The following is a 72,089-nucleotide window of genomic DNA, read 5'->3' as shown; positions in this document are numbered from 1 at the left end:
AAATTAGTATTTTCATATCCTTCAGACATAGGGGTGGTTTAGCTGATAATATAGTGTTTTTATTTTGATTTTTTATTGTCGGGCCACAATTGACTCTATGTTTTGGAATGTTTGGAAGACTATATGGAGTCCCAGGATTTTAAATATTGAAACATTGCTGCGGACACAGACATCTATAAAGCAAGTGTCTTAACATCTGTGATATTTATCTAGCCCTTTTATTTTAATTTTTTATAAAATAAATACTATGCTGTTTTTTCATAAAGATTATATATACATACAAAATGTGTTTATACAAAGAGAGAGACTGTACCAAGTTATATTCCTATCAACCATGTACCACAGAAGAAACATTTTAATTGATCAGGTTGCCAAGATTCAAAGTTCAATAACATTATATTGTGAGTAGTGAAGAGAAAAAATATATCATATATTTTGCTCTGGGTAGACTGTAAATTAGTGCAACTTTTATGAAGGAACTTTGAAAATATCTTTCAAAATTTACCAATACAGTTCATCTTTGCTTCTACTACTCAAATTATTCACTTTTTTCCATTCTACACTTTATTTTGTGGAAAATTGGGTAGATTATTTTATATTCCCTCCTTGGCATTTCATTTATCAAATATCTCTATACCTACTTTGAAGATAAATGGTCTTTACAAGATAATCAAATAAAATTATATATTCAGGTGATCCTTAATCTGAAATGCACCCCATGTCACTCAGGAGTTATTTCTGGTTTCAGTACTGACAATTACTTCTGAAAGGCTTGCAGACCAGATGGCTGTTGGAAGATCCATGGGATCAAACCTGGGCCAGCTGCATGCAGGTCAATTCTCTTCCCACTGTGCTATCACCTTCAGCCCTTTTATACTACTTTTATAAAAAAGGAAAAACTCACTACAGAGGTACATATACAGAGGAAAGATTACATGAAGAAACATACATGAAGTTACCCATCCTCAAGATCTAAAATAATATTTGAAAATATATTTTTTCATAAACTCTTAGATGGAACAAATATGCCTAATCCTTTGAATTTTTTGTTCTAGCCCAAGAATTGTGAGCTAATAAATACATTTCTATCATTTATGTCTCCCCAATTGTAGCATTTTATTACAGCAACACTAGTAAACTAGAACATAAGAACCATCATTGTAGAAGTCAGAGAGATAGTACAGTGTGCAAACCACTTACCTTGCACATGGTGAACCTGGGTTCAATCCCTGAGACCCTATGCCTCCAGAAGTGATCCTTAAGTGCAGAGGCAGGTCCAAGTGCAAATAAATCTTCATTGTAGAATTGCAGAAACAGAATATTGGAAATTGCATAACTATTAATAGGGAACTGATTAAATAAACTGAGTAAATAAAATTATTTGTACATTTATGTTTTATGTATACATATTTATATAGATTAAATACAATATGACATTTTATAAAAAGAATGCTTTTTGTATTACTATGTAAATATCTCTATGATAGATTGTTATCAAGAAAATGAGGCATAGACAAAATAGTTTGAATATTAAGGAAATATTTAGGTGAGTGAACTCAATTAAATCTGTTAGAATCTACTCAAAATATCTTTGTATGGACTGAGAACTGAACTTTTGACATCTATTTGGAATAAAAGAGAACAGATAAAATTCTTTTATTTATTTATATTTTTCCTTTATTTAAGCATCTTGATTACATATATTGTTGTGATTAGGTTTCAGTCATGTAAAGAACACCCCCTTCACCAGTGCAACATTCCCACCACCAATGTCCCAAATCTCCCTCCATCCCACCCCACCCCCACCTGTACTCCAGACAGGCTTTCCAGTTCCCTCATTAATTCACATGATATATGGTAGTTCTCTGTGAAGTTATTTCTATAGCTGGCACTCAACTACTTCTTTGTGTGGTGAGCTTCATGAAGTGAGCAGGAAGTTCCAGCCCTCCTCTCATTGTCTCTGATGATTGTTGCGAAAAATGACTTTTATTTTTCTTATAACCCATAGATGAGTTGAGACTATTCTGTGTGTGTCTCTCTCCCTCTGACCTTATTTCACTCAGCCATGATAGACTCCATGTACATCCATGTATAGGAAGAATTTTCATGACTTCATCTCTCCTAATGGCTGGAGTAATATTCCATTGTGTATATGATTGTTGCAAAAAAATGACTTATTTTTCTTATAACCCATAGATGAGTGAGACTAATTCTGTGTGCGTCTCACTCTCCCTCTGACTTATTTCACTCAGCATGATAGACCTCCATGTACATCCATGTATAGAAAATTTCATGACTTCATCTCTCATGACGGCTGAGTAATATTCCATTGTGTATATGTACCACAGTTTCTTTAGCCATTCATCTGTTGAAGGGCATCTTGGGTGTTTCCAGAGCCTGGCTAATTGTGAATAGTGCTACAATAAATATAGGTGTGAGGAAGGGTTTTTGTATGTATTCTTTTGTATTCCTAGGGTATATCCCTAGGAGTGGAATAGCTGGGTCGAATGGGAGCTCAATTTCCAGATTTTGGAGGAATCTCCATATCGCTTTCCATAGAGGTTGGACTAGACGGCATTCCCACCAGCAATGGGGTAAGAGTCCCTTTCTCTCCACATCCCCGCATCACTGATTGGTTCCTCATTCTTTGCGATGTGTGCCATTCTCTGTGGTGTAAGATGGTATCTCATCGTTTTGAGATTGCATCTCCCTGATGATTTGATTGACAAGGAGCATTTTTCATGTGTCTTTTGGAACATTTGTATTTCTTTTTATCAAAGCTTCTGTTTCATTTCGTCTCCGTTAGTTTTTGATGGGATTTAGATTTTTTTTCTTGTAAAGTTCTTTCAGTTCCCTATATATTTTGGATAATAGCCCGTATCTGATGGGTGTTGGGTGGGAATAATTTCTCCCACTCGGTAGGTGGCTCTTATATGTTTGGGCACTATTTCTTTTGAGGTGCAGAAGTTTCTCAATTTAATGTATTCCCATATGTTGATCTCTGCTTCCACTTGTTTGGAAAGTGCAGTTAAGGAGGACATTTTTTTTCCTTTGGGCCTTTTTATCTTTTGAATTATTTGATTTCTTTTTTAGTACCGGGAATCAAACCCAGAACTTTACATATGTAAAAGTCTCTTTTCACTTACCTCTATGCCTGTTCATCTCTAACCCACAACCCTAGCCATGCTATTCAATTTTTTTTTACTGGAAGACTGCATTGCTTATTTACATGTGTTATATATTATGAATACATATATATGCATATATAGATTGGAGAAATTTTAAATGTGAACCAGTGATATCAGCAGGGCTTCTGGTAGTTTGCTTTAGTTTGGGGACCATGCCCAGTGGTACTCAAGGCTTATTCCTGTCTCTGCTCATGAAATACTGCTGGTGGTGCTCCATGAACCATATATGGTGCCAGGGGAATAAACCAGAATTGGCTGTGTGCAGGTTTAAGAAAAGATTAGACTTTTTAAAATGATTTTCTTAAAGTATTATCCTTGCAATTAGAAAAAAACATGATAATGGGCCTAGAGCGATAGCACAGCGGCGTTTGCCTTGCAAGCAGCCGATCCAGGACCAAAGGTGGTTGGTTCAAATCCCAGTGTCCCATATGGTCCCCATATGGCCTGTCATGAGCTATTTCTGAGCAGACAGCCAAGAGTAACTCCTGAGCACTGCCGGGTGTGACCCAAAAACCAAAACAAAAAACAAAAACATGATATTCAAAAATATTATGTCATTAAATTATATTTTTTGCCTTATAAACAACATGATATTAAAAATACAAAACACAAAGAAGAATTTGCCCACTATATTGGGTTTGGGTAAGCTGAAAAAAGTAATATTAAATGATTTTTAGAGTTAACTTCTATTTGTACTAAATCAAGGAGACTTGTCTTCTTTCAGTAAATACAAATGCAACAATAAATTTTAATTGGCCTTCAGGAAATATAAAAAGTAATTCTTTAGGATTCTTCATGTCCTATTCTATTATTTTGTCTCTTAGAATGGATCCAGGCCTCTACTTCGTTGTGAATAAGCAGATGCCTTGCCACCACATGTGAAATAAAATTAACAAGTGATATTGTATCTGAAAGACAGTCTTCCAGAGGAGAGAGAAGAAATGAGGACAGGTATGTGTGCCCTTATCAATTCATTAACAAACTAGCAAATACTGCCATATAATAGATAATGCCACAGGACCAACTAAGCTAAAACCAGCAGTGATACTATTGTGCATGGAGCAAAGCTGCTCCTTTAGGCATGCTCTAAGATAAGCTTTGAAAAAGAAAGCCCTGAATAATGTGAATTTTACTGTTGACTTTGTGAAGATTTCATTTTTCTATAGGATAATCTAGGTCAACAATAGACCTTTATAGATATGCTGGTATTAAAGGCCCATAGTACGAAATTGCTTATAAAAAAAAAGTTTCCCAATTTGTATTCTCTTGCTCTTACTAAGCAGACAACATATCATTCACAGCCACATATTTATCTTTAATATGCAGCTATTCAAGAACCACGTAGTTCAATGGGTTTTTCATTAGCTGGGTTAAAAATAAAATCTTGTCAAACTCGGTTGAAAATTTACCCAGCACAGAGTGAGATTGGTTTTGCATTACAGGTAGATTTAACAACACAATTTCTTGAGTTAGATCCAAATGCTTCTCGGCTTTTATTCTTCTTTCCCTATAGCAGTCAGAATAATATTCTTGGCTCTGCTTCAGAATGGAAATAATACATTGATATTTGATGCTGTGTCTCAGGGAAGAACAATGAGGCAAACATCTTTTCTCCATAATTTCCAGTATTGACCTGAGATGTGGCTCAATGGTTGAATGCATGCCTTGCAATAGAGAAGCCCTGTGTTCATTCCCTAACACCACAAAGAAAATGGCATTACACATGGGCATGCGCATGTGCATGCCCCCCACACACACATTACACACACACCCCAACACCAACACCTCCCAAGAAAAGTAAAGAAGATCGAACATTCTAAGTGTCCACAAGATTCCTTATGGTTGTTTTAAAATATGGGGGATAGGGAGCAAAGAAATAGCACAGCGGTAGAGTATTTGCCTTGCATGTGACTGACCTGCAAGGGAACTGGTTCGATTTCCGGCATTTCACATGGTCCCCCAGTCTGCCAGGGGAGATTTCTGAGTACAGACTCAGGAGTAACCCCTGAGCATGGTTGGGTGTGGCCCAGAAACCAATCAATTGAACAATCAATAAAAAATATTTTTAAATAAAATAAAATGGGGCTGGAGAGATAGCATGGAGGTAAGGCACGCAATGCAGAAGGATGCAAAAGGATGCAGAAGGATAGTGGTTCAAATCCTGGCGTTCCATATGGCCCCCCCGAGCCTGCCAGGAGCGACTTCTGAGTGTAGAGCCAGGAGTAACCCCTGAGCGCTGCCTGCTGTGACCCCAAAACCAAATAAATAAATAAATAAATAAATAAACAAATAAAATATGTGGGGGAAGTGCAGAGAAATAGTACACTGTTTCCACCCCTTTATAACAATAGGAGTGATTCCTAAGCATAGAGTTAGAAGTAAACTTCAAGACTGCTGAGAATGGTCCCCAAACACCCCTATAGTCCCTAAGAAAATGTTTACAAACTTTTTGGACACCCCTTCTTTGAGAAATAAGTATTTGTGTGGGATAGTATGAAAACATTATGATGGGCTTGCCATGTGCAGATAAACAAGTAGATGACTTTACTGGGCTCCCAGCCAAGAGTGAGCATTAATTGCAGCAAAAGTAAGTGACCCGTTTTGGGTGTCCCTCCTAGTCAAACTTCCAGTGATCCTCAGTATTAGTCAACACCTATGGTAACCACAGTTAAAACCCCAAATGAGAACTACTTGAGCAAGTCCTTGACTCCTTCCTAAAACAATGACTAGTGAGTCAAATAAAATGGATATTTAATCCTCTCAGTTTCGAGTTAAATTGTTACAAGGAAATAATAAACAGAACCTTCCTTTATACAAATAATAAAAAATAAGTAATTCTTTTGTCTTTTTGCTTCTATGCAAACTATTATTGGCCACCAGCTTTGTATTACTTCAGAGGTATTTGGTATCTTTCCAACCTGCTCTGAAAAGTCTGAGTTCTCTGTATTCCACTAACACATAAATGTAAAGTTTAGGCTGGGCTAGAAAAGATTAGACTGAGATGCCAATAACTTTAAGAACAATTGTGGGTCTCATTTACCAGCCAATACAATTGATTATTCATGAAAGCTGAACACATGTTACTTTAGTGGGAAGTCAGCAAAGAGGAAGCCATTGCTCAGGATATCCTCAAGGGTCTGAGACTATTGACTATGTAGAAATACTTCACTTGAGTATAAACAGTAAACTCAAGCATTTTCTTATCCCTGCATACATATTTTCTCTCTTTTATTCAAGTTCAAGATAGAGCTTTGGGCCTTATTTGTGTGTTGTTCCCAAAGAAGACCATTTCTGGGACTAATGATATAAGGAAAATTTAGAGATGTCAGGATTTATGATAAAACTTAGCTAATGGTCCATGGTCCGTTCATATAACTTTTGTAGCAGGACATTGAAAGTCCTGGGCCTAAATTTATCCTGTCTAAATGTGAACTAGCTAGATAGATTCAGTGAACTTCAGTTCTCACTTGATTTGCCAATGAAGCTAAGAACTCCTCAAGATGGGTGAGCATTTCCAAATGATAAACGACAAAGCACCCTGACCACATCCATTTATATCACCTCGCCATGATATTAGGATGAACTCGGGCTAAACAGACTGACTGAATGTTACAGTGGTGGGTCCAATTCACTCATGATACTTGTTTCATCATGATGATAAATTGTCAAGAAGATAAGCAGAAGAAGCAGACCTATACCTTAGCTAAAAATGATTTTAAGAATATTTCCTGAGCTGTAATATATGAATAATTCACTATTTCAAAGATGTTCCATTAAAAAAATTCAAATTTTTTTCCTTCCAGATATTATAATGATCCTCAATCATTTAATTTCTTCCTAGACCATGTTCTCCTATATTAGGTAAAATTCAAGTTTCTGCTTAGAGGTAATTCAAAACTACTCAAAAAAAAAGAATATTAATAAAATTATAAATATTTTGTAGTTGGAAACATTTAAATAAACACCTATAAGTAGTATCTACTAATGTTCATTACCCTTTGTAATATAAATCATTGATTCTGCACCTTTTATATGTCGGTGGTGGCTGATAAAAGACTGACATCTACCGTGTTCTCCTGACTGTCAGCTACTTCCATTAATTCTGGGTAAAAATTCTTCTTTTTATGGAGAAAATTTTATTTGTAAGCTCTATATTTTGTTCTTATTTCCAATTGTGGATACATGCTCCAGATCTTGCCAACCATCATATTCTAGGAATGAAATAAGGGAATCACAAGTGATAGCTATTGAATTAAAAGCTCATTTAAGATCTAGGCACAGGCTCTCTAAGGTTAAAGTCCATGGACTGGGAAAGGTAAAGGACAGGGGTCTTTGGTGCCTGAGTTTTTTGGAATTTTTTCTAGCTAAGATTCCAAAATTCTAAAAGTTAAAGTTTAATTTTAAGATTCTAAATTTTTTTATTTTTATTTTTATGTAATATATTTATTTAAACATCATGATTACAAACATGTTTGTAATTGGGTTTCAGTAATAAAAAAACACTCCCTTCACCAGTGCAATATTCCCACCACCAATGCCTTCATTTCCCTCCTTTTCCCACCACTTGGCAGTATTAGAAACAGGCATTCTTTTTCTCTTACTCATTGTTATGATAGTTGTTAGTGTAGTTTTTTCTCTAACTAAACTCACCACTCTTTTATTTTTAAATAATTTTTATTGTGACCAAAGTGAATAACAAATCTTTCACAGTAATATTTAAGGTACATAGTGACAATGAATTAGGGCCATATGGTCCCACCACCAGAGTTGTCCTCCCACCACCCCTTTTCCCAGCAAACCCAAGTCAACAACAACAGAATCGATAGCCTATCTACAACAAACAATATACGGAGAGGAACAGTTACACTAGCACTCTGTAGGGCAAAGGAGAGAGATATGGGATACATGCTGGGAAAAGGGATAAAATTCTAAATCTTTTTTTTATTTATTTAAACACCTTGATTACATACATGATTGTGTTTGGGTTTCAGTCATGTAAAGAACACCACCCATCACCAGTGCAACATTCCCATCACCAATGTCCCAAATCTCCCTCCTTCCCACCCAACCCCCGCCTGTACTCTAAACAGGCTCTCCATTTCCCTCATACATTCTCATTGTTAGGACAGTTCAAAATGTAGTTATTTCTCTAACTAAACTCATCACTCTTTGTGGTGAGCTTCCTGAGGTGAGCTGGAACTTCCAGCTCTTTTCTCTTTTGTGTCTGAAAATCATTAAAATTCTAAATCTTAAAGGAGTTTGGAATTTTTTTCCTGGCTAAAAAGCCTTTCCCTGCCTAAGGACCTAAGTCTGAGGACTGAAGATATGAAAGATGTGAGATCATGATTGAGTAATGAATCAGCATTGTAGAATTAGTCTTAGGAGGCCAAATAGTATCAGATATAGAACTGGGGAGATTGCAGGAAAAGTTTCAATATTTTTTCTTTTTTTTTTTTTTGTTTTAATATTTGATGAATATGTCCCAAAACAAAATTGTGCTTAGGGGAAGTAAAGACAAAAATGTTGGGTAAGTCAAAGCAGATTGCTGATACATTGAGCAGAGGATAAAAGAAAAGGAAGATATGACAGCAATTGTTAGCTGCTATATTATTTGTGACTTGTCTTAAATATACGACACATGTTTGGCTTTTTTCAGTAGACCTACTTTGGAAGGTCTTGTTTGAGTTTATAATATGGGTGGTTTAAGAATCCAGATTGCAGTATTTGAATCAACTTGTTCTGCATCCTATTTCTATGTCTTCCTCCAAATTGAAAAAAAAAAAAAAAAAAAGTGGCTGGTACCAGGGACAAACAAAGTAGTTTCATGAGCATTGAGTAGAAATAAAAAAATGGCCAGACCTAAATACCCAACCCAAAGTCAACAAAAATAGAATCAAGAGTCCCAAACTACAACAAGCTCTATATAAAAGGGACCTGTTACACAAGTAGTCCAGGGAGCTAAGAATGAAAGTATAGGATGCTGAAAATTCTGGTGGAGGTCAACACCTGTGGTGGCAATTTGCCCTAATTCACTATCACTATGTACCTTAAATATAACTGTGAAAGACTTGCTATTCAAAAAAAAAAATTCTAAATTTTTTTTAAAAATTGGTTGATATAAAAAAGAAAGAATCCAAATGACAAAGGCAATCAACCTGAGTTTTCTAGCTTTTTGACTTAGACACTGTACCAGGGCTTTTTGCCTCAGATTCCTCATTGTAAAATGAAGGAAATAACTGAATCTATCCTCACAGAGAAGTTGCACTAAATGAGATATTTCTTTAATGCTCCTTTATTTATGTATAGTTACTTTTTAGTTACTTCATTAACTGTAGGATAGATAGCTCCGAGTCTATAGGGAATATAAGTATAGCAATTATTATATAGAAATCACTCAATAAATATTGTAATAAACACTGCAGAAACACATAATTCTAAGGAAAAAATTAAAAAATCTCTTGCATAATTTTTCTTAGTTATTTGCTCTTAGTGCTGAAAACTTTAAAAAAATTTAAAAGGCTACTTTCAGTTTTAAAATATAGAACAATATTTTAATGAGAAAAAAGCCTGACATAATAAAAAATAGCTGTTACAGGCCTGAGTCATACTGGGAAAAGCAAGATGCTGGAAGGCAAAAGCTAAAGCACATGCTATTTAATATCTTTTATTAATGATCTGAAACACAAAGTAAATTGTACATTATTCTTATTTGCAGAAAATCATAAACAGTAAAAAATAGATCAACAATACAGAATAATCTAGAGACCGTGGAGAGGCACACAAGTTTAAGTGTGATGAGTTCAATTTACAAGAACATAAAACAATACACTTTGGGAAAAATACTTTGAAGTGCAGACATAAACTGAGAATCTTCTAAAGAGTAGAAAGGCTTAAGAGGATTTGGGTGGGTAATAGTCAATAATAAATTCACAAGAGCTTTCAGTGTGCTGTTAAGTAGCAAAATAAATAAATAAATAAAGGAGCAGGGAGGTAAAATGTTCTCAAAAGAAGCAAAATGAAATTACTGGTACTGAGGAAGCAGAATGATTCTAAGGTAATCTAAATTACCTCCAGTCACTCCATAATTTTCCATTTCTGCTTTAGAAAAGATCCAAGCATATATCCCTTCCTATGAAAATGTGCATTCTCATCTCTGTACTTCTGAAATATCAAGAAGTTAGACAATCAAGTAAAATAAACAGGTTTCTTTATAGGGCATAAATGGGGTTCCCAAATAAAAGATACATTAATTTTAAAGAATTTGTATGACTAAAAAATGCAATACTGTCAGTTAGCTAGCCTTCTAAAAAGATGGTAGTTTATTACAGCAATTAGGCTTTGTCATAGTATCTATAAAGGTAAAGAAAAAATGTGTTTAAAATTCCTTTTACTCACACCTATATTCATTTCAGTGCTATTTACAATAGCCAGACTCTGGAAACAACCAAGATGCCCTTCAACAGATGAATGGCTAAAGAAACTGTGGTACATATATACAATGGGAATATTATGCACCCATCAGGAGAGATGAAGTCATGAATTTTTCATGGATGTACATGGGATCTATTATGCTGAATGAAATTAGTCAGAAGGAGTGAGATAGACACCAAATGAGTCTAACTGATCTATAAGTTTTTTTTAAAAAAAATTAAGGAGTTTATTGTAATAATGCCCCAGAGATAATAGAGCTGAAAGCCAGAAGGACCAGCTTATAATATGAAGCCACCACAAAGAGTGGTGAGTGCAGTTAGGGAAATAACTACACTAGCAACTAATATGACAATGTTAACAAGTGAGAGAAGTAGAATACCTGTCTTGAATACAGGCAGAGGTGGGGAATAAGGGGGGGCATTGGTGATGGGAATGTTGCACTGGTAATTGGAGGGGGGTGTTCTGTTTATGACTGAAACCCCAACTACAAACATGCTTGTAACATGGTGCTTAAATATTTTCTATTAAAAAATAAAAATAGATAAAATGTCTTTATACATGCAGCATGATTTAATGAGAAATAGCATAAATAGTAATATATAATATATTAATATAATATATATAATAATAATTTAGGTGTTGTACCATACACATAAAGATAGAATGGGCAAGAGAAGGAGAAAGAGGGTGAGTGGAAAAGAAAGGGAGAAAAGGGAGAGAGAGAAAAGAAAGATTCTTCTGCAAGAAGAAGTACCCTAAGATCATTGTAACTCCCTCTGGGAAATTAAAAGGTGTGTGTATATATAGACAGAGGAAACCCAGAAGAAACCTTGAACCCCCTGTGGTAGAGTGCAGTGCAAAGATAATGTGACATCTAGGTTGGTCCCAGATAAGAAAGATGTGAAGTAACATAGAACACACATTACTTACATAATTACTGAAGAGTAGTAACCAAGTAGCTTCAGAGTCAGTTTGAGGGACCCAAAGAGATAGTTCGAATGTTTTTCATGTGATGTGCCCAGTATTAATTCTGAACTGCAAGCTTGAGCACCTCTGGGTATGACCCCAGAACAAATTTTTAAAAAGTTGGGATTTTCAGGGCATCTCTCATTAGCAACCAGCAGGAGGATGAATTTGGAAGAAAGACATTTTGGAGATAAATACTTGAGAATTCTGGTACTATAAAATTTATTCAGGCGCTACAAATAATAGCTGCTGTGCTTGCACCCTAGGCTGTGTTTCTGAGTATGGAAAGAGCACCTAGATCTCCCTTGAGAGAAGACTTTCTCCACCAATTCAGCCTGTAGGAAGATTAGACCCACCTAACCTAACCATGTTCCTCCTTTCTCTCTCCTGAGTGTTTGAATCATGAACCAAATGGAAAACAAAACTATAAAAATTACCAAATTGGTTCTCTTTATCCTATGGCACTATTCTCAGACCATCCCACTATTTCTAATCAAATATTTTCAGAATCTGCTCCTTGCTTTTTTATATCCCTACTTAGCCTTGCTAATGTCTCAACTTACCGCCAAGATTTTGAAATGCTCCTTGTCATTATTTTTTGGTTTAAGTTAACCAAATTCCCATTCTGTTACTTACAATTAAAGATGTCAAACTAAAAAGACCTAGAAATATCTTGTAATTAAAGTAAATGAGTACACTGTCTGTATTAAATCATTTTTGTTTATGAAAATGCATGAAAACTGCAAATATCAAAGACAAAACTTAAGTGAGGGAAAATGCTAGCCTTTACAACAGTTTCAAATGAAACCTCCCAATAATTTTTGAGTGAATTTCTGTGTTTAAAAGTGCAAAGTAACTTTCAAAGGCACTTGGTTCCCCAAACTAGCATTCAGAAGTATTTTTAGTTCTATCCCAAATCCCTTCAAAACACAATGAAGAAACATGTAAAATCAAGTCATGTCATCAAGGAAACTATTTAACTGCATGCTCCTCAAGCATTTGCCCTTAAGGGAAATGGGTAGAGTATTTAAAGTGGTTCTTTTTTTCTATTAGGTATGGCAATGAATCAATTTGAAATCATTGAGTGGCAGACATAGCACAGAGTAATAATGTTCTGGAAGTCTTACTTAAATTACTGACATCAGATATTTGAAAATGAATTACTAGCAAATCTGCCTACAGGTAAGACATCATGTAGGCAATTATTCTTTCTTTTTCAACTAGAGAGACATTCATTTAAAAGCTTCAAATAAAAGTTTTTTTTATTATTATTACATTGTTCACTTGTACAATCATGGGCACAGGACTCTCGCTTTTCTCAAGCAAATAGAGATTGTAAAATTGGGATGGGGGGACACTTCACCCTGATCTAAGAGTTAAGCACCAAGATATATAGCATCAAGCTACCCTCCTGAAAAATGTTCCAGAATTTTCCCATTTCTCATAAACCAGTCAACTCTTAATAGCTTTTATGTTAACAATTCATGTTTTTCAAATTTTAAGCTGAGGTGCCAACCAAAATGTGCTCAGTCCTACTCTATTCTCTTATATTGGATTTTTCCTTCTATAATTTCCCACAGCATCACCTCTTCTGCATTACTGTTCAGATATAACCAGTACTTAAAGGTCATCTTGGTCCTCTTTTAATATCATTAGATCTATCTACATCACCCCAGGTTATTTCTCTTTTAAGTTTCTCCTAACAACCACTGACATCTATCAAGCATCATCTTGTGTCATTACTTTTTTTAAATATATTTATCCACCATGTGCAGGGCTGGACATTTATTCATCTACCAACTACTATCATAGTCCTCCTTTGTAGTCAGCAAATTTGACACAATTTGGGGGGATAGTAAATGGATCTTTTTTATTAATCAAATGATCATACCATTGAGAAAAAATTGTTGCATCGATTAAGATAATTACAGCCTCACGTGTAGGAAATTTTTATCTCAATTTGACAAAAACAGTATAAATATTAGCAACCCCTTGTGGGAATGCTAGTCTGGCAAGGTGACTACTTGCTTCCAGGGATTTCAGTGCTGCCCACCTGTTTGGCCTCCTACCTAAACTGGCACAAGCATGACTACAGCTCTCTCAGGCAGCTCATCCTGATCAACTGAAAAAAATAGGAAGCATCAATCCCATCACAAACATCTGTCAACATCAATGGACTAGATGCACCAATTAAGAGGCATGGAGCAGCAAAGTGGATCAAATAAAAAGAATCCAACATTTTGCTGCTTCAAGAAACACATTTTATTAGTTAGAGCAAACAACACAGACTTAAAGTTAAAAGTTGAAAGACAATCGTTCAAGCTAAAAATTCCCTTTAAAAGGCTAGAGTAGTCATATTAATATCAGACAGCATGTTGGCTTAAAAAGGTTACAAGAGACAGAGAGGAATCATTTCATAATAATCAAGGAAAATATACATGAAGAAGAAATTACACTCATATATATTCCTAAATATATATGCACCCAGTGAAGAGATAGCAAAATAAGTGAAACAACTGCTAATAGATTTGAAGATATCAATAGCAATACAATAATAGTAGAAGACTTTAGCACCACCCTTGATAGATCAACCTGGCTAAAAATCAACAAGGATTTACTAAATTTGAAGGAAGAAATGGAGGAAAGTAGTTTAGTAGATATGTATAAGACATCAGCCCCCGCAAGCTGAATACGTTTTCTTATAAACTCATCTTAAAGCAGAAAATACTAGCCCCACTGCCACTGAATAGGCATCCCTTTTGCTTCATTAGCATGAGCTAGTATTGCATCCATCCCTTAACTAAATGAGCAACAAGATATACTGTGAGACGGAAATAAGTTATTTCAGTCCTGAGCAGAATAGACAGAGGCAGATATTTGGACAATATTCGGGCTTTGATATTAAGAGGAAATGTGAGAATGAAAGAGAGGAGGAGTTAGCTGTGCCAGAGGCAACTTTTTTTTTAATTTTTTTATTTTTAATTATGAGAACAAGGATGCAAAGAAAGAGGACAAGGTAAAGTTACAGTGGAAGGACAATCACCCATAACATAATTCTCAGAAGGCCCCTTGCTGATATCTTAACTTTGAAATTTCAGCCAAAGAACATTAAGATAAATAAGACAGAATCCATGTACAATTACATTGTCCCTCAAATCCCCTGATTGTAACACATTATAATATTTCTTAACAGCACACAAGGCAATCTAAAGCCATAAAACATACATAACTCCTTAAACATTACAGGCATAGTATTTTTTTACATTTCCATATCATGCATATTAGCTTAAGTTAACCTCAAATTTTAAGTGGGTTCTTTTTAAGGATTAGAGTCAAAGGAGCACAGTAAAAATGGTGTTAGAGTGGCAATTGTTGTTTGCATAGGCCCACCAAAATATGAGGGACATGGAAAGAAATAATCTTGGCCTAAATACAAAGAGACCTGACCCCTGAAGTTTCCTGGCACAAGACCAACTCTAGGCTCCAGGCAAGCTAGATCGTCCAATCCAAGACACTGTCTGTAGTGCCAACACACTTTTATTTTTCACACAGTCTCTGTTGTTGGTATCATGTTTCTGTATTAAAGATCCTGGAATCTTCATATCCTACATTGAAGTCAGGATGTGGAGCGTCCTCTCGTTTCACCTCACAATCAAAGGGCAATGCAGGAGCCCTGTCCTGTAAGCAGGTCGTTGTTGTTGTTAAGTCTTCTCAGTGTTAAGGGAAGTCTCTTTTGAGCAGGTCGATGTTTTTAAGTCTTCTCAGTGTTAAGAGAAGTCTCTTTTGAGCAGGTCGATGTCTGAGCAGTGTAGGGTCTTCCGTGGTAGAGGATTGGTTCCAGGTGATGTTATAGACCAGCCTGGATGTTTCGTGGATGGAAAGAATGGATTATGCCCTTTCTTCAGAGGTCTGTGCCAGGTCGTTATGTCAATGTTCAGGGTGTAAGGTCCCTTTGCACTACAAGATTTGTGTGTTCCAATCTCTATTAGATAGGATCTTATTTGTATGTATAGTATTTTCCCATTTTAATGTGCCTATGCAAAAAATGAGCAATGCCACATGGTGTTATTGGCGCATATGGGGGCCATAAGAACAATTCCAACGATTCCCATTCTATGGTTCAATCATAAGCATTAAACTGGGGGACTCTTTCACCAAAATTCCTTGTTAAACAGCTCAAAATGAGAAGATAAAAAGTGGGTAGAATTGTCACTGCATAAGACAACATTTAGTAAGAATTATAGCTGTCAGAGAAAAAACACAAAATATTCTAAAGAAATACATGTCCATTTTATGTATCTTGAAACAGTTTGGGGTTGTTACACATAATGCATGGCTTTGGTCTGTGATTAGGATTGTATACTACTGAAGTTAAAAAGAGTAATGTAGGTTAATGAAGTTTGGGGGTGAGAGAGTTAAGGAGTAAAAAAGAACTTTGTAGGGGTGTGTGAAAGGGCAGAATAAAAAATGAATATTCTGGATACGCAAAACATAACATAAGAATAAGGAATACTTTTAATACATGAAGTATTGCCCCGCGCAATTCTGTAGTTTTTGGATGCATAGGGAGGAATTTCTCACCCCCTCCCCCCAGGGCCCGATTAACCAGGCGTGACCCTGAAGACCCGCCTGGTGTGGGGGGGATCTTGTTCCCCTGGACTAAGTGGTTAGCCCAGGGGGCCTATGGCTAGCTGTCCTGCCCAGAGCCCCCAACATACCAGTCAAACACATCCAGAAATCCTGGCATGCGGAGTGTTCTGAGCCCAGCCGAAGAGGCAACTTTTTTTTTCAAAGTTTATTTCTTCTTTTTTTTTAAATTATTATTTTTTTTATTTATTTATTATGAGAACAAGGGTGCAAAGAAAGAGGACAAGGTAAAGTTACAGTGGAAGGACAATCACCCATAACATAATTCTCAGAAGGCCCCTTGCTGATATCTTAACTTTGAAATTTCAGCCAAAGAACATTAAGATAAATAAGACAGAATCCATGTACAAATAATTTGTCCCTCAAGTACCCAGATTGTAACACATTATAATATTTCTTAACAGTACACAAGGCAATCTAAAGCCATAAAACTTACGTAACTCCTTAAACATTACAGGCATAGTATTTTCTTACATTTCCATATACATGCATATTAGCTTAAGTTAACCTCAAATTTTAAGTGAGTTCTTTTTAAGGATTAGAGTCAAAGGAGCACAGTAAAAGTGGTGTTAGAGTGGCAATTGTTGTTTGCATAGGCCCACCAAAATATGAGGGACATGGAAAGAAATAACCTTGGCCTAAGTACAAAGAGACCAGACCCCTGAAGTTTCCTGGCACAAGACCAACTCTAGGCTCCAGGCAAGTTAGATCGTCCAATCCAATACATTGACTGTAGTGCCAACACACTTTTATTTTTCACAAAGTCTCTGTTGCTAGTATCATGTTTCTGTATTAAAGATCCTGGAATCAGCATATCTTACATTGAAGTCAGGATGTGGAGCATCCTCTCCTTTTACCTCACAATCAAAGGGCAACGCAGGGAGCCCTGTCCTGTAAGCAGGTCATTGTTGTTGTTAAGTCTTCTCAGTGTAATGGGAAGTCTCTTGAGCAGGTCGAAGTCTGAGCAGTGTAGGTCTTCTGTGGTAGAGGATTGCTTCCAGGTGATGTTATAGACCAGCCTGGATGTTTCGTGGATGGCTTCCCTGGTTCAGGAAAGAATGGATTATGCCCTTTCTTCTGAGGTCTGTGCCAGGTCGTTATGTCAATGTTCAGGGTGTAAGGTCCCTTTGCACTACAAGATTTGTGTGTTCCAATCACTATCAGATAGGATCTTATTTGTATGTATAGTATTTTCCCATTTTAATGTGCCTATGCAAATAAGAAGCAATGCCACATGGTGTTATTGGTGCATATGGGGGCCAAAAGAACAATTCCAATGATTCCCATGACATGGTTCAATCATAAGCATTAAACTGGGGGACTCTTCCACCAAAATTCCTTGTTAAACAGCTCAAAAAGAGAAGATAAAGAGTGGTTAGAATCATCACTGTATAAGACAACATTTAGTAAGAATTATAGCTGTCAGAGAAAAAACACAAAATATTCTAAAGAAATACGTGTCCATTTTATGTATCTTGAAACAGTTTGGGGTTGTCACACACAATGCACAGCTTTGGACTGTGATTAGGATTCTACACTACTGAAGTTAAAAAGAGTAATGTAGGTTAGTGATGTTTGAGAGGGGGTTAGAGAGTTAAGGAGTAAAAAAAAGAGCTTTGTAGGGGTGTGTGAAAGGACAGAATAAAAAATGAATATTCTGGATACGCAAAACATAACATAAGAATAAGGAATACTTTTAATACATGAAGTATTGCCCCGTGCAATTCTGTAGTTTTTGGATGCCTAGGGAGGAATTTCTCACCCCCTCCCCACAGGGCCCGATTAACCAGGCGTGGCCCTGAAGACCCGCCTGGTGTGGGGGGAATCATGCTCGCCTGGACTAAGTGGTCAGCCCAGGGGGCCTATGGCTAGCTGTCCTGCCCAGAGCCCCCATCATACCAGTCAAAGGCACACGAAATCCTGGCATGTGGAGTCTTCTGAGCCCAGCTGAGCCTCTGTAGTTTTTGGATGCCTAGGGAGGAATTTCTCACCCCTCCCCCCAGGGCCCGATTAACCAGGCGTGGCCCTGAAGACCCGAGAGGCAACTTTTTACTCACTATTAAGTAGAAGTCATGAAAGGAAGAAGGCAGTACCATGAGTGGAACAGGACAAAGACAGAAGTACAAAGGAGAGACATGTCAGATATGCAAGATACAGAAGTAGTTGGAGTTGGCAGGTCTTGGAGACAAATTAGACAGCTCAATGAGAAGGACGGCAGTATCATCAACGGCCTCCAGTACTTTTAGCCTGCATCTGCTTTGAATAAATCAGATAGATTTTTAGAACCATTTCCCAAAACAAAACAAAAATAACATTGGAAGGAGACTATATTGGAAGTAACTTAACCCCAGCTTGGTGCATTAAAAAAAAAATCACTTTTTATCCTATAAGCAAAGTTCATAGAGAAGTTACATGTATAAGTCTAGAACATTACAGAGGACCAGTCTATGCTTAAAATGTAAATTTGTGAAATATTAGCTAATAAGAGATCACTAAATTTATGGGCTTGAATGTATTTTTTAGACAAGATTACGAAATATTGAAGTAATCTAGCAAAAGCCCTTTAAAAGATATCTTGCTTAAATCCCATTACAAAGACCTGGCATGTTGAGCCCCCTTGCTAAGTAATCAGCTGATAATCACAGAAGGCTCTAAAGACCCCACTATTGCTCCATTCTGCTATAGTTCGTAGAACTGGCATAGGCACCCTTACCTTAGCAATTTGGCCAAACAATTTATACATTCCATGCCTTTGCCACCCAAATTCCTAGAACTGGTCACACTATTCCTTTCCTGGGAAAGGCTTAAATTATTTCACATACATGTTGTTTCCTCTATATGATTTGCTTAGAATATTTCATAGTTGACCCAAATGACTACATGTATTTTTTCTTTTTACATGATTTTCTTAGAGCATTTAATATACAATAAACTTTCTTCCCAAAATTGTGTTCATGTCTCCTACTCACCACCACCCTCAGACCAACTAAATTATAGGAAGCAAAATCTACCCATCTAAATTTGCTCAAAAATAAGGTATAAAAATATCCCATAAGAATGCTACCGACCTCTTTCTTTGAAGGTCTGCCTATATCAGTCAAAATAATGTTTTATACCTCTTCATTAAACTTGATTTGCCTTTGCTTAAATTATTTAACTCTTTGTAAATTTTTTTTACTACTCACAATGCAGCCTGGATTCAAATGCCTTCTCATAAGCCTTCAAGGATGACTCAGGACTAAGTCTTGAGCAACTCTCAAAAGTAATGATAAAAGATACAGCTAAAAGTGAGATGGAAAGAAATTATCTGAAGGTAGTAGGGCATGCCCTATGATTTTCAAAAAAAATCACATCGTATTTCTTGGTTGAGTACAATTGCTTTCTATTAAAACTCAATTAATTGGTGGTTATTACCATTAGCATCTTTAAAAATACCATTATTCTCAAATTACCTTCAATATACAATTTGCACTTCTTTTTACCCATTACATATTGCATTTAATGTCATCTATTAACTCCTTTTCCAACCCTAGCCAAATAGTCAAACTCACCTTGGCTTTGACCAACACTTTTATGTCTTTTCTTCTCAAGATCACAGAACCACAGAACTTCTCAAGATCACAACCCCACAGTAGTCATTCAGCAGATATTTATGCTGATTCTGACACTTCCTATACATTTATATTGTGCTTAATTCTAAGATATGGCATAGACTTACTGTTCTTGTGTTGATTTTAGTCCCAGGCCTACTACAGTAAGAAGACCTAAAATGCAAATTCAACCCATCTTTTTCTAATCCATATTGCCAAGGTCAAATCTATTAAAAGAATTTTTTATAAAACCAGCTATGCTTTTTTTCCTTTTAATATGAAGCTCCTCGTTATTTTTCTAATAGAATGGTGAATAATTTACAATGTACAAAATGAAGATTGTGACTTCGAAGAAACATGCTTTCCCTTTCTTTTTCACTAGATGAGAACTGCTAATAACATTAGGCTGTTGTCAATCAAACTACACCATTTTAATTTTCATGCTCCTATAATGAATTAGAATTCACTTATTCTCTGTCCTTTTAATGGCCAAATTTTGATTAATTTTAGAAACTCAATGGCTAATGAGTGTAAGCTGCCTCACTTACAAGAATCTAAGTTTTCAACACAACCTGTCACCATGCAGTGGGCAACTGTGCCACTCTAGTATCTCCCCTAAAGACATCTAACTGCAGTTGTCTGGTGTGTGCATAAAATCATTTTAAGTAAAGAGTTAAATAAATACCTATTCAAATTGAGCACATAAAAATATTACAGTCTAAAGTCAGAGAGATAGTACATTGGGCAGGGCACTTGCCTTACATGCAGCCAACTCAGTCCAATTTGGGGCACCCCTTTAAGTTCCTGGAACCCTAACAGGAGTGATGAAGCTCTAAGCACTCCCAGATATGGCCTAAAAGCCAAAAAAAATTTAAAATATTAAGGAGGAATTGTTTTCATAGCTATTATCAGGTAAACTAAAAAAGCATAGCATAAATAATAATAATTAGGTAAACAAAAAGCATACCATAAACAATAATAATAAGGGGGATAATTTTCTCTCTAAAAATAGTCAAATAAGAAATATGCAAAAGTTCTCTTCAACTGTGGTGGAATATTATGGCAAGAGTTCTGATTTTTCAATAGAAAAAAAAATCTTCTCATGCTTTTATCATTTAGATGGACCCAAAAATAAGGGCTCTGAGTATGTTTTATAAGCTGCTTTGAACCAGCCTGTACAATTCACCTGCTTTTTATCCTATAGCTCTGTGCTCAACAGGCCACCAACTAAGCAGTCAATCAATCCACAAACCCATATTGAGAGCCTTATGCAAGGGCATGTGGAGCAAAGGGAGGCTAAGGAAAAATATATTCCAATCTGGTACCTTTCATTAAATTCCCAAGTCACTTGTCTTTGTCTCTGTTTTAAAAGAAATTATTTCATGTCCAGTCCCTCCTTTAAAAACTGACATAACTCAACCATGCAATATTCATTAGTTCTTTTTGGCAACCCCATTTAGCTAATGGAAAATTAGGTACATTCATGTGCAATTACTAGATATTGAAATATTATAAAATGTCCAACTTTGCTTTCTATGGCACACATACACTCCCTAGCTTTATTCTCAGTGGTGAAGTAAGTACATACAGCTGTAAATCATCAATAAACCTTATATTACTGACAAGTTTTCAGCTTGCTGCATCCATATAAAGTGAGATATGTAACTAGTTAGAATATCTTTATCATTTTCACTTTATTGTACTTTTTCTAGAAAAGTTAAATACCTACACATCACAAATATGCCAAAGAGGAAGAAAGTTTAGGAGGGTTACTGAATGTGCTCACACTAGAGTAACTGTAACCAGTTGAATTTCTTAAATTGTGAGTCAAGATCCCACATGGGACCATGTACTTAAAACAGGGGCTATAAAAACTCTTTATTTTTTTAAATAATGTCTTTATTTAAGCATCATGATTACAAACATGTTTGTAGTTGGGTTTCAGTCATAAAAAGAACACCCCCTTTCACCAATGCAACATTCCCACCACCAATGGCCCCCATATCCCTCCCCACCACCCCCTGCCTATATTCAAGATAGGCATTCTACTTCTCTTACAAATTAACATTGTCATGATAATTGTTACTGTAATTATTTCTCTAACTGCACTCACCACTCTTCGTGGTGAGCTTCATATCATGAGCCAGTCTCTCCAGCCCTCATCTCTTATTGTCTCTGGGCATTATTACAATAATGTCTTTTATTTTTCTTAAAAGCCATAGATTAGTGAGACTATTCTGTGTCTTTCTCTCTGAAAACTCTTTTAAAATGTGCTTTAAACTGGATGCTTAAAGGAGGTAAAGTGATATATATGATACCCTTTCCATAATAGTATTGCAAACCACAGTATCTTAAAATAGGAAGAGAGAAAGAAAGTGGGAGAGAGAGAGAGAGGAGAGAGAGAGAGAGAGAGAGAGAGAGAGAGAGAGAGAGAGAGAGAGAGAGAGAGAGGAGAGAGATGTATCTGTCATAGAGGCAGGGAATGGATGGGAAGAAAACTGGAGACACTGCTGATAGGAAGTATACAATGATGAAGAGATGAGTGTTGGAACATTCTATGACTGAAATTCAACCACCAACAACTTTGTAACTATCTCATGAGGTTCCAATTTAAAAATAATTTTTAAAGCATTAAAATAAATGAAGCGTGTTTTTTATAAATTACTTTGTGATCTATTATCAGTTAAATTTTGATTTGTATGACTGTTTTATGTACCTATATACTCCAAGGTAAAAATTTCTCAGGCATAAAGGGATCACAAATGGAAAAAGCTCTGGCTTATGTGATTTAGCGCAAACTGCCATATGTGCTGGAACTTCAACTTCTTCGTTTGCCAGAGAGGAAAAGAGAGATTCATACCAAGGTTGGAAATAGAGTTATGAGGGTACAACAACTCAGTTGTCGATAAATAATATTTTATAAACCGTTTTAAGAAATGAGATTAGCCACCTACTTTTGTAAATAAAATTTTATTGGAACCAGAGGTAGCATTAGGACCAGATGAGACAGGTCAAGCACAACGTGGGACTCTGGGATTTTGTTTTCCTTTTTCTTTTCCTTTTTCTTTTTTTCTTTCTTTCTTTTTCTTTTGCTTTCAGTCTTTCTTTTTCTCTCCCTTCCTTTCTCCCTTTCATTTATGTGAATCAGGGTAGACTTTACTTACTTACTTACTTACTTATTTATTTATTTATTTATTTATTTATTTATTTATTTATTTATTTATTATGGATTTGCAACCACATTGAGCTGTACTCAGGACTTACTTTTGGTTCTGTACTCAGGAATCATTCCTGGCGATGCTCAAGGTACCATCATGGCAGGGATTGAACCAGGGTTAGATGCTTGTGAGGCAAATTCCCTTTCCACTGTACTATTTCTTTCTTCTGCTCCAAGGTAGTTTTTATTACAACTTATTTAGAAAATTTGAGAAGAAGAGAGAAGTATGTGTTCAAGAGAAAACAAAAACCTCTCTAGGGTAGAAATAAATAAGCAAAGAAACATAGTGGCAACAAGCAAGATATGTGTTCAAAGGAAAACACAGGCTTGAAGAATAAAGCAAGATGGAACTCTGTTTTTATTTTAAAGGTTTATATTTGCCTTGATGATCTAGGTTCAATCCCCAGCACCCCATATGTTTCCCAGAACCTGCCAAGAATAATCCCTGTGTGCAGAGCCAAGAGTAAGTCTTGAGCACAGCTGCTGTGGCCCTCCCAAAAATTGATATTTTGATAGTATGTCTTTTTCTGCATCAATTTTTAGTTTTAAAAGTAAAGAAATGTATAATGAAATACTTACCCTAATCACTAGATTTGAAGCCACTCACTAGCTTTGCCCTAATCCCAATATTCACAAATACATAGCTCCAAGCATGATTAGAATGATTCAATGAACCAACACTTCCACATATTGCCCATTAACTATTCTGTGTCTCCTCACTATTTTCCTATTTCCTCTCACTCTACAGACTCTTGGTCCTCAGTCTCAGATTCTTGGTCTGTATCTCGTTGGTCTAAAGGGCCTAACCCCACTTTGGTTAACAGCTTCCCACTTCCTGTACCCAGCCTCTCTCCTCCTCTGCCTGTTTTCTCCTTCATCAAGGGAGGCTAAAGCAAGCTCTTGAGCAAGGCACTTAGAAATGGCAGGAATTTAACACTTGCACAAACAACACTCAACCCAATAAGCTATTTGATGAATAAACACTTCCAATCAGAGTATGAACACACACACACACACACACACACGCACACATACACACACACCACACACACATACACACACACCCATCAAAAGACAAAAAAGACAGCCCCATCACCCTAAGGATACTTATTTCTATAAGTGACCAAAATTCAGACTCTTTGTAGGACTATAGTAAAAGAGAAGTAAATTTGAAAGTACTTCCTCCAAATTCAATATCAAGATGGTGTTTTATGCTATATTTATAATTTTAAATGGAATAATAAAACTTAACCATAGAAACTAACAATGTTTAATTGTTTTTTCTGAAGATATAAATCTTTAGCATCAATGATGCCATCCCAATGCTGAAAATAGAATGAAAACTTCAGTTTCTGAATTTAATAGAAGAAAGTATCAATGGACATAAATAAGGAAAGAGAAAATTCTGACTGATAGGAGATAAAGTTTCAGCTCACCAGGTCTGTCTTTATTTTCTCTGTCTACTTTATAATATTGGTCCCTAACAACAGATTACCCTACTACCTATGAAAATTACAATTATAATATTAGGCAAAGCAAAGAATGAGGTATGACCAAACACATATGTCCCAAAACATTTTTCATGTTAGCCAGAAAAACATATTTTGTTATTTTATTTGTTGTGAGGTATAATTAATTCAAACTCATAAAGCAAACAAAGGGCTACTCTAGGTCTTTTGCTTAACTTTTTTCTCCAGTCCAAGGCTGTCTATCACAGGAAGTTAAGTAGTATCTGTCAAGAGCATATCATACCAACTTCAATGTCGTCAGAAGAGCTAGCTCCTCTTACTTGTACTTAGCACTTAGGATTTAGAAAAACCAAACAGATTTTTCTCTCTCTACTATATCTCACATCAGCACAAGATTTTAACATCTCTCTTGTCCTTACCAGTTTTTCCTCACTCCCTCACTGAGCCAAGTACTTAAGAAAATCAGTATTTGCTGCCAAAGGGGATTGGAGAAGCTGTCTAGAGCAGAGATGCATGGGAACTATAGTTTGTTTTGTAGTCAGCTCCAGGCCTCCCATAAAAGCATCTTATCCTAAGATAAATCATCTTAGAGAGCCTGAAACATAAAATAGATCTTTCCTCTGTCAGAATTGCGGCATCTTCTGTTGCATCTAGATGTGGCTGCTATTTCCTGGCAGGGCCTATGCTCTCTTGAGTGGCCACTTTACTGAACTGTTTCTCCTCAGCCTGGGATATAATCTTCCTTGCTCCTCCATTTGTTGGTCCCCACTGCTGCTTCCATAGTTATCACATATACTAGCCAACATTTCTTTTCATTCTCCACATAGGCACTCACCAAGCAAATATCAGCTTCATCCTATTTGCATCTAAAATCTGAAAGCCTGGGCTGGAGCAATAGCAAAGTGGTAGGGTGTTTGCCTTGCACGCCACTAACCATGGACAGACCCTGGTTCGATTCCCAGCATCCTATATGGTCCCCCAAGACTGCCAGGAGAGATTTCTGAGTGCAGAGCACCTCCGGGTGTAACCCAAAAACGAAAAAATAGTAATAAATAAATAAATAAAAATAAAATAAAATCTGAAAACCCATTCCCAATAGAGCCCATGCAGCAAATACTGATGAAAGTCAACAATAAGTAAGAATTGTCATAATGACCCACTAACTTGTGCAATACTCTGGTCATCTCCCTGAAAATAAATGCAGGCTTTAGTAGATGTTTATTTCCTCCAAGTAAATTTCAAAGCATTTTATTAAACTCAACACACAGCTCAACAAGAAATTTAAAAATGAGCTAGATTTCTCTTTTTTCCCCTCAGCAAATATCACATCCTATTAAGTTGCATTAATTTAATGTAAAATGAGTCCTATTTTTAATATAACTTAGATGTCAAAAATACTTAATATTTTTAGGATATATTTTAAGGATCTAAGAAATATATTAGCCAAAGTGCTAACCGCACCATAGGAAATCTGTCAATGTGTGTTGGGTTGTTAAAATGTGTGGAAATTCAACAAGCTTACCTAAGCACAAATGATGCCTCTACAGAAAATATTAAATAATTCCACACCTTGAAATAAAAGCCACTCTAGAAATTTAAATCATTATGTAGAAAACTGGTGGAATTTTTCAGTTGGAAAATTAATCTTAAAAGCAAATAATAGATATAATCTGAAATGGAAAAATTGGCCCTAATTTTAGAAAATTGAATAAATATGTTCATATTGAAGAATTTGTGTTGCTTAGATTTTTTCAAAATCAGGATTTCCTATAACCATTTTTTAATTCTCTGGTGACTATTTTCCATAAAATATTAAGGGATAATGAAATTGCTTCGGATACAAAAGGTTCTGATTAATTTAATTAACTGGAAAATCTTACTTTGCTCTGAACATCTTTGTTGAAATTCTTTCTAGAATATCTTTTCAAGGAAAGCATACTGAACTTTTAAAACTTTTCTTTCATAGTGCACATTATATTCATGTCATCTTGGGTGACCGAGCATCACACACTGCTATGAAAGCAAAGCAAAGAATTGATTGCATGTGTGTAGATAAAGGCCCTAGTTATGGGCTTAGAAGCCATACTCCAACCTCATTTTCTCTCTTGCCCTATTGAGATATAAAAAGCCAGCCTAGCCTAGTTGAGATCAGATGAAATAAAGGTGGGTGGTGAAGGTGCAGGGCATATCATTGAGGGTTCTTCAAAGAAATAAAACCAGTAGACTTTAGAAAGATTTCTTGGGGAAAAAAAAAAGTTGGCCTATATGATTTGGGGAGTTGACAAATCAGAAACCTGCAGGGCAGTCAGGTAGGCTGGAGACCCAGGGAAGAGTTGATGTGACAGTTTTAGACCAAAGATGGTCTGGAGGCAGAACTCCTTTAAATAAGGTCAGCCTTTTATCTCTAAAGATTTTCAACTGATTAGTTATGGCACACCCACATTATGGTAGATAATTTTCTTTTTTCAATGTCTACTGTTCCAAATGTTAATCTCATTAGAAAAAAATAGCTTGGCAGAAATATCCAGATTAGCTGGATCTGACTACTGTGTATGTGTATTTGAGTACTATGGCCTAGTTAAGTTGACATATAAAATTAATCATCTGAGGTGAAATGTAGCATTCACAAAATGTTCAAGAGGGTAATGTTGAAAGAGGGCTAGAGGTCAGGCTTGTCTGACTTTAACATTCACTTTAACATATGAAGACAAGAGAAAGGAAGGACAGAAAGTGAACGTTATGCAATAAGAAAAGATATATATATTTTTTTACTTTAATCTACTAGTTTTAATTGGGGCCGGAGCAGTGGCACCAACAGTAGGGTTTTTGCCTTGTATGCGCTAATTTAGGACAGACTGCAGTTTGATCCTCCGGCATCCCATATGTTCCCTCAAGCCAGGAGCGATTTCTGAGCATCACTGGATGTGGGCCCCCCCAAAAATACCAGTACTCCTTATTGCTGCAAAGTATCACGTTCATATAAAATGCTCAGACCTTCTAGAAGACTTCTAAAGATAGTAAAATGATTTTAAAATAGTAGAAAGGTTATTCTATTCTATAGCTATAACTGATAGTAATTAGACATATTACTTTATTTGTCCTCTTAATAACCCTCTGAATTTGGATTGATAGTACAGCAGGTGTGTACACAGATAAGCTATATACCTTCCTCTAAGCCCAGGTAGTAGTGATCCCTGATATCAGTGCCAAGAGAAAGCCCTGAGCACTACTTAGTGTGGCTAAAACCAATAATACAAAATACACAACAAAAAACTACTAAGCTAAAAAAAATACTAGCTAAACAAATAACCCTCTGAAGGAGACACTACTTCAGAACCAAAGATAAACCGTAATACCTGAGGTCACCTAACAAGGAAGGAGAGCAACAGAAACTCATATTTATATATATAAAGAATCCCAAAACTCACAATCTTATAGATCATATTGACTGCATCTCTGTTTTACTCCACTAATTCTCAAACAAAAATGTATGTTTCATGCTATGAATAAATTGTGTACTATTTGGGTGATCTATTCCCTACCTCTCTCTTCAGCTTTCCCACTTAAGTAATCTAACCAAGCCATTTATTACATGTTAGTGGTGTCAAGTCACTTCCTTAGATATTTCCTTTAAAAGTTACTGAAAAATCAAATCAAGTCATTATTTAGGCACTTAAAGTCAATCTAGTTAAGGCAATCAAAACAGGCAAGGGAATAGAAAGTTGCCCGTCTCACACTATGTGTATAGCATAGTATGTATAGAATGGTATCAAAATTGCAGTAAGATCACCTGAAAATCTAACGTCTAAAAAATACAAATCATTCCACTTTATAAGAATATATGTAAGAGTTGTATATATCTCTCAAATAGTAGAACACATAAAACCTTGAGTTCTATCTCCAGCAATACATGGTTCCCTGTCAAGTGAGAACTTAATGTCCCCAAGAACCCTTGGGTATAAGCACCCACAATAGTAGGCAGAATACAGAACAATAAGTTCAGAAACAGTGACTTAGGCAGCACCAGAAATGCACCCTCTTCGGTAAAAGAAAACAAATTTCTCGAAGAGAGAGTCAAGGAAACAATGAATCTTGTGCACTTAAAAAGCCCCGACTTCATTGCAGAAACAAATGCTCCTAGATGAGACAGTAAGGGCAGAAAATGTATTCAAACATAATTAAGTAGTAATAATAAGTGTTTCAGGGGCCTCTGCGAGAGAAAGAAAATGTTTTTTAATAATTAGCCTCCATCTCCTACCTCCTCCAAGAAAATTCTAAGAAAAGTTGGCCTCCTGCCAAGAAACTGAAAATCAGTCAGTGCTACCTTTCAAAAGCTGCAAATCTCAGCCAGGAATTTCCAGTTCCATCAAAGTCTGGTAATAACTTGTTGTGACTTTTCAAATGGCTGTCTTCACAAGCTTTGCTTCTGGAAGTAGCACCCAAGGAAATAAAAGTGACCGTGATTTTCATCGATGTTAAGTAATAACATGGCCAAGTTGGCAGTGTCTGCTGGTTTTGGCCTCCAGCACCTGTGAAATTTGGACATTGACCAGGTTTCATGCCACTGTTGTGCTTCTAGATCGGAGGTTCCCACGTATTTGGTCTACTGCCTCCTTCTAAAAAACAAAAACACCTCCCCCCAAAAAAAGTATTTACCTCCCCTTTTCCCCTGGGAAATCTGATGTGTTTTTTTTGTGTGTGTCTTCTTTTTTTGTTTTGTTTTGTTTTGTGTTTTCTTTATTGTGGGCAAAGTGAATTACAAATCTTTCACAGTAATATTTAAGGCACGTAGTAGTAATGAATGAGGGGCATTTCCACCACCAGTGTTGTCCTCCCTCTACTCCTGTTCCCAGTATATATTTCCTTTAAAAGTTACTGAAAAATCAAATCAAGTCATTATTTAGGCACTTAAAGTCAATCTAGTTAAGGCAATCAAAGCAGGCAAGGGAATAGAAAGTTGCCTGTCTCACACTATACATGCATCCCTCTTCCCCCTCCTCTACCCCCCATATAAGCTAGTGTTACTGCTCCCCCCCCCCATATACAGTTTGATGTAGATTGGGTATCATTTCTGTTGTCATTGACTTTGGATATTGTGTTCAAGTCTGATCATCTTTGATTTTCACCAAATGGACATACGACTATCTAGTCCTGGTACCATCCATTTTTTCCTCCAAATATGATGCTAATCAAGATGATTCCAGTAATGTGGCTCTACTGAAGATATAAGAAGGGGTATGGGAGAAGATTTTTTAAAAGAAAGATTATGTCCCCAACTGTATCTGAATCTGCATGATATCAACCATTTTGGGAAAGAGTGCTCTAAAAGGCCTATGATGTAGTCAAGGCATAAAAACAAGGTTTATCCTGAGTAGCTCCTATGCCCCTCATACCCCATTTATTACCTATCACACAGCAGGTAGTTCTCCATCAACCAAACCAATGAATCAAGCCAGCCAAGTCAATAAAAAAAAAAAAACTAATATGGCCAGAGAGATAGTATGGAGGTAAGGCGTTTGCCTTGAGTGCAGAAGGTCAGTGGTTCAAATCCTGGCATCCCATCTGGTCCCCTGAGCATGCCAAGAGTGATTTCTGAGTGTAGAGCCAGGAGTAACCACTAAGCGCTGCCAGGTGTGACCCCCCCAAAAAAAATCTAATTTGGGGATAGTATTTTCTGACATAAGATCCTTCCCTATTTTTGTGATTCTCATTTTAGACCAGAGTCTGAACTTCCTTGTCCCAAGGAAAGGTTTGAAATAAAAAACCATTTCTGCCCTGTGGAGACTCAGTCATTGAAATGATTATTAGGATATTTTTGGAGTTGGTGAGAAGAGGTATGGAAAATTTTAAAGAAATGAAGAGAGAGGGCAAAGAATACAGTGGATAAGGCACTTGCTTTGTATGTGGCCACCCCTGGTCTGATCCCCAGCATCCTATATGGTCATCTGAGCATTACTTAATGTGATCCAACTATTTTTAAAAATTTTAAAAATAAAGATTTGCATAGAGGCATTTCTCAGAAAAAATGAGAAAAGAGGGCAAATGTTTGGGATTTTTGGGGCATCGCAACCTTTGTCCCAATTCTGGCAGTACTCTGAAGACAACAAGAGCTTAGAGGAGACTGAATGGTAGGACTTGAACAGGTTGAAAATGAGCCTAAAAGCTTCTATCTCAGGGCCAGAGAGATAGCATGAAGGTAAGGTATTTGCCTTGCATGCAGCAGGTAGGTCGTTCAAATCCTGGCGTCCCATATGGTCTCCCTAGTCTGCCAGGAGCTATTTCAGAGCATGGAGCCAGGAGTAACCCCTGAGTGCTGCCAAGTGTGACCCAAAAAACAAACCAAAAAAATTTAAAAAAAAAAAAGTAAGATTCTATCTCTGCCTCCTTGGTAGAGAATATCATGTAACAAGCTAGAAGAGTACCACATACTTTTCCACTTTTTCCTTTCCTACTTCACTTGTATTAAGTTGTTGACTGGAGGTCACCCATATGTGATTGAGGAACTAATCAGGGGTTGAACACTTGAAGCAGGCTTCCTGCTTGCTGGGGCTCATATTCAGTGAGATTTTAGGCTCAAATGTACCTGGTTTCTGCTCTGGAGATCACGTCCTCTGACAGCACCTGCAGTCGCAAATAGCATAGCTGCAGATGTGACCCTGGGTGCAGCACTAGGAATGGGCCTTATGGACTCACACTTGTCAGGCAGGTGCTTTAGCCATTGAATCATCCTACCTTCCCCATTACCACCTAAACACACACACACACACACACACACACACACACACACACACACACACACACCCTTGTGGCTTTTTTTTAGATCACAGAAGACCCAATAATCCTTTACACAGAACCCTTTATGGAAGGAAGATGAGGAGCATTAGAGAAAAATGAGCAAATTTTAAGCAAATTAGGAGATGCAATCACTTTGAGCAGAAGGATTATAGGCAGCCATAACTGCCACACCAGCTTTCTTTACACACCACAAACCAGTGTAAAGTGCTCCCTTGGCAAAGCATTCATCATGGAGCAAAGCTTAGGGGAGATTATAGATCATTCAGCAGACTTTTGCTAGGGCCTGGGGACCCCAACATTCACCCTGCAGTGGGACAAGGCAAGCATAGAGTCCTGACTGTTTGACACAGACTCTGGTTTGGAGCCTCAGGGTAGGATGCTACAGGTGGCAACATCCAACACTGTTAAAAGCCTCTTTTGTCTGACTTCTCAAATTATGTCAGATCCTCAGAACTTAGATATTCATTTTGGTGCTGAGATTTGTGCTTCAGCTTTGTAGTCATCTACGGTCTGATGAATAACACCCAATTATTGCTAATAATGAAAAACCAAAAAAAAAAAAAGAAAGAAATGATAATAATAACTAAAAAGCTTTAGAGACAGCATTACTGAATTCTTAACCCCTACTGGGGATTATCCTCACTCTCTACATAGATATGTGGGTTCCCAGAAAGGTGAAAAATAAAAAGCAAAAAAATAAACTTTTTATGCTACCACTTGAGAAGCATGAATTAGTAACTATCTCCATTTTATAGATGAGGAAAGGGAGAGTTAGAATAGTTTTAAACTTGCTCAAGTTCTCAAAATAAGTAGAAGATTAAGGCAGAATAACTCCAGAGCCCATGCTCTAATGCTGAAAGGAGATTGCTTCAATAAGCAGTTCTTATCAGTGAAGCACAAGGTGTCCAAAAATGGTCCAGGTTCTATGTAATTTGCTCTACAAACTACATGGGTCTCAAACTCAATTTACCTGGGGACTGCAGGAAGCAAAGTCGGGGTGATCCTTGAGTGCAAAGTCAGTAGTAAGCCTTGAACATTGGGGCGTATGACCCAAACAACTAAAACAAAACAAAACAAAAAAAGATTCCTCTAGGGCAGGGCCACAAAATGTTGTACGGAGGGCTGCAAACGGCCTGCGGGTCGCGAGTTTGAGACCCCTGAATCTTGCCGTGTCCACTGAAGTCTCATTATTTTGCTATTAAATGCCAGAGAAAAATATTAGCACTTATCTTCCTACCTCCAAGTCAACTCCCTTCCAACGAGAAACTATTCCCTATCTTGACAAACACCACTGAATACTGGCCAAAGTGGCACTATCCTTCCTAAAACTCTTAATGATTTCAGTGGTAAGTAAGTGCTGAGAGTTGGTGGCTGTATTGGGCAGGACAATATGAAAGGTAAAGCTACATGCTTAGCAGAAGCTATAGTTTGATAATTACAACTTAACAAATTTTGGGGGTAACTGGTGAATATATAAATAATAGTAACTCCCAAAATCTAACTCAGGTAACCTGTGTATGCAGCATATTATGCCATCTAGGTTTGTATGATTATACCTTATAATTATACAATTATAAAAACCATTTAACATCTCTACTCTAAATTTAATTAGAAGGCCAGAACCATGGGGCAGCCCACATGATCCCCTGAACTCATTTCTTGCTCATGGGATTCAGAGTGCAGAACCAGTACTAACCGATGACCACTTCCAGGTGTGGCTCCAAAACCAAAATAAATAAATAAATAAATAAATAAATAAATAAATAAATAAATAAATAAATAAATAAATAAATAAAATATATTAGAGTCAATGACAACATACTAATATTTTGTACTTATATAATTTATAGTTTCGGGCCGGGCAGTGGCGCAAGAGGTAAGGTGCCTGCCTTGCCTGCGCTAGCCTTGGATGGACCGCGGTTCGATCCCCCAGTGTCCCATATGGTCCCCCAAGCCAGGAGCAACTTCTGAGCGCATAGCCAGGAGTAACCCCTGAGCGTTACCGGGTGTGGCCCAAAAACCAAAAAAAAAAAAAAGAAAACAAATAATTTATAGTTTCATATTTATATATCTTATTGTGAACACAAATTACATATTATTCATAATATAACTATGTGAAAATAAGAAAATAATATTGGATGGTCAAAAGAACAATGGGCAATTTTCACAGATGAGTAAGTACTGATAGGACAAGTCATTTAATATTCATAGAATCTCTATAAGGTAGACCTTAACTTTTCTTGGGTCTTCAAACAAAACATTGATTTTTTTTTTTTTTAGGTTTTTTTTTTTTGGTTTTTGGGCCACACCCGGTGACGCTCAGGGGTTACTCCTGGCTATGCGCTCAGAAGTCGCTCCTGGCTTGGGGGACCATATGGGACGCCGGGGGATCGAACCGCGGTCCGTCCTAGGCTAGCGCAGGTAAGGCAGGCACCTTACCTTTAGCGCCACCGCCCGGCCCCCAAAACATTGATATTTAATTGTTTGGCAGGGTCCTCAGGACAGATGGGTGTGGTGAAGGAAGAAAGGGAAAGAAAGAAAAAGAAAATTCAGCCAAAGTGCTAAATAAAGGAAATATTATTTTAGAAAATTGGCTCAATCCCACAGGGGAAATTTTAAGTTCCTAAAGGTAAATGATCCAATAAGACTAGGTTTCTGGCATCTGCATCACTTATGAATAAAAAGGGCAAATAATATAAATTTTCATTTTAACCATTATCATTTTATTGTATCATCATATTGTAAAGCCATCATCAGATTTACAATATTGTCAACAGTATGAATTCATACATACAATATAACGACCAACCAGTGCCCATTTCTCTTCACCCTTATCTCAAAGTTTTCCCCTCATTTTCAACTCCACCCAGCGTCAGAATCCCTGCTACATTATGCCCATTGTACTACCATGGTCAACTCTTTCCTATAGACCAGGACTTTTATTCTGCTGCTTTGGGGCCATATCTTGATTCCATACTGTGGGTTTTTATATTTAACATATGAGAGAGATTTTTATGTCTTTCTCATGGCTGACTTCACTCATCATAATATTGTTCAGATTCATTCATGTAGCAACAAATTTCATGATTTTTTGGGTTTTTTTTTTTTGTTTGTTTGTTTGTTTTGGGACCACACCCGGTGACACTCGGTGGTTACTCCTGGTTATGCGCTCAGAAATCGCTTCTGGCTTGGGGGACCATATGGGACGCCGGGGGATCGAACCGAATTCCCTCCTAGGCTAGCGCAGGCAAGGCAGATGCCTTACCACTTGCGCCACCGCTCTAGCCCTTCCAGACATTTTTTTATAAGTGAATAGGATTTTGTTGTGTTCATATACAGATATATTATTTATATTATATGTATAACAATTTCTTTATCTAGTCATGTTCTTAGATATTTGTATTGTTTTAAGATTTTTGACAATGTGAATATTTCTACAATAAACATAGGAATACACATGTCTTTTCTGAATAGTTTGGGGACACATGGGATAGCTGCACATAACTGAAATTGCTAGGCATACAGAAGGTCAATTCTTGTTTTTTTGAGAAGTGTCTATATTGTTTTCCCAAAAGGCTGAACCTGTTTTACATTAACACTAGCCATGGATAAGAATTTCCTGAAGTCAACAAAAACAATACTGCTTGTTTCTGTTCTTTTACATGACATGTGCCAGTCTCAATGGTATCAGATGATTTCGCATTGTTTCATTTAGATTTGCCTAATTATCAATAATGCAGAAAATTATTTCATAATCTTCTTGGTCATCTGTATGTTTTCCTTGCAGAAGTGTCCCTTTATCTCTTCTTCCCACTGATGGAAGTGGCAATTTTTTCTTGTTATTGTTATTAAGGTTTACTAGAGAGAGAGAGAGAGAGAGAGAGAGAAAGAGAGAGAGAGAGAGAGAGAGAGAGAGAGAGAGAGAGAGAGAGAATTAACCCTTTTTCAGAAAGGAGCAAAGCAATATTATATTCTAATCTGTGAGTTGTCTTTTTCTGGTTGCGCAGAAGCCAAATCCATCGTGCCTCCCCACTCTCCTGAAATCTGAAAAATGAGAAACTCTGGGTTATATTTGAACTAATTCATGGCAGCTGGTGTCCATGATAATAATAAGGGAAAGGGAGCAGGTAAGATAGCATGAAGGTGGGCCCGGAGAGATAGCACAGTGGTGTTTGCCTTGCAAGCAGCCGATCCAGGACCTAAGGTGGTTGGTTCGAATCCCGGTGTCCCATATGGTCCCCCGTGCCTGCCAGGAGTTATTTCTGAGCAGACAGCCAGGAGTAACCCCTGAGCACCGCCGGGTGTGGCCCAAAAACCAAAAAAAAAAAAAAAAAAAAAGATAGCATGAAGGTAGGGCGTTTGCCTTCATGCAGAAGGATGGTGGTTCAAATCCCGGCATCTCATATGGTCCCCCAAGCCTGCCAGGAGCAATTTCTGAGTGTAGAGCCAGTAGTAACCCCTGATTGTTGCCAGGTGTGACCCAAAACCAAATAATAATAATAATAATAATAATAATAATAATAATAATAATAATAATAGAAAGAGGTGGTATCAGGAGTTTGAACTATGTGTGCTAGAACTTTATTACTCCTTTTTAAAAGAGGTCAATAAAGTCAGTGAGTCTTGACCAAGACCACATAGCTGAGACGTGTCAGAGTAAAGGTTCGAACTGAAATCCATCTAAATCTAGGATTAACATTTTAACCAAAATAATAGTTGTGTTCATGTGTACAAGAGAATATTGAGATACTCAAGCAAATCAGTGCCCCTTCCCTCACTCCCTTTTCAGGGTCCAATACTTGGTTTAAATACCAATTAGATAAGATAATACAACATCTGCCTATAAGCCAGAAAGCTGAATTGTTCCGTGAAAAAGGATCACTGAACAAATCAGGAAAGGCATAAAAAATGTTTTTCTAGAATTTTCTGTAAATAGCTTATTCTAAATAGAAGATCAAAAATGGAAAGACTTGCCATCTAGTCCTATCAGCCATACTACCAATTTATATGCTGATGAAAGTAAGCATGTAAAATGAAGATTATATAAATGTGTTTTTCAAGTAATTCAATATAAGTGCTCGGAAAGAATCATGGCCTATGGAAAGTTTTCTAAATAATCAGTTTTCTTTGACTAATTTAGCACAACCAGGGAAAATGGGAGAATAATTACTTCATAAACGTGGATTATCCTGTGAAAATGAATACAAATGGCCATGCTATATGTACTGTACTGTTTCACAATTTGGGTTTCACAGGCATCCTGAATGTTCATAAACTTTAAATTGCAGATAATATATTATATAAGATTCTATATTTCCACATAATTATAATCTAATTTTTAACTAATTGAATGATTGCTTAATACAATTAGGCTCATATATGACTGGTGTTTCTGCTATTTAGGTACTCAAGATGTTTTACCATCATCCCAACATTTTCTTCATACAAATAGCCATAAAATATTAAAGTATGGCAAGAGTAGAATTATTAAATGGCTGATACCCAAAACCTGGTATAAGGATTAGCAGCATATTCACCTCTAGAGGGATTATTAGTAATATAAAACCTCAAGCTTTATCCTGAAACTACAGAATCAGAATATATATTGACTTTAAACGCAGAGAGTATTGGGATCAGTAATATCAGTTTCTTTCTTTCTTTTTTTTTTTTTTTTTTTGGTTTTTGGGCCACACCCGGCGGTGCTCAGGGGTTACTCCTGGCTGTCTGCTCAGAAATAGCTCCTGGCAGGCACGGGGGACCATATGGGACACCGGGATTTGAACCAACCACCTTTGGTCCTGGATCAGCTGCTTGCAAGGCAAACACCACTGTGCTATCTCTCCGGGCCCAGGGATATCAGTTTCAATGCTTAGTAAGTGTGCTACTTCACCTTTTTAAGTCCCAGGGTCCTCATCTGCAAATGAAGCCAAAATAAATGATCCTACACTCTTGTTTCATTATGAATATAAACATAAGCATGCAGATAATAGCTATCACCCATACAATGTACTTCAAAGCTCTTTATTATTCTATTAATGCTAACTTTTAAGTAATTTCCCATTAAACAGTAAGAATAAAAATCCTCATCAAAAGGTGATTTTCTATTTCAACCAACAAAATGATGAACCTTCAAAAATGCTCATGTCTGACATAGGTTTCAGCATTTAGAGAAAACAAACTCAAATTCCCTACTAATTTCGTAATGGATGATAGACCCATATTGATTTCCTTAATGGCAATGTGTAACCTGATAGTTTATCAAATTCTCTGTGCAGTGAAAGTAGATTTCCAGAAACAGCATTTAAGCTTCACTTCATAAAAAAAAAAAAAAACTTTAATTTGATGGACAAATGAAAGGAAAATATTGAAAATTCTCCTACTGGAAGATTTCCATTTAGAAGAAAATAGAGTCCATAGTATTCAAGTTTGTATCTTTCCTTCAAATTCCTAAAATATGATTCATTTCAGAATGGCACACGAGTCTAATTCAATGTGACTGAAATTAAGACACAGGACAACTTCATCAGGTCAGTATGGTAGTTTCCCCCACATAATCATTCTATTATTTTGGACAATAGTTAATTTCATTGTTTGGCAAGAAAATCCTGAATTGCTTCCTTAGAAGGCTCATTCTTGTACAAAATAGTCAATGATGATAGAAATGTTTATAAAAACAACATTTAGAAGGATAATATTTTATTTTTAATCATGCTTGATAGTATTTTGTGCCATTTATCTAACATTTCCACACTTTAGAAATAAAGGCATTTCTTGGAATTTTTCTTTTTTAAAAACAAGATGTGCATAAAATAATAAAATCATCTGTATTTGAAAGAAAATTCATACTCATTTGTGCTTAGAAATTCAACATGCTTTTTTTTCTTTTCTTTTTATTGGATGTGGGAGGGTTGTTTGTTTGGTTTGATTTGGTTTTAGGGCCACATCCAGTGACTCTTTGGGCTTATTCCTGAATCTCACTCAATAATTATTCCTGGTGGTGCTTGGGGGATCAAGTAGGATATGGGGAATTAAACCCAGGTGAGCCAGGTATAAGGTAAATACCCAACCTGCTGTACTATCTACCCAGCTCTGAAATTCAGTATATTAAAGGCTAAGATGTACACCAACTTTTCTCTCTGTCTTTCAGTATAATCAACATATGAATTACAGGAAATCATTAAATATTTGAGGATTATTTTTAAATTATTGTCATCTTTTCAGAGCATACAAGAATTTTGGAGGAAGGCCACACCCAGTGACGCTCAGGGCTTTCTCCTGGCTATGTGCTCAGAAATCACTCCTGGCTTGGGGGACCATATGGGATGCCAGGAGTCCAAACCACGGTCCATGCAAGGCAAACCCTCTACCACTTGCACCACTTCTCTGGCCCCAGCATACAAGATTTTTGAAATAATTTTTCCTGTATGCTTTTCCAGAGCATTCAAGAATTATTATTCTAAAAAAATTTAAAAAAAGAATTATTATTCTGGTTTTAAATAAAATAATTCATGAGACAAATTAGATATTTGATGAACAGCTGTACCTACAGCCACATATAAAGTTCTAAAGGATATGTGGAGATTTTCTTGTTGTGGATTGTTTTGTTTGTATTTGGATTGTACCCAGCTGAGCTTGCAAGTGTCTCTGCACTAAGGGATCATACCTGAGTGCTAAGAGGAACTTATAGGTATTGCACACCAATTCGTGGCTAGCAAAGCAAGGACTCTATGCACTGGATTATTGCTCTGGCTCCTAAAGGAAAACCTTTAAAACAAAGACCTTTATTAATGAAACACTAAACTGTTTCAGAAACTACTCAAGATTAAAGGAATCGAATATACTTAGTAAATACATATAATGTGAAATTCTATTGAATTCACAATTGGGGTATAGTATAAAGATAGTATTGGGACAATTGGAGAAATTTGCACATAGTTAATATATTTAATAAATATAAATGGTTAAATATTTAAAATGTTAAACTATAAATTATGATTAAATGACCCAAAAGTAGTCTTTGTATTTAGAATATTTAGGAGATATTTCTTATTCTCAGAAAATAGTGCATATTAATTATATATGCACACATAAATTATACATACATTTATATGCATAGATGTATATATAAGATAAAGTAAATATGGAAAAATATATTAACACTTGTGGGTTTAGAGAAAGAGCATAAAGTTGAACTTCGTGCTACTTTTGCAAGTTTTCTGTTAGAAATAAAAATCAGGAGTGGGAAATCTTTTATGAATAGAAAAGTAACTTCAACTATGGAAGAAAAGAAATCATAAAAATAAAGATGTGGTAATTGGGTAACAGAATATGATGAGTGGTTAGTGTATGAATTATTATCAAACTTCTTTGGAGAACAAAAGCATTCACATAAAATTGTCTCCATAGAGATAACATTTGACCCTAAGTACATAAATTTTATTTCACATAAGAAACTACTCTGAGAATAATGTACTAGTGTGAAAGATCCAAGACAGCAAGAGAAATACCAGAAATAGTTATTAAAGCAAATCAAGGGAAATAAAGAGATAAATTTGGATTTGTCTTCTTAAATGACCACTCTATAGAAAGGTGACTGACAGAGCTGGGAGGCTCAAATTTCAACCATTCCAGTAAGCACTGGTGTCAATTGCATGACTTCTTGCAAAAATGCCCAATATATAATTGCTGAATTCATAAACTCATAGCATTCTAATAAAATATTGAGTAAATAAAGAATTCTTTTAAAATTAATCTTAATATGAATGCAAATTTGACAAATAGTTCTACTCATGTGTATTGTTTTTCTAATATTTTTTTAAATTTTGAAAATTGCTCTTCTTGTTCTTTTGTTTACATTCTTCAAAATTTACTAGGACCTGGTATAATAGAATGGTACTGGGAGTAGCTCTGAAGCCAGATTTCAAGAGTTATTTTTTAAATAATATCTTTATTTAAACACTATGATTACAAACATGATTGTAATTGGGTTACAGTCATAAAAAAGAATACCTCACTTCACCAGTGCAACATTCCCACCACCAATGTCCTCGCTCTTTCCCCACCTCTGCCTGTATTTGAAACAGGCATTCTACTTCTCTCACTCATTGGTGAGTAGTCATGGTAGTTGTTATGTAGTTATTGCATGTCATGGTAGTTGTTAGTGTAGTTATTTCTCTAACTGTACTCACCACTCCTTGTGGTAAGCGGTTTTTACAAGCCTCATCTCTATTGTCTGGGTATTATAATAATGCCTATTTTTCTTTTTATTTAAAACCATAGATAAGTGAGGCTATTCTGTGTGTATTTCTCTCTCCCTCTGACTTATTTAACTCAGCATAATAGTTTCCATGTCCATCCATGTATAGGAAAATTTCATGACTTCAAGAGTTTGAAATTTACTAGCTATCTAGAACTAGATGAGTTCTAGAGCACTCATCTGCAAAATATGAAAAAATACTTCTTGACATATTACATATTTTTGAATTCATTTAATTGTGTAATGCTTTGAGATAAAAACCAGGTACATTCTAGACATCAAGCGAACATCACCTTCTATTATTTATAAATCACTTTATTTTTTAATTAATTCATTTAAAAAATGTCACATAATTGACATAACTGATCATAATACATTTGTTTCAGGATGACAGAAAATGAAGTTATTAAAAAATAGACAGAAAATATAAAAAATTATAATAAAAATAAAATAATAGTAATATGAAAAATATGGAATGCTTCACAAATTTGCATGTCATCCTTTTCAAGGGCCATGCTAATTTTCTCTGTATCATTTCAATTTTAGTATATATATATGTGCTACCAGAGCAAGCACTATAACTCATTTTAATACATATCTTAACATTTATTGAATAAAATAAGAGATAAGAATATTGAGAAGTTACAACTAGTACCTTGCCTATACTGAAAAGGACTAGTAAAAAATATTAATTCATAATCATTTAAGATTCATGGATGCCACTTAGAGTAGGAAAAATTAGATAGACTTTGTATTGCCAAAACCTAAGTTTAAATTGTCCATTTTTTCTCTTCTATGTATGTGTCATTGGGAAACTAAGATCTTTCTAGCTCTATGCCTTCATCTGGATAATGAGAATAATATCACCTTCCTTTTATTGAGATAGCAAACTGTAATTGCTACCTGCAGTTTTGGTAATTGTGGTCATTCCCAGTCTACCTGCTGAGAAAAAAAAAAATTTGTCTAATAAATATATATGGGACTATGCCAATCACACTTTTAAGTAATAATTTTAGACAGATACAGTCCATAATTACTGCATGTATTTATTAAAGCTTTTAGCAATTGGCTGGATAAACATTATTTTGTTTTGTTCTGTTTATTTAATTGATGCAAACTGCGTGCCATAGAGTGTGCAAATTTTTTAGTACATTAGCCACAAATGTATAAAAATTACTGAGTGTTTCTGATGAAACAAATTCCTGGACATTTCCCCTTATCATTATTTTTTTTACTTGTAATTGGAAATCCCTCGTCTTGGTTTTCTAGTCACTTGCTGTTTGTTTCAAATCAATTTTCTATCCATACTCTGAATTTAATGAACTGTATCCAACCATCTTTTAGGAACTAAATGATTACTACTTGCATTGTTCTACAGTAAGGAAAAATATGGGTGTGTGCATCCAACTATATCCACTAGAAAAATAACACACAAGTGGCTAGCAGGTGCTATTAGACAGCCAGTAAGCAAGTTTTGATAGATGGTGCTTAATGCACAAATATTTTATTGGTGGATAGCAGACAAAAATTCAATTATATAAAGGTGGTCTTTTGTTTTGTTTTGTTTGGTGGCCATACCCTGTGTTTACTAGGGCTTACTCTTAGCTGTGTGCTCAGGGATTATGCCTGGTGGGCACCAGAGATTAAAGCCAGATCAGTTTCATGCAAGGCAAGTTGTCCTACCTGATGTACCTTGACTTCCCAATTATATAAAGTTTTAATAAAAAAAATTATATAAAGTTTTAATTAAAAAATAATGTGCAATATGAATAACTCTTAAAATGGCTTAGAAAACAGATTTACAGAAGCAAAAGTAGCTTGAAAATATGAATTAGGCTTAGAAAAAATACAATAGGTATTTGCCCAAGTAAACGAAGGATACTTTTGCTAAACTCAAAGCAAAGGCCTATGATGAAAGAGGCAAAGAGTGATTTTTCAAACGATGATTTTATCTTTCTTTAATACCGAATGAAGGAAGCAGGGCCTCAATGAAATAAATATTAATGAGTCTCAGAATATTAAGGAAACAGAATTAATAAGAGGCAGGTAAAATACTATACAATTTAAATATTTATAAATCAGCGTTACTTGAGTGAAATTTAATTGAACATATTCAACAAACTAAAGCAAGATGTATCTACAATCCTAGTGTTTGTCATGGAGACTTACGTACTAGGAAAATTTAAGCAGGCTGATTTAATGTTGGAGATAAAGCAGCCCATAGCAGATCCAGGAAAGGTAGGCTAGTTAGTGTATCCAAACTACCAGTCAAAACCCTAAATGAAATCATAAATCAGTCCATGAACACCTTGAGGAAAATAACATAGTAAGTAATAGCCAAAAAGGTTCATAAAAAATAGAGCCTGTCAAAGCAACTTAATCCATTTTCGGTATGCTAAGATATTTGGGAGTGGTAATGGATGTAATAGACATGGTTTAGAGAGGCCTGCAGATACCACTAGATAATTTATTTTGGTTCCATCTTGTTGATACAGTGACTGTTGTTTTCACCTTTACCAGCAGGGAAGGATAATATCACTTGTGCTCTTAATGTGTGAGATAGGATGTTATTTATTACATGACATCCTAATGTTAGAATTCAATCATTTGGTAAATCAAATCAGCACCCAGACGATCAAACTAAATGTTACCCAAATGAAAGTGAGAAGTATTGATAAAACTTAAGTAAACTAGTAAACTAAGCTGATGTCTTTTGGAACAACTATGTATGTGTATACACGTACATGTATATGCATATTCAGGCAAAATATGAATCTTTTTACTTGAGGTAATCAAATATCTATAAAAATGTCAAAAATTTATTATTAAAACTCAAAAAATCCAGTAACAAAAAATACAATCTGATTTAAAAACAGCTATGAGCTGAATAGACTCTTCTCCAAGAAGACGTAAAGAGGGACAACATGCACATAAAAATATGTTTAGCCAACAATGGAATCAAGAGACTCAAATCACAACAAGCTATACACAAAAGGGACCTGTTACAACATCAGTCCAGGGGGCTAAGAGTGGAGGTATGAATGCATGTTAGGAACAGGGGTAAAAGTTGGTCAACAAGGGTGGTGGGAATTTCCCCTATTAACTGGCACTATGTACCTCAAATTTAACTGTGGAAGACTTGTAATTCACAGTCACCTCAATAAAAACTATTTAAAAAAAAGAAGAAAAAATTTTAAAAAATGTTCAGTATCTCTAATTGCCACAGAAATGTAAATTACAATGAGATATCATTTCACACTGGTAAGAATAGCTATAAATCAAAAGACGAAACAGGTACTTAAAGAAGATGCAGATAAAATAGAGCCATTATACACTGTTGGTAGGAAGGTTAATAAATGTATTTGGAAAATAGAACTGAAATTTCTCAAAACTTACAAATAAAAATGCTCAATGATTCAGATGTCTTGTTTCTGGGCATTTTCCAAAAATATGAAAATATACATCTAAAGAAATGTATGCACCCCAAGTTAATCACAACTCTACTCACAACAGACAAGAATTAGAAACTACTTACATTAGCACCAATGGTTAACTAATTATTCATTATAAGATCAAGGATGTAATTCAAATACTATATGACTTCACTAATGTGTGCTTGGTTTAAAAAAAAAGAAAGAAAGAAACAACCAAAAAAATTTTTTTTGACTGTAAGAGCAAAATATTGGTTACCAGAAGAGAAGTCTAGAGAGAGAAATGGGTATATAAGTTAAGAGGTCAATTATGGGGGTGGAAATTTGATGATGGATGACTGCGTGAAATATATGTATATGTTGCTATTGCAGTACATTCAAAACCTATATTTTAAAAATGTTACATGCCAGTGTAACTTGAGGAATGGAGAATGTGAAAATCAAAACCTTTTTTATAAATATGCATATCCAATCATATTAAAAAGCTCTACTGAAGCTGTCCAATGACATCTCATTATTCTTAGACCAGTATTCTGAAAGCTTGCCTCATCTGGGCTGTGCACACCACTTCAACCTCACTATTACCACTCCACTTCTAGTTCTGGGTAAGTAATATCCTAGGTCATTTTTCAAGTTTTTCTGGGAATACTGCTTTTCATTTTTTGTTGTGTTTCTTTTGTTGTTCATTGGTTTAGTTTGGGTTTTGACTATCCTCACATAATGATCACCTATATGGTACAGGGGATCAAATCCAATTGGTTTCATGCAAGGCAAGTGTTTTTATTGCCACTGCACCCTTGCGGTCCTCCCTTTTACTTAAGAAACTTCTTCATTTCTCAGCTTTTACTCAAACTCCTCTTTGGGGGAGAGACATGCTCTAATTTCCCAGATAACCTAATTTTCCTAGCATTTATTATAAGAAAAAACATTTCTTTCCTAGGAGTGCTATTTTCAAACATCCTTTGGTATTTCTCTTCAAAATAGGCATTTTGAAAAGAACAAGACTGTAAATTCTACAATAATAGTTGCTGAATAGAAATCCCTTTCAAGTTTGTCTCACCAAGACCTAGCACAGGACCAAACACAGATAAAATAAATAATAAGAATATATGAACATAGGCTCTCCTCATAAAGAGTTAAGTGAAAAGAATTTATTTCCATCCTATTATTAGGACATTCTCTCCAGTTTTCTTTTCAAGTAGAATAATGGGGTAGTATCTTTAATGAGGGCCTTGTTGACAGAGGTGTAAAAACATGAGGTAGCTAAAACTAGAATTGTTGAATTCTACATTTGCACATTATGTTTACTACTTATGTGTTCCAAAATTTCATTTCATGGTGATAATGAATCTGTGGGAAATTAGCATTCTATCACTCTTCACATGAGAGTGTTATGCAGGTTTCCAGAACCATGTATCATGCAGAAAATGAAACATTTTTTTAGGTAAACAGGTTTGTAACACACCCTTCTTTACTGCATCAGTGGTATTTATCTTTACTTGGACAGGCTTAAATCTAGAATTCAAGAGTCTTGAAGTTAGAGTTGATGTTTTCTTTTAAGGTCAGTCGCTGACATGGGACATTTTTTACTTTTACAATAATGCTTAAATGTGTGGATTTAAATATATTATATATAATAGAGAGAGATCTAATGTTGCTAGGACTCAGGCTTCTGGTTTCAATCCACTGCTCTTTAACTAGTTTATTCCTTCAGTAAATGAGACCTGAGGGACCCCAATTAGGCACAGGGGAATGAAAGATGAAGAAGCAGTTCTCATCCTTGTGCAATTCAGTATTCCACAAAATAAATCAAGCTGGAAGCAAAGGTAACTATACAGTAGTAATAAGGACTATTTGAAGCAGCTAGGGTAGATGCCCCAGGCTGCAAGCTCGTGGCCCTAATCTGATTTCAACTGCAACTGTGAAGGACAGCTCCCAAACCTTCCCTCAGGCCCAGATTTTATCTGCAGGAACTGGGGCAGAGTAATCCAGAGCAAGATTGAGCTTAGTCCCACCCTCTATTCTCCCACCCCTCACCCCAACCAACCCTTAATAATAGAGGTAGAGAAATGTCTCACTCTCCCATCCTTTTTCCTAAGAACAATTCTCAGGGGCATTTTATACCTTCCTCAGGGTCCCATTGAACCCCAGATGTCACAGTAAAAATATGTATTTTGTTCTGCCTCATAAATTAAGGAGGAAAAAAAGAGAAAGTAAATGGGGCCAGGAGCAAACAGTTACATGAACATTGAGTGGAAATAAATAATTATCAGGCCTAAAAGTCAACAACAACAGAATCAAGATCTACAAGTTATATACAAAGGGGACTGGTTACACTAGCAGCCCAGGGGGTTAAGGGGGGAAGAATGGGATGCATGCTGGGACTAGGGGTGAAGGGAGGTCAACACTGGTGGTGGGTAACTGCCCTAAATCACATAGGTCTCAATAAAATTTATTAAAAAATAAAACCACATTTATTTATTGGATTTTCTTTCTTCGGAGGCTCATTTTTGTCACTTCTCTCACTTCTGCCTCCTAAGATCAACTCCCAAATAAACTCTCTGTACCCAAACCCCTGTTTCAAGCTTAGCTTTGAGGGGTATTGAGATCATTATATAATCAATGAATAAAAGAAGAGGAAGCACTAGAATTAGGATTGCAAACTAGAAACTCTATTGTTAGCTATGCACAAGCTCTGTCTGCAATGAAATAAGTTGGAGAGTTTGTTGTCTTGTTTTTCGTTAACTTACTTAAAGAACAAGTAATGAACTGTTGAGTGCGACATCCAACGAAATTTAAAGAAATTGAGATAATGCTCTTGAAAAGATTTGGTAAAAATTTGGGAGCATAGAAGACTGGGTTGACCCACCTGTGACCTAGATAGGGAAAACACCGAGATGAGAAACATAAATTAGAAGAGAATTTTATTTATTTATTTATTTTGGATAAAGATGTGTTATTTAGGCAATGCCTTGTGAGCCTCCTGGGATCATACATAAAAGATCATAAAAGATCATGACTTCAGGGTCATTTCTATGACTCCAATCTGAAATCTTATTCCTAGATTTTGCTGTTACTCACAAGAACCCCATTAATCAAAGGAAAGGAATGAGAAGTCAAACAGCAAATATGGACCAAATTGTCTATACAATATATGCTTATGAAAAAAATGAAACAAATAAAAAAGGGAGAGAAACAAAACCAATCTATTGATACAAAACGAATCTATTTTAACTGATTAAAATAAATTTACTTTTTATTATTAACATATTAAAATAGATGTATTGATAATTAACCTCTATTAAAAGACTTACCAATTTTAATACCTTTCTGAGAATGAGGGCAACAACAAAATTCAATATGCTCTTGGGTCCTTTGTTTGAAGGTAGATAGAGGGTCTGGGGAGAGGGTGGAGAGAATACAGTATTTCCATCTAGGAAATGGAAAATGTGACATCTTTCTTAACAAAACATCAGTGAATAAGATGATGTTTTCTTATTGGTAATGAGATATGGGCTTCCTTCCAAACAGTGACAAAGTCCTTCCAGCAAATTTTGTGGCCTTTGATGAGAACTTTGCTGGGCAAGTGTGGAAAAGAAATTTGAGAATGGCATTTTATGTTTTCCTCTGTTGTGTCTTTGATGTGACAAAAGATTTAGTCCTATAAGCTAAGACTATCCATTTTCCTTCTCCCTGAGGAGAGCTTTGTTCCACTTTTTCCTGTTGGGGCACAATCCTAGTGAGGAAGTGACAGATAATTATATCATGCTCTTGTTATCCAAGTACTCATTCTCCAAGGCTCCATAGGTTACATACAAAAGTAAAAGTTATTGAAATTCTTCCTGGCTGCCCTGCTTGAAAAGCCTGCACACCAGTTGTGGACACCAGGACACACCTGGAAGGCCCCATAAAGCAGAAGCTAGCCTCTTTTATCATCTAGGTGCATGCAGAGCTTTGAATCCCATTCATCCTACACAGACCCAACTTCTTCCTGCCTTGCCTCCCACCTCAAGAACCCAAAATCACATGGACAACTTCTTCACCCCTTCCATCTCACTTATCCTATGATTCTGATTTAGATATCTTATCTCAAATCCCTCCACAATTGCCCACTAAGCAAATGGGGTCACTAGTTATTCTCCTGTATAAATTCTGAAATCAAATACTAGGGAACTGACATTGTTAGATTCACAACTTGTAGTGAATTACATTATGATGAAATATAAGACATACTTTAAATCTCAGACAACTGGAAATATGAATGTCAAATCAAAGCCAACAAAAGAACTCACATGCTTTGCTAGACAGGGTCACCAGACCTACCAAATCCTCTTAACTCAAACAAAGCCTCAACCCTCATCAATGAGGAACTTAAAGTCATGCTACATGCAATGACCATGAAAATAAGAAAATTATTAGAAGAGTGATTAACCAATTGAAGGAGCAAATGATACAAGGTGTTGAATCTATACTAATGTAAATAAAGAAGTTAAAAAGACAATAACCAGCCAAAACAACAGAATGCAACAAGCAGAAGACTATATCAGTAGCATTAAAAACATAATACTGGCCATCACCAGGAATAAAGTGACAAAAGAAAAGGGAGATAATGAATGGAAGAGAAAATAAGCTTTGTGCTAAATATAGCAAAAAAGAAAAATCTTCAAATCATAAGCATACCAGAATGAGAGAAATAGTAAAAACAAGAGCAAAAATCAATAATATAGAGATAAAAAAAATAATTAAAAATCAATAAAATCAGTTAGTCCCTTGAAAGAATAAACAAGATAGATAAAACTTTGGAGAGACTCAGTGGAAAAACGGAAAATTTTCAAATAAGCTTGAATCATAGATGAAAGGGGAGGAATGACAGTAATTCTAAATGTAAGGAAAAGAGATTATGACCAACTTTATGATCTTAAGCTCGAGAATCATTATAGGTAGAAAACTTAAACCATTTCCTCTAAATCAGGCACAAATCAAATATGTCCACTGTACCTACTTTTATTCAATATAGGAGTAGAAGTCCTGGCTACAACAATCAGGTAAGAAAAAAAATTAAAGGACCCCAAATTGGAAAGTCAAACTATCACTATTTGCAAATATATATATATATATATATATATGTCCTAGAAACAACAAATCAATACAGCAATATAGCCGTTTTCAAAATCAATACTGAAAAATCAGTTCATTCTTATATGCAAAAAGTGCATCAGAAGAGAGATCAAAGACTATTCCATTTAAAATCATATCTAAGAACATCAAAAGTATTTAGGAATCAATTTTAAAAAATAGATGGGAGATCTATGCGGCAATAAATTGGTTAAGAAATAAATAGAAGATCTTAGGAAATGTATCAAAAGCATCAATATCATTAAAATCAATATCATTGATCAATATCAATATTAAAAATAATATCAATATCAATATTAAAAATCAATATTAAAACTTTATCTTACCTAAACTATCATATAGATTTAATGCAGCTTCTATCCAAATTCAAATTACATTCTTCAAGAATCTAAAAATGTGAATAATAAAGTTTATATGAACTTAGAAGAAACCATGAATAGCCCAAGCCATTTTTAAAAATAATGAATGTGAAAATATCTCACTACCTTATATGGATCTATATTATAAAGCTAGAGTGATTAAAAGTGCATGGTACTGAATAAAGATAGTCTAATCAAATACCCAAGGACAAACCCCTCCCCCTATTTATGGACAGGTAATTTTTTATAAAGTAACCAAAATTATGAAATAGAGTAAAAATAACTTCTTCAATAAGTGGTGCTGAGAAAATTGGATAACTACATGTAAGAAATTAAAACACTATTCTTATCTCACACCTTACACAAAAGTCAACTCAAAGTTGGTCAAAGACCTAGTGCTCTGACCAGAAACTATGAAGTACATTGAAAAAAACATAGGCAGAAATCTCCAAGCTTTGGCCTCAGAGGCATCTTCAACAATCTGCTATCACTGGCAAAGGCAACAAAATTAAAAAAAATTAAAACTGGGACTGTGTCAAATTAAAGAGTTTCTGAATGGCAAAAAGAACACAGGCTGAATCTAAATAACTGCATGGGGAAAAATAGTTCTCTTCAACACTTTAGATAGGATTTTAATATCCAAGACATATAAAGTGTTAAGAGAAATCAACAAAAACAAATCCTATCAGGGGCTGGAGTGGTGATACAAGAGGCAAGGTGTCTGCCTTGTCCTCACTAGCCTAGGACGGACAGGGGGTTTGATCTCCTGGCGTCCCATATGGTCCCCCAAGCCAGGAGCAATTTCTGAGCACAGAGCCAGTAGTAACAACCCCTGAGAGTCACTGGGTGTGGCCCAAAAACAAAACAAAACAAAATCCTATCAATAAATGAGGAGAGCAAATGAACAGGCTTTATTCAGAGGAAGAAAAGTTGGCTTTCAATAAGCACATAAAAAAGTGCTTGGTATCACTTATCAATAGTGAAATCCAAATTAAAACAACAAAGAAATATCATCTCACACCAGTTGAGAATGGCACATATCAAAAATAGTAGGAGCATCTGTGTTGGTGGGGGTGACAGGGTACTTTCATATACTACTACTGGGAATGTTGTTTGGTTCGACCCCTGTGGAAATCAGATAGAAAGTCCTCATTAAACTTGGAATTGAGCTGCCATTTGACCCAGCAATTCCATTTCTGGATATCTGTTCCTGGGTCTTAAAAACATTATTTCAAAATAACATATGCACATCATTATTCACGGCTGAACTTAATACAATTGCTACAATATGGAATCAACCTCAATGTCCAACAACTGATAAATGGATTATGAAGATGCGGTACACAAATTGGTATACACAACGGAACACTATGCAGCTGCAAGAAATGATAAAATTATGCAATTTGCTGCAACCTGGTTGGAACTGGAAAATATGTTTAGTAAAGTGAGCCAGAAGAATAAAGAATAAAGGCTGATCTCTCTCATCTCTGGTATATAAAAGAATTGTATTAGGAAGTGTAATGTAGTTCTTTTTATGACTGAAATCCAACTACTAACATGTTTGTCATCATGGTGCTTAAATAAAGATTTAAGAGAAAGAAAGAGAGAGAGAGAGAGACAGAGAGACAGAGAGACAGAGAGACAGAGAGACAGAGAGAGACAGAGACAGAGACAGAGACAGAGAGAGACAGAGAGAGAAGCACAAATCAAAAAAATTTTAGTTCTGTTAGTGTTGTTGTTTGCTGCTGTTTTTTTTTCCTTATGTGCTTTCTTTTGTTTTTATTTCAGGACCCTGGTAATTGTATGGCGGCTGCCTATATTGCCCTGGTGCCTTTGGAGTTTTTTGCTTGATTTGGAGGGGAGGAGGGTTGGGTCATACCCAGCAGCGCTCAGGGGTTACTCCTGGCTTTATGCTCAGAAATCGCTCCTGGCAGGCTAACAGAACCATATGGGATGCCCGGATTCGAATCACCGTCCTTCTGCATGCAAGACAAATGCATTATCTCCATGCTATCTCTCGGGCCCCTGATTTTATTTTATCTTTTATTCTATTTATCTATTTTTTTCTTTTTTGTATTGTTGTTATGTTTTTCTTCCTTCTCCCTCTCTGCTCTTAAACTGATAGTTATAGCCTCTAGAAGGACTCCTCTCATTTTTTTGCTTGTTTAATTTTTGCCCCATTTTATTTGTTGTTGTTGTTGTTGTTATTATTATTATTATTATTATTATTATTATTATTATTATTATTATTGTTTTCTCTTTCCTTCAAACAGAACCACATAACTTGAACCTTCTTGTTTCATCCCACTAATGGAGGGGAAAATAATGGAGGATAACGAGACCAAATAGTCAGATGAACATTAAGTAGAAATAAAAAAAAAAAAAAGATCAAAATTAAGCACCAAATCCAAAGCCAAAGACAACAAAATCGACACCCAATTTACAACATACTAGACACAGATCCGACCACCTATACTAGCAGTCTGGAGGGTAAAAGAGGGAGATATGGGGTATATGCTGGGAACAGGGGTGGAGAGAGGACAATAGTGGTGGTGGGAACACCCCTAATTCAATATCACTATGTACCTAAAATATTACTGTGAAAGATTTGTAAGCCACTTTGATCAAATAAATAAATAAAAAGAAAATGTAATGTAGTAAAAAGGGGGAGCCTCATCATCCTTGACCCCCGAACCTAGGGAGGAAAATGACAGAGAAGAAAAGAAAACTAGGAGAGAAGGAGGAAAATGAGAAAAGGAAAGTAATGTGGGAACATGGGTTTGGGCTTCTATTATACTGTATATGAGGAAAAGTGGTAAAGCTGTGTATATCCAAAGCACAGACTCAACTACACTGGAAACATGAAATCTAAGACGAAACCACTGAACTTCAATGTGCCTTCCAAGGTGTCAGTGGATTAGGGAGGTTAGTTAGGCTGTAGGAGATGGAGTTTTGGGAGCACCAATGATGGGAGTTGACACTGGTGGTGGGATTTGGGTAAAAATAATATACCCAGGGCCCGGAGAGATAGCACAGCGGTGTTTGCCTTGCAAGCAGTCAATCCAGGACCAAAGGCGGTTGGTTCGAATCCCGGTGTCCCATATGGTCCCCCGTGCCTGCCAAGAGCTATTTCTGATCAGACAGCCAGGAGTAACCCCTGAGCACCGCCGGGTGTGGCCCAAAAACCAAAAAAAAAATAATAATAATAATAATATACCTAAAGCTCAACTATTAATAACTTTGCAAGGCATGGTTCTTTAATTAAATTTTTAAAATGTTAAGCAAATTATCAAGTATTAAATTTGCTACTGAACTTACATTATTAATATCATCCCCCCTCACTCAAGTACTCCTTGTCATTCAAATACCTTTATTTATACTAAAATATATAAAACCAACCGATGCTCAGCAAAACTCAGAGTATCCTAATAAATAGTTTTCTGAAGTCAAATGATAAAGTTTTCTAATACAGATAAAGTCTTGACAAATGACAAATTAAGTCTACTTAGATAGAAAACAGTAAGGGTGATGGAGTGAGGGAAGGGAATAATGACTGAAAGACATGACACTTTTAAAAAAAACACTTAAATATCAAAACAAGAAATCTTTGGTAAAATTGACAAAGACCAGGTATTTATCTCCATTAATTAGCTTGCTGTAAAAATATACATAAAAATAAAGATAAAAATGTTATACAGAGAACCATAAAATTCATGTTAAAGATTATATCCTCAACTCTGATTAAGTTAAAATATTCTAATTTATAGTTAAAAATTGTGTTTATAGTTTCAATCATTATTTTATTATATTTAAAAAAAATTTTAAATAATTTTAGTTTAAGTTTAAGTTAGTGTCACTATTTAGCCATTACTTTTATTTGGAAAACTACTCCTTCTAATGAATTGTCTCAATTTCAGTGGCTTTCTCCAAATACCAGTTATTCTGTATAAAGAAGACTTCATGTATTCTAAAATTTAACTCCTGGGGCCGGAGCGATAGCACAGCAGTAGGGCATTTGCTTGCACAAAGCAAACCCTGGACGAACCCTAGTTCGATTCCCAGTATCCCATATGGTCCCCCATATGGAGATCTGGCCGGGTGTGACCCAAAACCAAAACCAAAAAAAAAAAAAAAAGCTAACTGCTCCCATCATGATTACTGCCTTAGTTCAGAGCAACATTATTTCTCATTTAAGTTTTTACAATCACCTCCTGACCTACCTTTATCCAGTTCCTCCCTAATGCAGAAAAATGAAGGCTTCCAGAATTATCTCAGCATATTTTGAATAGTTCTTTAATATTCAACCAAGTTTCTTCTCTCTTCCAATTCATTTTTCTCCAACACCACCACCCAGCTATTGTTCTTGTACAGTTTTGTACTCCTCATTCTAGTTTCTCATCACTCTCTTTGCCCCAGTTTAATGTTGCCGTACAGCTCAGCCCTTTGCATCAATTTAATGCATCCTAGCTTGCAGTTCTTAATTGAAAACTCATTTCTTTCAACAAGATTCCAGGAAGCTTTTCTAGATCACTTGGATTTGATGTTGCATAGCATTATACGATAGTGAGATATAGAATATAGTGAACTATTTTTAACACTGTTACTTAAGAGAGCAATAGGTCTGAAGCTTTCAGAATCTCCAGAAATTGGCTGAGTACCTAACCTGTTATACCTTGTGTATGCTTAACAAACAAGAAATGAATGAGTGAAGGCAGAATCAAGGAAACTAAAAAGACTGTCATGATGGAATGAATTTGCAAAATTAAGCAAAGGCATTTTCAAGTCTGCTTAGCTAAGAATTTGAAGTTAAGATATCAAACCATCCTAAGTAGTTATATTTGGGGAGTATAAAAAGGGAATCTCTTTTTTTTTTTTTACTTTATATGCCTAACAGTTGTACCTGTAAATAAATCATTTCCATTTGACACAAAGGAAAAATAATTACTCAAAACTATATGTTTTTAAATAGTTTATAATCACCTTATATGAATATTTTATTCAGTTATTTTTCTAAATTTTTTAAAATCAAATTATAATAATATATATTTTACAAGGCTGTGGACATTATTACCTTACCTATATGTGATGTTTATAGAAAGTTTCAGCAATGCTTTTGCCTGTCCGTGAACTTTAGAAGGTTCTTCACAATAATGTGTTCTGAGAGTTTAACAGTGTTTCTTTGGGAGAGAGAGATTGATTAGGGAGTGAAAAGAAAGAGTACATTTGGAAAGAAGGGCTTCAGCTTCTCCTTGTACAGTATTACAGCACAGAAAATTTACAAGAAGCTATATTACTTCCATAATAAAATAAAAACTTATTAAAAATTAAAAAGAAAATATTGACAACAATATTATGAGGCTTTTAAAAATACTTTAATACTCCTGGCAACTTTATGAGGTTGGCATTATCGTCATTTTAAAGATGAAAAAACTAAGACTCTAAGAAGTTCTGTTATTTTTCCAAGGTCAAAAAGACAGAAAGTGACAGTCAGAGAACTGAAACACAAATCTTATTTCAAGGCCTGATTATATCTGTTAGATAATGTAATATACTCTGGTTGCTTTTCTGCGTGTGTGTGTGTGTGTGTGTGTGTGTGTGTGTGTGTGTGTGTGTTTTGTCATTTTATTGAACAAGCAAATAGTGATTTGTTTAGAGGATAAGTACATTGCCATAAGACTAGAGAAAATTTTATTTTCCTTTTTAGTCCAGTAATAAAGCTTATGGGTATTAAATAAATACTTTCCTGGCCCACAGCACCCAAAGAAGAACCATATTAGCTGCAAAATTGAGAACAAAATTTCTTGTAACATTATTATAAGTATCTTAAACATTGTCATATTTTCTAAATAGTCTCTCTCAGCTTGGATATAGGAAGAAATATACATTTTAATTTAATAAGGCATAATATGTGTATTTACATTTTATATAAATGCATATTTATAAATTATTAAAATAAATAACAATTGCAAACAATTGAGATAATTATGTAAGATATTTAAGGATCTAGGATTCATCTAGCAAAGGAAGTTAAAGAAAAATTTAGTGAAAATGATAAATTATCTCTGAAAAATAAGACACATGGGAAAAAACATTAATATTCCTTGTTTATAAATTGGAAGAAGTTACAGATGCATCAAGATCCCCATCAAAATCCCCATGGAATTCTGCAAGAATATAAAGAAACAAATAACTCTAAAATTTCTCTAGAGTCATAAAATTCTCTAAATGGCCAAAGAATTCTGAGAAGAATTAAAAAGAAGATACAAAGTATTGAATTCTACTACTTTAAAATAATCTACAAAACTATTGTAATCCAAACCACATGATAGTGAAAAAAGACAGACTCTTAGGTCTATAAAATAGATCAAGTATAAGAATAGTTAATTTACACTAAAGTAGCTAAATGTATGAAGCTTGGCAAGAAAAGCTTCAACAAATGGTTCTAGGAAAAATGAAAAGTCACGTTTAAAAAATGAAATTAGATGGGGCCAAAGCGATAGTACAGTATGTGGGATGTACTTATATGAAGTTGATCTGGATTCAATCCTCCACATCCCATATAGTCCCTAAGCATCCTAGAAGTGATCCCTGAGTGCAGAGCCAGAGATAACTCCTGAGCCCAGCTGTGTGTAGGCCCTACTCCCTCAATAAAAAGAAAGAAATTAAACCCCTCGCTTATGTCACACACAAAGATTAACTCAAATTGGATCAAAGGCTTGATATTAAATATATTTCTATAGAAACCATTGAGGAAAACTTAAGTAGCACTCTTCAATATTTTGACCTCAGAGCTGTCTTCCATAATACAACTCACTGACAAAGGAAACAGAAGCTTCTGCACTACAAAATAAATAAAGCCTAAAATAAAAATTAATTATACTGATTGGAAGAAAATATTTGTATATCATTTGTTACCCCACATTCTTGGTGTAACCTGAGCTACTAGAACCTCCCATTCCTAGGAGGAGTCTTGGGCGATTTACATGTGACTTTACCTGCTAGACCCTCCCAGGAATGGGAGGGGTCTGGGGAGATTATATAATGTTTGTCCTGAGGGGCCAAAGGGATTTGGCCGGCTTGGAAAGGTAGGAGGAGCAAAGATGGCTGAGAGACAAGTACAATGCAGGATAAATGGTTATGTTAGGCCACACATGAATAAAGATGCTATTTATGCTAGGGCATGAATAAAGATGCTATTTCCTGAAGCCTGCTTATGAGTGAGATTTCTGTCTGCCGTCCTCCTGAACCTGATGACCCGCAGGTTGGAGAAGGTGGAGCCACGTGGCCTGGGAGGGCAGAGAATGGTCCCTCCATTCATCCACCATCCAAGCCCATCCTAAGGACTTAGTGCAACAATCATTCATTATACAAATGGCTAATAACCGAGATATATAAAGCCTCCTCAAAGATCAACAACAACAACAACAAAATCCCAAAATATTAAAAATTGAGGTTACTTTGGGACTGGAGAGATAACACAGATAGGGTGTTTGCCTTGCTTGCGGCTGACCAGGGACAGAACCGGGTTAGATTTCCGTTATCCCATATGGTCCCCCAGTCTGCCAGGAGCAATATCTGAGTGCAAAGCCAGGAGTAACCCCTGAGCACAGCTGGGTGTGTCCCCAAAACAAACAAACCAAAAAAAAAAATTGAGGTAAGGAGATATAAAAGACTTCTTAAAAGGAGACATAAATTAACAGCAAGCATGTGAAATGTTCTACAGGACTATTATCAGGGAAATCAAAATCAAAATTATAACATGATTATTTTTCATCTTTATTTTTATTTTTTTCTAATAATATCTTTAAGCATCATGGTTACAAACATATTCATAGATGGGATTCAATCATAAAATGTACATTCCCCCTTTATCAATGCAAACTTCCTGCCACCAATGTCCCCCCCAACTTCTTCCCCACCCCTTGCTTGTCTTCAAGATAGGCAATCCATTTATCTCACTCAGTACCATTGTCATGGTAGTTTTAGTGTAGTCAATTTTCTAACTGTGCACATCACTCTTTGTAGTAAGCTTCATATTATGGGCTGGTCCTTCCAGTCCTCACCTCTATTGTCTCTGGGTATTATAACCATACTGTCTAATATTTTTCTTTTGTTTTTCTGGGCAGGGGAGGTCCACACCTGGTAGTGCTCAGGAGTTACTCCTGGCAAGCACAGGGGACCATATGGGATGCCGGGATTAGAACTGATGACCTTCTGCATGAAAGGTAAATGTCTTACCTCCATGCTATCTCTCTAGCCCCTAATATTTTTCTTAAATCCCATAAATAAGTGGCATTATTCTATCTGCTTCTGACTTATTTCACTCAGCATAATAGTTTCCATGTTCATCCATGTATAGACAAATTTCATGACTTCATTTTTTCTAACAGTTGCATAAATGATGTTGTTGGGCATCTGGGTTACTTCCAAACTCTGGCTATTGTAAGTAGTACTACAATGAACATAGGTATGCAGAGGGCATTTTTGTATTGTGTTTTTGTGTTCCTAGGGTATATCTCTAGGAGTGGTATTGCTGGATCATATGGGAGCTCAATTTCCAGTTTTTTGAGGAATATGCACATTGTTTGCAAGGCTGGACTAGATGTCATTCCACGAGCAGTGAATAAAAGTGCCTTTCTCCCCACATCCCTACCAGCACAGATCGTTCTTCTTTCTGATATGTACAGTCTCTGTGGTGTTGTTTTGATTTGCATCTCCCTGGTGATTAGTGATTTGGAGCATTTTTTCATGTGCCTTTTGGCCATCTATATTTCTTCTTTGAGGGAGTGTCCATTTCTTCTCTCCATTCTTTGATGGAATTAGATATATTTTTGTGTTAAGTTCTGTCAGTACCTTTATATCTTAGATATTGGTCCCTTATCTGATGGGTATTGGGTGAATAGTTTCTCCCATTTTGTGAGTGGCTTTTGTATCCTAGTTACTATTTCCTTTGATGTGCAAAAGCTTCACAGCTTAATATAGTCCCATCTGCTTATTTCTGCTTCCAATTGTTTGGACAGTGGTGTTTCCTCCTTGAAGATGCCTTTAGTCTCAATGTCATGGAGTGTTTTACCAGTGTGTTGTTCTATATACTTTATGGTTTTGGGTTTGATATCAAGGTCTTTAATCCATTTAAATTTGACCTTTGTGCATGGAGTTAGATGGAGGTCTGATATTACTTTTTTGAATGTGGCTGACCAGTTGTCCCAACAACTCTTGTTGAAGAGTTTTCCTTGCTCCAATTTGCATTTCTTGCCTCTTTATCAAAGATTAATTGGTTATATGTCTGAGGAACATTCTCTGAAAACTCAAATCTTTTCCACTGATCTGAGGATCTGTCTTTATTTCAATACTATGCTGTTTTAATGACTATTGCTTTGTAATACAATTTAAAGTGTTGCCAACCCCACCTTCTTTTTCCTAAGGGTTATTTAGTTAATCGTGAGTGTTTGTTGTTCCAAATAAATTTCAGGAGTATTTGATCCACTTCTTTGAAAATATCATGGGTATTCTTAGAGGAATTATCTTAAATCTGTGCAAAGCTTTGAGGAATATTGACATGTTCATTATGTTAATTCTTTCAGTCCATGAACAGAGTGTGTGTCTCCATTTCCATGTGTCCTCTTTTATTTCTTGAAGCAGGGTTTTGTAGTTTTCTTTGTATGGGTCCTTCACATCTTTAGCTAGGTTGACTCCAAGTTATTTGAGTTTCTGTGGCACTATTGTGAATGAGATTGATTCTTAATGTCTATTTCTTGTGTATAAGAGGGTCATTGATATTTATGTGTTAATTTTGTAGCCTGAAACTTTTCTATATACATCTATTGTTTCTAGAAGCTTTTTGGTAGAGTCTTTAGGGTTTTCTAAATATAGTAGCATGTCACCTACAAATAGTGAGAGATTGACTTCTTCCTTTTCTATCTGGATGCCCTTGATATCTTTTTCTTGACTAATTGCTCTGGCAACTTCTTCCACTATTATGTTAAATAGGAGAGGTAAGAGGGGACAGCCTTGTCCTGTGCAAAATTTTAGAAGAAAGGCTTTCAGTGTATCTCCATTGAATATAATATTTGCCATGGGCTTGTAGTAAATGGCCTTGACTATAATGAGAAAAGTTCCCTCCATTCCCATTTTGTTGATAGTTTTTAATCATGAACTGGTGTTCGACTTTATCAAATACTTTCTCTGCATCTATTGATATTAACTTATGGTTATTTTTTATTTTATTAATATGGTGTATTACGTTGATTGACCTCCATATGTTAAACCATCCTTGCATCTCTGAAATGAAACCTAACTGGTCTTTGAGCATGACCTTCTTGATGAGGCATTGGATCCTATTTGCTAGGATTTGGTAGTGGGGATCTTTGCATCTCTTTTCATCAGGGATGTTGATCTATAGTTCTCATTTTTGTCGCATCTCTGCCTGCTTTTGGTATCATGGTGATGTTAGCTTCATAAAAACTAGTTGGGAGTGCTTCTAATTTTCTGGATGATCCTGAAAAGGAGATGTTGGTCTATGGTTTTCTTTTGTGCAGCCTCTGTCTGCTTTTGGTATCAGGGTGATGTTTGCATCATAAAAACTACTTGGGGGTGTTTTCTGTTTTCTTCAATTTCCTAAAAGTTTCTGAAAAGGATTAGTAGTAGGTCCTCTTGAAAGGTTTGAAAGAATTGGTTAGTAAATTTATCTGGGCCTGAACTATTGTTTTGGGAAAAAAGTTTTTATCACCATTTTAATTATCTCAATAGTGATAGGTCTGTTCAGATATGGTAGATCATCTTGGTTCAATCTGGAAGTTTATAAAAGTCCAAAAATTTATCTATTTCTTCCAGGTTCTCTTGTTTTGTGGCATAGAGTTTCTCAAAGTAGTCTCTGATTACCTTTTGAATTTCTGTAGTATCTATAATTATCTCCCCCTTTTCATTTCTAATTATTTTATTAAATTTCTCCTTTTCCCTTTCTTTGTGAGTTTTGCTAGTGGTTATTTTTGGATAGTTTTTTTGGATTTCCAATTCATTATTTTCTGCTCTAAGCTTTGGTATTTCTTTGAGTCTGTCTATTTTTTGTATATTTTGTTGATGATGTCATTAAGTTATTTGTGTAGGCCTTTTCTTCCTTCTGATGTGTGCTTTCAAAGCTATAAATTTTCTTTAGAAATCACTTTTGCTTGTGTCCTACAAATTCTGATAATTTATATCTTCATCCACATTTGTTTCCAGGAATCTTTTGATTTCCTCTTTGATTTTGTCTCTGACCAACTGGTTGTTCAGTATTGAGCTATTTAATTTCTAGGTATTAAAGTTTTTTCCATATTCATTTGTAATTCACTTCTAATTTCAGTATATTATGATCTGAGTAAAAAGATAGCTTGTACAATTTCTAACTTCTTGATTGTATGATGGTATGTTTTTTAAGCCAGCATGTGGTCTATTCTGAAGAATGGCTCAGGTGCATTGAAGAAGAACATGTATCTAGTACTTGGGAGTTGGATATATATATTTAGGCCACCTTCTTCCATTTTTTTTTTTTAGAGGTAGTATATTCTAATTAGGTTTCAGCCTGGTTGACCTATCAAGAGGAGACAGGACAATGTTGAGGTCTCCCACTATTATTGTGTTGTTATTAATGTCTTCTTTCAGATTTGTCAACAATTGTTTTAAATATTTTTTGGTCCCTCATTAGTGCATATATGTTTAGGAATGTAATTCCTTCTTGTTGACCATATCCTTGATTATTATGAAATGACCGTCTTTATTCCTTGTAACTTTTTTAAGTGTAAAATCTGTGTAATGTGATATTAATATGGCCACTTCAGCCATTTTTTAAGACAGTTGTTTGCTTGGATCATTGCCATCCAACTTTTTATTTTGAATCTATGTTTCTTCTGATTATTTAGATGTATTTCTTGTAGGCAGCAGAATGTTGGATTCAGCTTTTTGTTCCATTTTGCCACTCTGTGTCTCTTAACTGCTGCACTTAATCCATTGACATTGAGAAAGTTAATTGTCATGGATTTAGTGCCAGCCTTGTGTAGAAGTTTAGTGTGTGTCTTGGTCTGTCTTATCTTACAGTAGACCTCTCAGTTTGTTGTTTTAGGCTGTTTTTGAGTCTATAAAGTTTCTGAACTGTTGTTTATCCATGAAGCTGTGTATCCTTCCTTTAAACCTGAATGTGAGTCTGGCTGGGGAAGTACTCTTAGCAAAGCATTCATTTCATTGAGTTTTATCACTATACACCATCACTGCCTTTGGACCTTGAGGGTTTCTTGTGACAGGTCTGCTATAAATCTTAAGGATGATCCTTTGAATGTAATTTCCCGTTTTAATCTTGCTACTTTCAGTATTCTATTCTTATCTGTGTGGTTAGATAATCATTGTGACTAGGCTGTGTCTTGGGATGCTTTTCTTCAGGTCTCTTTTAGCTGGTACTCTTTGGACATGCAGGGTTTAGCTTTAGCTCTGGGAGTTTCTCTGTAATTATGTCCTTAATTGTCTATTCTTCCTGGGGACTTTCTTCCTGGGTCCCTGGGTCTCTGGGTCTCCAATGATTCTTATGTTGTTTCTATTGGTTTTTGTTTTAGTTTTGGTTTTGGTTTTTGGGTCACACCCAGCAGCACTCTAGGGTTCCTCCTGGCTCTACACTCAAAATCATTCCTGGCAGGTTTGGGAAATCACATGGGATGCTGGGATTCAAATCACTGTTCTTCTGCATGCAAGGCAAATGTGCTACCTCCATGCTATCTCTCCAGCCCCTGTTTTTATTGTTTTATCAAAGACTTCTATTTTCATCTGTTCACATTCTTTGAGAATTTTTTCCATTGTCTGATCATTTGCTTTAAGGCCCTTTTCATATCTCTTCTTTTTTTTAATAGAGTTGTTGTGCATCTCATCTTCTAGCTCACTGATTCTGTCCTCAGCAGCTGTTACTCTGTTGGAGAAGCTTTCCAGTGAAGTTTTCATTTCACCTAACAAGTTTTTTCAGTTTGGAATTTTCTCATTTCTACTTTCATATCCTCCTGATTCTTGTGGCTCTTTGTGGTTCATTCAGTTTGTTTCATGCTTTATTTGAGTTCTATGAGGATCTTCTAGAATTCTTCTCTAATATTCTCATTTGAGTGGCTAAATAAAAGGTTGGCACTTTTTAGGTCATCAGAGCTTTCATTTTCATTCTGTATACATGATAGAGTCTTGTGTTGTTGCCCCATTCTCATACTGGTAGTGTGATGTTTTCTATGTGTTGTGCTAGAGTTCATTGACTAGAAGAAGTACAAGGCCAGTGGGTTGGGATGGCACCTGTATTGACATCCACATTTAAAAATATACTTTTAATTTCGGTTATCTAAAAATAAGATTTTAAGTTAACATGCCACTGACAACTACTTTCTGTATTTGTTTTATATGCATTTTTAAAGAAACTTAAGTTAATGTTACTTAATACACACACAGCTGGTCAGGAACAGGCTCCACCCTTCATGGCAGAATAAGCTCTCCTTTGATGACATGCTTTCTATGGACTCTACACTTCTGGGCTGTGTGGATCCCAGCAGGTAGCAATAACATGATTATTTTTATGGAGGAAGTGAGCAGAGGGAGGGGCCAGACTACTGACAGTTTACATCTCATACCCTAGTTTGTTCGAGATATTTTTGTTTATTTGTTTTGGGGTAATTCCTGGGTCTATGCTCAGAAATCACTCCCGGCAGACTCAATGGACCATATGGGATGCTGAGGATTGAACCCAGGTTCTTCCAGGATCCAAAAAATTTGCAAGGCAAACTCCCTACCACTGTGCTATCACTCTGGCCTCTAGTTTGTGTATTCAATGTGATTGGTCAGACTGTCCTAATTTGCATGAGAGCAGATGATATTATATTACATTCCCACATAAGTGCTTTTGGGTCTGATTGTTGATCCCACCACACCTTGTTTGTATATGCAGCCAAATTTGTGTTCAAATTGAATGATCTCACAGAGTGCAAATATCAGTAGAAAAAAATAAGTGGTGGGATACACAAAAACTAGACCTTTCTTTTTCTCTGCTTTTGCCTCTGTTCCCTTCTGTTCTTTTCTGCTTTCCTGCCTGCCTATCTGTAGCATTATGCCAAATTTATCTCTTATGTAAAGGAACTATAAGACAGAAGAGCTCCAATTGTCAGCATGATAATCAGATGTGTCATTCTCAAGAACCCAGGACAGAACAGGTTTGTACAACATCACTTCATGCTAACAAGAATATTCTAAATCAAAAATTCTGGAAATAATAAAGTGCAAGTAAATTTGTAATGAAAAAAGGAACTCTTATTCATTTTTATTGTTCCAAAGTGGCTCATCCTCTTTGGTAAATGATTTGGTTACTTCTCAAATCTACAAATAAAACTTTAATGTGGCCCAGTGAAAAGGGAAATCAACAACTAGTTACACCAGCCCTCACTTATACCTGCTTTTTTGTATCTAACCCTTTTTGTCCTAAAGAGGAAGTTTATACTAACCTTAAGCTTATGCCCTTATAAAGAACTCGTATTACCCTAGCAGATGTCATGCCCTTATAAGGGACCTACCTGTATTACCTTAGAGTGTCTCAAGCGAATGTTATGACCTTATAAGGGAATCATACCTACCCCCTTTCCCCCCTCCCCTTCTTATGGTATATAAGGATAAACAAAGAAAGCCCTGTGGTCCTTTACCTCTGTTCGGTTCTGAACGAGCATTGGACCCTGGCTGGCCAGAATAAAGAACCCACTTGAGCTTTTGCCTGAGTGACTGTCTATTTCTCTGCATCAGAGCAGCATCTGGACTATGGAGCCTTACACCAGCAATTCCATTCGTGAGTATCTACACCAGGAACACAAAACAAAATTGCAAAAAAAGATGCAAATATATGTACATCACAACATTATCTATAAAAGTTCAGATCTGGAAATACCCAACTTCCTAAAAACAAGTGAATTAATAAATTATGTTTTATATAGACAATAGAACATTATTTGGTTATTTGAAAAAGTGAAAATTTGTAATTTGCATAGAACTGGAGAATGTTATGCTCTGCAAAGTGAACCAAAAGTAAAAGATACTGAGCATGCAAAATATAATAAAACAAAAAATAAAGTATATAATGCCCAATGGAAAAAATTCTGAAACATGAGTAGGAACAGAAAAGGCTAAAGTAGAAGGGAAGAAACTGAAGAACACTGGTGCTAGGACAGTGCCTGGTACATTGCAAACACTCAATGAGTGGTATTTTCTTTAGCCCAAAGGCTTAAAACATAAGAATGGTGATAAGGATACTTACTCAAATATGGGAGAAAATATGGGAGAAATATATGGAAGAAATAGAAAGGAAAAACCTCTGGCCTAAAATCAGGGAGGCCTTACCAATGAAGTATTCTGGCAAAATACCAACTTCAGGCTCCAGGCATAATAGGTTGTGCTATATAGGATGTCTATACATCCTATACATGGATGCATATGGAATCTATTATGCTGAGTGAAATAAGTCAAAGGAAGAGAGATAGACATAGAATGGTCTCACTTATCTATGGGTTTTGAGAAAAATAAAAGGCATTTGTGCAATGATTCTCAGAAACAAAAGAGAGGAGGACTGGAAGGTCCAGCTCATGGCATGAAGCTCACCACAGAGTGATGGGTGCAGTCACAGAAATAATTATACTGAGAACCATTATAACAAAATTTGACTGAATGAGGGAAGTAGAAAGCCTGTCTAGAGCACAGACCAGGGTGGGTTGGGGAAGAGGAACACTTGGGATATTGATGATGGGACTGTTGCACTGGTGAAGGTTTATTTTTAATAAATAATAATAATAATAATACCTAAAGACAATAGAGATGAGGGCCAAGATTATTGGTCCATGGTAGGAAGCTTACCACAGACCTGGGAAGTGCAGTTAGGGCAGAGGAGAGACCATTGTGTGCTGCAAGCAGCTTCTGTCTTGCAGCACCAGTGCAATTTTGGTGAATCCACTTCAGGGAGAATGGATTGCCCGAGGCAAAACATAGTGTCCAAAAGAAAAAAAGAAAAAAAAAAAGAAAGTCTGAGAGAGAGAAAGAAAAAGAGAGGTGGGAAAAAAAAGAGAGAGGGAAGAAAAAATGTCTGTCATAGAAGCAGGCAGCAGGGAGATTGGGGGAAGGACTGGAGGGAAACTGGAAACAATGGTGATGGAAAATGTGCACTGAAGTTATGGCTGTTGGATATTTTATCACTAAAATTCTATCATAAATTTGTAATTGTATTTTATAATGATTCAATTAAAAATAAAAGTATATATATATATAAAAGTATATATATAGATGACAATCTATACATGTTGGGGGGAACAGAGGAAAAGGTACAGTAGGTAGGCAATTTACCTTGCACATACATACCCAACCCAGATTTAATTTCCCACATTCCATATGGTCCTCCAAGCACCACAAGGAATAATTCCTGAGAGCAGAGACACACGTTAATCATAAGCATCACTGAGTATGGTTCAAAAACAAAATAAACAAAAAGAAAGTGTTGTCTCCTTACAGATATGAGTGAAGCAGGAGTAAGCCATAAGGTCTGTTGGAAGAGTGCGAATAGGCCAAGTTGCTAGCCAAGTCTTACCTCTTACAGATTAGATAGCATTGTTTTGAATACTGCACAAGAATAGTTCATACAGCAATACCCATTTTAAGCATCTGAAATCTGAGCCTTGAGTTCTGAGATGACCTGCTAGGTCTTCTAGTTTAGAAAAAGATCAAATAGATTTGAACTCCTATTTTCTCTATATACCTCCAGAGTTGAACATCAACTCTAACAGAAAGCCTAGATAAAATCACAACAGGCAGGAAACTGCCTTCAATTCCTTATCTCCAACTATGTGCATATACATGGTAGGGAGGCTAGGAAAAATGATGGGAGATAGGAAAGAGGGAGACCCAGTCTAGACAGTCAATGGGAGACTCCAAAGCAAAAATCAGATTCAAATAGCAAAGGCTACAAATAGTTAACAAAATTATTCCCTGAGAGCCCCAGAAAGTCATGTAAGCAATTCTTGACCTTTCAAAAGCTATTATGAGGAAAACATGAAGGAACAATTCTGCAGACTTAATGAAGGGACGCTGTGAAAAATGTAATGTGCTATTTGTGCACATCTCAAAAGCTTATATAATTTGGCACAATTGGGCAGTCTATTCTCCAGCATAACCAAGCAGGGTGTTGGTACTTAGGCTCAGAATGCTTTGGCAAAGCCAAGTTCTCACCTCCCTCTCTTCTCTTACGCCCAGAGTGTCTATCATTAGATTTCTATGGCTTAAGCATCACTGCTGAAATGAAGTGGCATGGGCACATTCATTTTCACTCTGAGTGCAAAAAAATGTTATTTTGTGATTCAAAATATGAGCTATATTTTGCTTTCATCTTTTCCTATTTCACACACGAGAGCTTTTTTGCTCTCTGCTTCTCTCTGTTTCTATCTCTCTGTCTCTCTCCCCTCCCTCCTCTCCATGATTTTGGTGGAGTTTGTAGAAAAATAAAGTGGTAAAGCACTTCATTATTTCAAAAAATGATTATTGACCATGTTTGATTCCCATATTTCATTTACAATTTCATAAGGACATTTAGTATGCAAGATCTCTGCATAAGATCATCAACTGCTATATTAGCACAATGACTGTTGGAGCCATAAAAGTCTACTACAGACATGATCCATGAATATTTTGAAAGGTCTGGGCGTCCTAATCTAGCTGCCCGACTCAGAGAAATGAAGAGGCTGAGGCCCCAGCAAATGCTCCAAAAAGTGCTTTATTACTGACCGGATTGGCCAGGGTCAATATGTGCCCAGAATAGGACAGGGACAAAGACCTCGTGGTCCCGTTGGTCCCTCCTTATATAAGATGGGAAGTGGGAGGGGAAGAAGTGACACCACTTCCTTGAGGGCTGGACTTCCGCTACGGTAACACGAATCATTGGTGAGGTAGGGTTATTGGTGGGGCCGAGGTAGTGACGACTTCCTTAAGGGGCGGGACACCCGCCAACGTTGGTGGAGGCGGGGCTGACTTCCCTTTTCAATTTAAGTCTATAATGTCTGATACAATTACAAACATAGAATTATTATTCATATTTTTTCATTATTTATTCCTCATTAGGCTTTTTTTTTTTTTTTTTTTTTTTTTTTTTTTTTTTTTTTTTTTGGTTTTTGGGCCACACCCAGTAACGCTCAGGGGTTACTCCTGGCTATGTGCTCAGAAGTTGCTCCTGGCTTGGGGGACCATATGGGACACCGGGGGATCGAACCGCAGTCCGTCCAAGGTTAGCGCAGGCAAGGCAGGCACCTTACCTTTAGCGCCACCGCCCGGCCCCATTAGGCTTTTCCCACCCTTTTTTTTTTATCTTTTTCTTGTTCTTTAGTACAAATGTAAATTTAAAAATTATTCCAAACAGGAACAAGTACTTCCAAGTATTTTTAACTAAAACCAAATAAAAATTTTTAGAAAAAGATTCCCCTAATGTCCTGAAATGCAACTTAGTTTTTGTTCCTGAAGAGTTTCTATTTATTGTTCATATTACTTTCAAATTGAAGAAAGTACATAAGTTGGTGGCAGGATTTTCAAGTTTTTTGTGATAGTTCCCACAGTCCAGAGACTGTATGCAATTTTTGTGTGACTTGCATACAGTGTTGCTATGTTGGCTGTGAATGATTTAAGTCTATTTAGGTTCCTAGTCATTCTAAAAAGGAATGTTGAAAGCAATAAGCAAAACTTATCAAGAGCTATTTTAAACATGCAGATATTTTTGTTTGTTTGTTTTTGGATCACACCCAGTAGCGCTCAGGGGTTACTCCTGGCTCTATGCTCAGAAATCACTCCTGGCAGGCTCAGGGAACCATATGGGATGCCAGGATTTGAACCACAGACCTTCTGCGTGCGAGGCAAACACTTTACCTCCATGCTATCTCTCCACCCCCATATGTAGATATTTTTAAATCAACTTAGATTGAAATCATTATATTTGGAGATAGAGTAATAAATAATACAGCAGGTAGAGAGTTGGCCTTGCATGGGGCCAACTAGGATTCAATCCTCAATAACCCATATGGTCCCCAGAGCACCATTAGGAGTATTTCCTGAGTTCATAGCCAAGAGTAAACTCTGAATATTACTGGGTGTGACCCCAAAACAAGAAATTTTTTTAAAACATTGTCTTATGTGAGTAGAAATCCAGGAGACAGAGAATGAGTGAAATATTTTCAGTAACCCTGGCTTTGCTAAAAAAAAATCAACTCATTGTTTGAAGAAGCTATACACAAAAACAGTAAGTGAATTTAATGATAAGAGATACATGTCCTGGAAAAAATGTCACTTTCACATTTGACTTAGATAATTCTTTACACATACAACAGTCTTACCCTTCACTTCTGACACCAAGGTAACAGGTTTTTTCCTTAGAAATGAAATTTTTAATGAAAAATATTTTTAGGTATCTGTAGAATGCATCCACTAGGAATAAAGGAAGTTGACCATAAAAAGCCTTTATCACCCCTGAGCGTCAAACGGGTGTGGCCCAAAAACCAAAAACCAAAAAAAAAAAAAAATAATCTTGCACATCAAAAATTTTTGGGGCCGGGCGGTGGCGCTAAAGGTAAGGTGCCTTCCTTGCCTGCGCTAGCCTTGGACGGACCGCGGTTCAATCCCCCGGTGTCCCATATGGTCCCCCAAGCCAAGAGCAACTTCTGAGCACATAGCCAGGAGTAACCCCTGAGTGTTACCGGGTGTGGCCCAAAAACCAAAAAAAAAAAAAAAAAAAAAAAAAAAAAGCCTTTATCTTTGGTCCCTGCCAGGATTCAATAAACGATTACAAAAGAATAAATCCATAACCAAGACACTCCTAAACAGATAGTTGGTGAGTTAACAGAGAGTAGGCAAATATTGGTAGATACAGGAAAGAGAATAAGAAAGTAGTGCAGATCATGTAAAGGACTCTCTAGGAGGTAGACAATTGGCAAAAAAAAAAAAAGTGCTAGAAAAACTAGTCAAGATGAACAGAGTTGAGAGAGATAAATGAGGAAGAGGTTAATTGAATTTGTCCTTGGCAATACTATTTCCCCATTAGCTCCTACTGTTATCTTCTCCTTTCCCATCTTCCTGAAAGCAGACAAAGCTACTGTGGCTCCCACACTTTCTCCACATTCCCATACAAACAAAATTAAGTCTAGTGCTACTGACAGCACTTTCCAAGCGCAGTATTTCATCACTAAAATGAAACTCAAAATGACTCTGTCTCAAGAAGCTGAAGAAACTGCTGGAGAGGAAGTCATGCCTGAGTAGACATAAGGACAAACTTCTACCTCTGGTATGTGGGGACCTCCACCTTAGAATTCAGCTCCTTCACTTATGCATGTATATTTCTCTCTATAGTGATATAAGTGCAGCAGCAACGTTTTCCACATACTTGGAGGTCCCAAGAAGCCTGCCCATTTACAAGCTTACAGTACAGACCTACTTAGTAGCCACTGCCAATAACCCTCATTGTGACTTTCATCTCTATGTGGTTGCCTCTCATCATCCTCGTCATCAACCACTGTTGTGTGTTATCTGGCAATGCTTCACAGATCTCTCCGTGGCATTGTATACTCATTTCTGAAACTATGCTGATCAAAGTCTTCCTAAAATTACACTCCCTTTGATGACTTATTCCTCCTCTTCTAGCATTTCCTCTTTAAGAGAAAGGACCCGTCATTCATCATAATTGTTTTTATAGAGTACATACTGAAAAGGAATAAAAAAAATCCTAATGCCAGGTTTCACTCAGGTTCTAACTAGGAAAGGACCACATGTTCACGAGCTTGTTGCTAGTGAAAAGGAAGTCCCACCTTTACCCCTACCTCACCAATAATTTGTGTTATCGCACCAATGATTTGTGTTATCATAGCGGAAGTCCCGCCTTTAGCACTACCTCACCAATGATTCGTGTTATCGTACTGGAAATCCAGCCCTCAAGGAAGTGGTGTCATTCTCCTTCCTTCCCCTCCCGTTTCCCATCTTATATAAGGAGGGACCAGCGGAACCACAAGGTCTTTTTGCCTCTGCTCTGGTGGGAGTAATCTGGAGACCCTGGTATACCAGAATAAAAGAATTCACCTGAGCATTTGCCTGAGTTGTTGTCCCTTCAATTCTCCGTGTCGGAACAGAATTTGGAAACCCCCGAGCCTTACAATACATGCTATACTAGGCACTATTATAGACACAGTTTTGCACTCATGACATATAATAACTTACTTAAATTTCATAATAACCCTATATAATAAAAGAAGCCTGACTGACATCAACGAGGAATCCTTAGTAAACATTTCATATCAATGACTAAAGAGATACTAGAAGCAAAAGACAAATATCCAGGATTCCAGACATTTGCTTGGATATTTTCTCTGCTTCTAAATAAATTTTATGCCAAATTTGCATGAATTTTGGAGGATGATTGTGAAATATGTGACCCTTATATGCATAAATTATTGGCCTCCATAAGATCTTATAATAGCAGAGGAAACATGTTTAGACATGAGCAAGTACTGCCTTCAGTGCTTCAGTATGAAGCACTGGATAATCCCTAGAACTATAAAGCTAAAGTATTTGTAGCATTCTTAGGTACTTGCATTGAATCACTTGCCCACTTATCCAAGAATCATCTGAAGGGGTCCCCTCATGATCATCATTTGAGATCTTTCCTCCAAAATAATGAGGAAAATAAATGAATGAAACAAATAGCTGAGGAGAGTTATTTGAGAAACATAAGGAAAATGAGAAAAGTGGGTAGAAGTGAAATAAGGTTGTTCAACTAGATAATTATTAAATTGGGTGATGATTTATGTGGATATATGCATTCCTTCAGCCACCTTCCCAGACCATATATATTAAGGTTTCATTAAAGAGTTTTCAGTGTAGAGTCACATACATATACACTTATTCATGCATGGGCACACACACACACACACACACACACACACACACACACATGCACAAATACTCTTTTACCTAGATAAAATGATCACAATAAAATCTTGGCCATCATGTTTCAAATAGTATTTACAGTATACATATACTATGTATATATGTGTGTATATATATATATATGTAATATGTTTAAGGCATAGTACTTGGTTCAAGATTATGTAGGGCTCTACTGGGATCCTCAGACTTTATGTCACGTTTCCTCAAACTAGAAACTATTTTGAGATTCAAGAGGTTCAGAAAAATGTCTTCTCACCAATCCCTTTATCATGCTAAAGCAGAAATTTTTTGGAATGGAGGTTATTATTTACCCTTTTGGGTCAAGTTTATTCCAGGAACAAAATTGAAAGGAGAATGTACTTAAATCTCTTCTCAACGCATTTTTAATTGAGCTGAAAGAAGAGAGACGAGAGAACTAGCACTGACCTAAAGAAATATTACCACAAACTTCTTTATCTCCCACTTTGTTCTCTTAAAAACCCATTTGTCTTTTCGAAATAAATTTGTGTTTTCTACTGTTAAATTTTTTGCTCTGTCCTTTTATAAGTGGCTATATAAGATCTTACCTTTGACTGAAAGTCAAATTTTTCTGGGTATTATCATTCCACAGTAAATAA

General features: G+C 36.1%; 1 pseudogene; it reads right to left on the bottom strand.

Annotated features, from left to right (window-relative positions):
* Positions 1 to 41,023: 41,023 nt before the first annotated feature.
* Positions 41,024 to 41,123, bottom strand: LOC126015341 (uncharacterized; annotated as a pseudogene).
* Positions 41,124 to 72,089: the final 30,966 nt, after the last annotated feature.

The sequence above is a fragment of the Suncus etruscus genome, chromosome 7 (genome assembly GCF_024139225.1).
Source record: "Suncus etruscus isolate mSunEtr1 chromosome 7, mSunEtr1.pri.cur, whole genome shotgun sequence".
Lineage (NCBI taxonomy): Eukaryota > Metazoa > Chordata > Mammalia > Eulipotyphla > Soricidae > Suncus > Suncus etruscus.
The sequence above is the reverse complement of the archived record's forward strand: the minus strand, read 5'-3'. Positions and strand labels throughout refer to the sequence as shown.